At 44.7% G+C, this 72,089-nt stretch overlaps 2 protein-coding genes and 1 pseudogene across 2 annotated transcripts; all 3 read right to left on the bottom strand.

Moving 5' to 3' along the window:
* Positions 1-30,931: 30,931 nt before the first annotated feature.
* On the bottom strand, positions 30,932-32,332 carry LOC136544475 (polyol transporter 5-like). The gene is made up of 2 exons (XM_066536628.1): positions 32,203-32,332; positions 30,932-32,082 (listed from the first exon to the last, which is right to left on the bottom strand). Exons 1-2 carry the CDS (start codon positions 32,312-32,314, stop codon positions 30,932-30,934), a joined length of 1,263 nt encoding a protein of 420 aa, XP_066392725.1. The 5' UTR covers positions 32,315-32,332.
* A 5,334-nt stretch (positions 32,333-37,666) lies between these two features.
* On the bottom strand, positions 37,667-39,431 carry LOC136547023 (polyol transporter 5-like; annotated as a pseudogene).
* Positions 39,432-40,358: 927 nt separating this feature from the next.
* Positions 40,359-42,652, bottom strand: LOC136542502 (polyol transporter 5-like). The gene is made up of 2 exons (XM_066534974.1): positions 42,448-42,652; positions 40,359-42,310 (listed from the first exon to the last, which is right to left on the bottom strand). Exons 1-2 carry the CDS (start codon positions 42,557-42,559, stop codon positions 40,890-40,892), a joined length of 1,533 nt encoding a protein of 510 aa, XP_066391071.1. The 5' UTR covers positions 42,560-42,652; the 3' UTR covers positions 40,359-40,889.
* Positions 42,653-72,089: the final 29,437 nt, after the last annotated feature.

Here is a 72,089-nt window from a genome sequence, read left to right as displayed (position 1 = left end):
CCCCCAGGATCACACCATGGAAGGGAGAGCTCATGGGGTGGAGTTTCGACTGGAGGAAGCGCATGGCATCGAGGGTGTCGACATAGAGGATGTTGAGGCCGCTATCTCCGTCCATCAGCACCTTGGTGAGGCGCTTCTTGTGGACGATGGGGTCGATGATGAGCGGGTAGCAACCCAGTCTGGCAACGTGGGAAGGATGGTCTCTCTGATCAAAAGTGATTAGAGATTTCGACGAGCTAAGGAAGGAGGGGATAGCCGTTTCGGCGACGCATGCCTCTTTGTAGCACACTTTGTGCTGGTGCTTAGAGTAGATGGCATCGGATCCCCCAAAGATCATGAGGCATTCCACGGGATTGGGAAAGCCATCCCCATCCTTGCCCATCATGCCTCCTTTCTTGGCCGCTGCCTCCTTGCCCTTTCCTTCTTTCGGTCCATCGACGTGTCGTAGAAAGCGCTTGAGGAGTTCATAGTCCTTGTAGAGGTGCTTGATGGGGTAGGCTTGGTTGGTGCATGGGCTCTCCATGAGCTTGTTAAAGTGGTCAGGCTAGCCCTGCTGAGGCTGCTTGCCTGCACGATCAGCCGCCGCAACCAACGCAGAGTTGGCTGATCGACGCTGATCCTTCTTATTCTTTTTGCCCCTTTATGTGGAAGGGCCCTCGTCTTGGTCCTCGTGCTTAGCCTTTCCCTTGTCCTGGCCTCCACTAAAGACCGCTCCGACCGCCTCCTCACTGGAGGTGTGGTTCATGGTGATGTCGAGTAGGTCACAGGTGGAATGGGGCTTTAGACATCCAAGCTTGTGGATCAAGGACTCATAGGTTGTCCCAGAGAGGAACACGTTGATGACGTCCATGTCGACGACATCAGGAAGGGAGTTGTATCGTTTTGAGAACCTATGGATGTAATCCCGTAGGGACTCGTTGGGCTCCTGCTGGCAGCTCTTGAGGTCCTAGGAATTCCTAGAACAGACATACGTCCCCTAGAAATTCTTGATGAAGATCCTCTTGAGATCCGCCCAGTTGTGGATGCTGTCATGCGGGAGTAATTCGAGCCATGCTCGAACACGTTCCCCCATGCAGATGGGGAGGTATTGAATGATGAAATGGTCATCATCCATTCCTCCGGCTCTGTAGGCGAGCTAGAAGTCTTCAAGCCATATACCGGGATTCGTCTCCTCGATATATTTGGTAGCGTTGGTAGGCGATCAAAAGCGCTGTGGGAACGGTGCTATCTAGATGCGATGGCCAAAGGCTCAGGGTCCTAGGCCATATGGTCTAGGACTTTGGTCATCCGGTTAGCAACCATGCCTAGGGTGCGTTTCCCCACTTCCCTCGATGGTCTAGCTAGGGCCTGTGCCGCCTGCTCTCACCGCCCCATGATAGACATCATCATCACGCCGGGCTTGATGCCGATTGTTGATGACGCTATGAGTGTCTCGGTTCAGCTCGAGGCATTCGTGCATAGGTGGTCGGTGTGGAGCAGGCGCTGGGTCAAGCTATGGTGCAGCTGCGGCCTCCTGTTCCACGCCTGATGACTATAGTGGTGAGTGGATGGAGCGATTCGACTAATGCGCCCCCATTCCCCTAGTAGGGAAAGAGGCCACGAGTTGGTGTCGTGACGCGGAGCTCTCCGCCTATTGAACAGTGGTGGATTCCTCCAGCGCCCGGAGGTTCTGGTGGATCACCTACTCCTAAGGGTAGATAGGCTCTAGAACACCGCGCAGAAGCATCGCCACAGCGGCGATGTTCTGGCTAGCCCAAGCGAACTATGAGGGATTGTTCCCCCCATCCATGATGTTGCATTGGACCTAGCAGGCGTGACCTCGGGCATCACTCGCTGGGTTATGTGCGCATGGCACAGCGTGCTGCGTCGAGCGCGCCGGCACAGTTGGCAGCTGGCTCTACCGCCTTTGTCGTAGCTCCTCACCATGCTCCTGCACACACGCGAGGGCCTCCGCACAAGGGTTTAGAGGGGTGTGAGTTTGTAGAGACTCCGCTACCACCAGTGGCTATCCTAGAGCGTCTACCATAGTGCACTCTCGGGACAGAGGGTGGCTAGGCACCACAATGTCATGCTGGAGCCATCGCTTTCGACCTCATCATCCATGAGGTCGTGAAAAGAGGCAGGAGCATAGCCCGCCATTCCCACAAATTCGGATGTGAGAGGGGGTGGCGTCAGCATCTTTTGGAGCCCCCATGCGTATGTGTCTACGGGGGATGCGAGGCCATAGGGGAACCGGTCGCATGGCGGTTGCAGTGAGGACAACGGGGTCCCTCTAGAGAGTCAGCGGAAGATATCAAATAGCGAGTAAAGAACAATATGTACTCATAGTGGGGTTTGAGCCCAGTGTGGGTTCAGAGCAAAGCGCAGGCGTCTTGTCGTTGAGGTCGTCGAGTGGCCTAGAGCCGACGGAGGGCGCTCCTCCTCCGATGGGCGCTGGGACAAGTGCCTCCTCACAAAGGCGAAGTACGTCAAGCTGGTCAGCGATGAAGTCTAGGCTTTTGAAGAGGAAGGTCTGGGACGGCTCAAAGATGGGAGGAACCCACATCCCAATAGGTGGGAGCATGGGAAACTCTAGTGAGCCAAAGCGAGTCATATCGCTTGAGCCCACCATGGTGAAGATGGTAGAAAAGTGGGCCATCCGATGACCAAAAAGCATGAACGTACGACGTCCTCCCCACGAACGGCGCCAACTGTCAGTGTGAAAAGTGACCAACAAGTAAATATTTGTCGTTTTGCCATATGTTGTGGTCGAAAGTGGCCTAACACTCAATGACATAGGGTTTATACTAGTTCAGGTAACGTGCCCTACATTCAGTTTGTGTCGGTCGGTGACTTTATTCCTGAGCCCAGGTGCTCAAAGTTTGCTGTGGGGTTACAAACAAGTGGGAGTAAGATGGGGGTGCTAGAAGTCTGGTCGGACTCTAGATCGAAGGGCCAAGAGTGACAGAAGCTCCTATGTTCACTGAGTATTGGAACGTATGCTCTATGTAGCTTTAGAATGTCTAAAGCTAGCAAAGAGTGAGTCAGAGTGATCCGTCTGTTTGTTCGTCGTTCGTTTTTTAATCGTCCCTATTTGGAGAGGGCACATCTCCTTTTATAGATGAAGGGGATGACCTTACAAGTGAGAGAGAGAGAGTGTGGTACCTAGTCTTGTTGCCCATGCTATCGGGTACAAGACGGTTTGTCGGTGCCCACAATACTATTGATGCCTAGATGCATGTGGTAGGCTCCATTGTGTTCTTCTAGTACAGCAAATGTTGGCGCCTACCATACTGTAGGACAAATGTCGGTGCCAACAACACTGTTCGTGTTTTGACATGTCTAGAAGGTTGCAGAGCACCCTTCTGACATGGCCTAATAGTACTGTCCTATAGGTATGCAGGGTATGGTCCTCAATATTGCGGTTGACTTGAGTGCCTTGCCCTATCTGCTCCACCTAATTCTTGGGTCTTTACCGAGCGGGCGTCCCCGTTCGATCGTTCCCAGTCGGCTTGGACCGTGCTAGTCGGAGAAGAGCTATAAGTAGAGGTTTGGTGTATTCCTGATCGGAGAGATGGGTCAGAGTCAGAAGTGAGCGTCGTTCCCTCCTTGGCTAGGCCTTCTAGTTGAGAGGTGGATCGGAGTCGGAAGCGAGCATCATTCCCTCCTTGGCTAGGCCTTTTGGTCGGAGAGGTGAGTCAGAGTTGGAAGCAAGCATCAATCCCTCCTTGGCTAGGCCTTCTGGTCAGAGAGGTAGGTCAAAGTCGGAAGCGAGCGTCGTCCCCTCCTTGGGTAGGCCTTCTAGTCAGAGACTGGATCGCTCTTCCGGCCTGTCGTTAGTTATTTAGGCCGGTCTAGGAGTTGTACGCTGTTCACAATGTTGTCTACTAGGCCGAGCTTTTGCTAGGAAGCAGGTCTATTAGGGACCCTGGGTTTATGAACCTGACACCAAGCAAGCCTCGGTTTCATTAATTTTTATTGGCACGGCCCTAGCAATCCCACAACATTCAAAAAATAGTCCAAAGGAATTTTGAAGAGCTTGTTGGTCGAGACTAGCGGGTTGTTGCCTAAAAGGGTTTCTGCAAGGAATTCAGACATGATATTAGTCTCGACCATGGGGTTGTGTAGGGCTTCTACAACCGCTCCCCTTAATAAGCAAGGTATGGTTGTGGAAGGTGAAAGAATCCAAATTGCTTTGGAAGAACATTTTACTTCCATTAGCCATTTCTTTGGTGGTTCTTTGGGGGAAACTTCCTTGGGAAGATGTCTAAGCTTTTTGTGCCTTAAGAGTTTTGAGGTATTGCCATAATCCTCGAGTTTGATAAGGAACTCCGAAGGATGAATTACTCATTCCTTCGGTGTTCATGGTTCGAGTGGGGGCTCATGAGTTGAACCTAGGGATGGTATGTGCTTGGTTTTGACTGATGAATACTCCTCCACACTCGACATGACTTTTGCCTAGAGGGGTTTGGTTTTTATGATGGAAGAAGTGTGTATGGCTATGAAATGCTCAAGGAATTCTACTTGTTTCGTCATAGTTTTGTGTGTGAAACAACCTCCGGTAGTCATGTCTAGGCATAGGTCAGCATCTATGTCAAGACCCGAACAAAAGAGACGCAAAATCACACCATCGGGTAATGACAAGTCTTGGCCGGGATGCATTAGCATTGAAAACCAAGCCCAGACTGCACCTATAGACTCCTTCTCATGCTGCTCAAAATCGAGGATTGTTTCTTATGTCATGCCTGAGATGCTCAGGCACGAACACATCTCCTCAAAATTTAGCAGGTGATTGCAAGGGTTTTCATTATCATGCTCCGAGAAGGGTAGTGCCTGAACCATAGCTTTTAAACTAGGATGGAGTTCACTACCAGATGAATGGTTTTGTTTTGAAACAGGTGATGGCTCAAGGATCTCCCCCTTTGAAGCAAAAGTGTTTGCAATGGATGTTAGCTTCATGATAGAAAAGATAAAAGAAGACTATTTTGTTTTTATAAAAAGAAAAGATAAAAGATACAGATACGAGGACGAATTAGGTTTGAAGAAAATACGGCAACTGTTCCTCGGCAACAGCGCCAGAAAGCTTGATGGTATTTCTTAATGCAAACAGAAAGGTTCTACAAGCGCACGGAATTACCGTTGTAGCTTTCACCCTGAAGTATTCAAGGTATCATATTTTTCATAGGGAACGGAGGTACTTCTAGCTAGTTTGTCCAAGGACAACATAAGGGGTAAAACTGCTAACTCTTACACTTAGAGTTATGCAAGAACATGTTTTCCACCCACCAAATAATTACTCCATTCATTTATCATGAGTCACTCTCTCTAAAGTTTTTCATATGCCAAAAGGAAGTATGGGCTATGCTAAAAAAATTATAAATTTATATATCCATGCCAAAAGGCATGAGAGGAAAAAAAATGCATGCCAAAAGAGCATGAAGAAAAGGGAAGAAAAAGAAAGAAATAAGATAGCCCATACTTTCAAATAAAAGGCATCCCTCCAAAAAGAAAGAGAGTCATGCTCAACGGAGTACAAAAAATATTGTAGCATTAGGAAGATTATAAAAATTCCACACACTTGCACGTCTTGATCAAAGTGTATGACTTGCATCTCTTTGAGGTCCGGTTTTTGACTTAGCAATATTATGTGATGCAAGTATGTCTTCTTTTATACCTACCCAAAGATCCACATAAGCCATTTAGTTGGTAGGATAAAAAGAAAGGCAAACATAAAAAGCCTTTGGTTAGGATCATACACGTCTGAGCGGCCGAGTGAATCACTTGGGGAACTTAAATTCTTTGCAAAACTTTTAAAACCTCAGGAAAGAAAGTTAATCAAGGAACGAATGATAAGCATTTTTGTGAACCATTCTATCTTGCAACCGTCTAAGACTTGGAGAAGGCTAGAAGCCCTGTAGGTAACAAGATAATAAAGGGTGGATAGAATGCTAATTCATTCAAATCAAGGAAGAAAACTTTGTTATAGGCATGGCGCTATTGAAATGTAACCGGCATTAAAGCAACTCCTGATCAACAACCAATTTCTTAGCTCTTGCTCGAGACGAGCAAGGGGTAAGCCTCAGGGATCTTGTTGGCGGTCTTTATCGACAAAATTCGATAGCCAAATAAGACACAAAAAGAGGAGAACTAGCATAACTTACACACATATGTTATTTATATTGACATATTTCCACATTATTGTACATTTACTGTTTTACAGACACAAACGCAAATATGGTGGAATTATAGTCAAAAGGCGCAACTCTGAAAGCATAAACACGGCATCCACACCAAGGAAAACAAAGAAGGCCCATCCAACCTACACATCTAGGCCAAACACCACACAAGAGCCTCTCTACCTCCACTTGTACTCATTTACTATTTTTAGTAGTAGTGTTCAGAGCAAGGCATGCTTCATTGGAGAGCTTGAACCCCTAGGGGCAAACTTGGTATGAATAATATGAAGAGCTCCCTTATGTTCTTGTTCTCAATTTATCAATATAGTAATGTTATGAAACTAGAGCTAAGTTCTTATGTTATTCATTTAGCATATAGAACTTTATGCTTAATCTTTCATACATACATGTTTAGACCAAGACCTAAATTGAGGTAGTAGGTTCTACTTTAATATTAGTTTTGGTCATTATATTCTTGTAGGTTCGTCGTCCATCCCTGAGGCGGATGCTCTAGTAAGAGGACACCTGATAAAGACAGAAGTTCCTAGCCACCGTTAGAGTAGTAACTGATAGCGTAGATGCGGTGTCTATGTTAGAAGTTACCTTTGTTTGCCTCGTATCCCACGGTTGAGGGGTAGGCAGCAGGTGGTGACAGCCCTGTCTGTCCTTCGTAATCCCCCATGTTCGGATACGGCGTAGAGCTATAGGCCAGCCTTGGCTGGCAGACCAGGTGTGATCCGATGCCCGAAGTAAGTTTATAGTGACCAAAGCTATCTTAACTTAGAATCTCTAACCTTAGAAACTCATGTATTTGTATGACTATCTGCTTAGCATAGATATATAAGATATGTCTGCTCCAGTCTAGGTTTATTCTTTTATTCTTTATTCTTTCTTTTATCTTTATCCTTGAGATTAGCTTGAGTGTGTGTCACACTATCCAACAATTATCATGGTTTACCCCTGCTATGAACTTTGGTCTATTATAAAGTGTTTATGGTAGTTAACATTCATAAAAAAAACCATCAATATACCTTGCATTAATGACTAAAATAGATCACCAACATAGACTTAGGCGTTTAAACTGACAAATTCCATGAGTTTTGGTGAATTTGTATTTCCAGCAGGATTTAATCAGAAAAACCATCAAGGGGGACCTATTCGTCAAAGGAAATCATGGAATTCTACCGTGGGATCAACGTGGGAAGGTTCTAGAAGACTCTAGGAGGCTCTCCACCAAAGTGGGGCTTGACCCACTGACATGTGGGGCCAGGCGGCCCTAGTGGGGCTAGGTGGCCCCACCTAGAGGCCACCCAGACCCTATGGGCCCTACCTATCATCCTCTTTGTTATGTCGGTTCTCCACCACCTCCTAGGATGCATCTTAGCCGTTATTTCAAGTCGGTTTGATCCAAGGGCTGAAGATTGACACTCCGGCCTATATATGCCTACCTGTACCCCCTTGAGGGCATGCCTCATTTGATCCTGAGAGCTAAGAAGCCAGAAGCCCTAATTCATATGTCCACCAGGATCAGGGCTAGCAATCAAGAGAAGATTAGTCCTTGATAGGATCTAGTCTTGTATTAGAAATAGTGAGATAGAGTGAGAGGAAAGAGTTTTGAAGGAGTCCTGGCCTACCAGTGCTTTCTCTACGGCTTGTACCCTAGTAGAATCAAGCTCTTCTTGAGCTTGCTTCTGAGATTTCTCTGGTAATCGACTTCTAATTCAAGTAAGCATCTTGTTCATATTATTCTTTAGGTTTGCGACTCTCTTTTGAGTACTTTAATCCTTGTAGCTTTTGGGTTAAAGTAGTATTCATAGTGTAAGTGTGGTGCTTAGACTCGGTTACAAGTGGATGTACCCTATTTTTTAGATTGGTGGTAGCTCAAGAGGGTGACTCTTATAGCCTCGTTCAATCCTCTATAGTCCACCTCCTATTAGTAGGCCTAGCAGGACTTTGTAACTATAGGAAACATACTCTGCTTGTATTTTCTCTAGTAATATCCCTAGAATTGAACAATAGAAGATAAAGCTTACCGAAGTTAGAACTAGAAGACCTTAGCAGTCTCATCTACGCTCCTATTATCTAGCCTTGATTATGAAGTTGGGTTAAGTTAGAATTGGTTATTCTCACCCCTGTTCCTTTGGGTTCGATATAAAACTAGGTTACTCTCGGGGAAGTGCTACAACGGTACAATATCTATGCACTTGCGGATTATTCTGTGTGCATTAATTTATACCAACAAGCATTTATGACACTGTTGCCGGGAAACGGTTGCTGAGTTAACTTCGAGTCTAGCTTAACCTTGTACTATACTTTTATCCTCTTTTCTTTCTTTTTTACCATGGATCTAGAATCCACCCCTATCTACCAATATGGTGCACCCACGGGCACAAGCCTATAGCCACAAGAATCTTCAAAGCCTATCCTAACACCTGGCTATGAGCTATGCCCATGGTTAATCAACATGGTTCAAGATCAACCCTTTTCAGGCAAAGATGATGAAAACCCCCTATTCTCACTTAAATGAGTTTGAGCAGACCTGTGCATGCCTACACATTGCAGGCATGTCAGATGAAACCTTACGATGGAAGCTCTTCCCTTTTCTTTGATGGGAAAAGCTAAATATTGGTACAATCTCACCATTGAGAGTAGACAAGGAGATTGGAAAGCTATGTGCTCTAGCTTTTGCTTGCAATTCTTTCCCATCTCCTGGGTAGTCAGACTTCGTTTAGAGATTCTATCTTTTAGACAAAAGAAAAAGGAATCTCTAGGCATGGCATGGGAATGTTTTAATACTTTCATTAATACTAGCCCTGACCTTGCCATTCAAGACCCTATTCTTCTTCAACACTTTTATATGTGTCTTAATAGAAAACCTCGAAGCATCTTAATACGGCCTCAGGAGGCTCATTCTTGCATGTCTCCGCCAATACAGGGAGAACCATTCTTACTAAAATCTTAGAGGACGCCCCTGAAGAAGTAGAAGAGAAGCCATTAGAGGAAGAATCCCAGATAGCTTAATCTAAATCCATAGGAAACCCATCACCAACTTCAGCTATCTTAGATCCTGAACCACCAGAAAAGGAGGAAACTCTAATTTTAGATTTTATGCTTAATTCAAGGATGAACTTTTTGATGAATATAGAAATACCTCAAATTACCATATCACAAGGAGACCCTAGAAGTCTAGGAAATCATCATCTCATGAAGAACCTTTAGACCCTTCTGAGGAAGCTTTCCTTAAAAATACTACGAAAGAGCTAGTGTCCATTATAAGCAATGAATGGCTAGAAGAATCAGAGCTTTCATCTGATTTGATTTGCTTAGATTAAGCTTCTATTTCCATTCATTGCCAAATTAATAAAGCTCCTTTCGATGCTCTTTATAATCCAGTTGTGGGTGTTAACATCATGTCTGCATCTTTTGCTCATGATTTATTGAAATGCATGCCATTAACCCCAACAATAAAGTTATTGAAAGGTCTTTCAGGATATATTCTCCTAAGTTTGGGAATTCTTTATGTTCTCCCTATCCAGGTAAAAGGAACTAAGGTTCACTTGAGCTTCTATATCTTTGATATTATGGAGTTCGACCTATTGATAGGACAACCAATTGAAAGATGTATCCAAGAAGGACAAATGAGAAAGTTGAATATAAGACTTGGAAACAAACTTTAAGCTTTCTATACCCATTACTCATTCTCTAAATGCTGAGAGTGAGCCAATTCTTGAGGAAGACCCAATGGAAGAGGTTAAGGCAGCATCTCTTGATGACTTGATTGAACCCAACCTGAAAGATGATGCCTAGTTCTCCACCACCTCTAAGGATGCATCTCAGCCATTATTTCAAGTCAATTTGATCCAAGGGTTGAAGATTGATGCTCTGGCCTATATATACCTACCTATACCCCCCTTGAGGGCATGCCTCATTTGATCCTGAGAGCTGAGAAGCTAGAAGCCCTAATTTATATGTCCACCAGGATCAAGGCTAGCAATCAAGAGAAGATCAGTCCTCCATAGGATCTAGTCTTGTATTAGAAATAGTGAGATAGAGTGAGAGGGAAGAGTTTTAGAGGAGTCTCGGCATGTCGGTGCTTTCTCTACGGCTTGTACCCTGGCGAAATCAAGTTCTTCTTGAGCTTGCTTCTGAGATTTCTCTGGTAATCGACTTCTAATTCAAGTAAGAATCTTGTTCATTTTATTCTTCAGGTTTGCGACTCTCTTTTGAGTACTTTAATCCTTGTAGCTCCTAGGTTAAAGTAGTATTCATAGTGTAAGCGTGGTGCTTAGACTCGGTTACTAGTGGATGTATCCTATTTTTTGGATTGGTGGTAGCTTGTGAGGGTGACTCTTATAGCCTCATTGAATCCTCTATAGTCCACCTCCTGTTAGTAGGCCTAGCAGGACTTTGTTACTATAGGAAACATACTCTACTTGTGTTTTCTCTAGTAATATCTCTAGAATTAAACAATATAAGGCAAAGCTTACCGAAGTTAGAACTAGAAGACCTTAGCAGTCTCCTCTACGCTACTATTATCTAGCCTAGATTATGAAGTTGGGATAAGTTAGAATTGGTATTCTCACCCCCATTCCTTTGGGTTCGATATAAAACTGGGTTACTCTCAGTGAAGTGCTACATTGGTATAATATCTATGCGCTTACGGATTATTCTGTGTGCATTAATTTATACCAACATACAGTCTTGTTATCTTGACCATGTCCCTACTAGAGACTTTTATACCATGCCTTCATTTAGGAAAATATAAATGAACGATACTCGAATACTTCTGGGTGAAATGCTACAACGATATATCCATGCGCTTGCAGAATATTTCTGCATGTGTTCAGAAATATCGCCATGACATTTTTGGTGCCATTGCTAGGAACACCAATCCTAGTGGTGACGCTAAGAAACACCAACAAGCATTTCTGGCGCCGTTGCCGGGGATGGACTTAAAACCTTCATACTTGGTAATTGCATTAAGAAATAACAACACAACATCAACAATAGGAGAACCAGAATTGGCACTACCTATTCTAGGATCTCAACATCGACCCATCATTTTGATCGATCAATCACAGCAACACCCAGCTTGGGGGGAGCCCCCATTTACCGCAGGTAAGTTTTCTTTTCTTTTCTAGTATTTTACTTCTTTATTTTCATGCTTGTTATATATCTTTAATAAAAAATGCATAACTCAAAAGCAAAATAAAAATTTGTCTTTATCTTTTATGTATAGTAGTAAGGTGTGATTTAAAAATGAAAACCAAATAAAAGAGTGTGTATAAAGTTTGCTTTAAATTTATGTTTTTAAGAACCAATAAATAAAAAGAACTTGGAGACCATGATTCACAATGATAATGATGAATAGTTGCTCTGATATAATTCCTTTCAAGTACCTAGTTTTTAGCCTTGAATTCTCCTGAGTTTTGGATATGATTGCTTTAACATTAGAATTTGCTCTGAACTTGAAACTCGTGGGTAGCAATGCTTGATCTAAAGTCTAGGTAATTGACAGATATGATATGAGATGGTATAAGCTGCTATTTATCTTGTTCCAAGTGATACTAAAGTTCTAGATATTTCTTTTAAGAAATATAAAAAGGCAACATGATGAGTTCCTGTATGACAAAGCTTGAATTCCTACCAGAGCCAAACATGTTGATATTTAGGCTAGGAAAACTTCCTCTCACATATGCTGCTTGTTTTGCATTGAGTTTTGTCAAGCTTTGTTGATCCTTATGAGAGGGTTGTCATGCTCTTAAAATCAAGGTCACGTACACACCACCCACATATGCACTACTCCTACACTAGGGATAGGCACAAAAACATGCATTCCATCTAGATCCACTCGAAAATGTTTTACTCCTACACTATGAGAAAACACCAAAAATATTCTTGATAGGTTCCATCCGCAAAATAAATGCTCCAAGGTTAATATCTCTCAAAAGTTTTATTGCAGAGAAGAGGCATGGGCTATACAAAATTTATTCATAAAAAAGAAAAAAGAAAAAAGAGAAGAAAGAAAAAGTTGAGAAAAAATGGACAAGTGTCTGAGATATTGAAAACAATGGGTACTTAGATGCCCGCCTAAAAAGGGGGAAAATATGAATAAGATAGCCCATGTTTTCTTGCGAATTGTTTCCAAATACCAAAAGAGAGATAAGTTTTTAAGGAGCATAGTAGAATTAGGTTAGCCACCATATATTCCACACACATGCATATCTTGATTTGATTGTATGACTCAACTCTCTTTGGATCCGTTGTTTGACTTTACAATACATGCATTACAAGTATGCTCTTTCATATTATCACCATTCCTATGAGCTCCACATAAGCCTTAGTTGTAGGAAGAAAGGCATAACATCATTTTTTTGCCTTGGTGAGGATCCACAAATATCACATATTTTGAGAGACTTGAGAGTGTCATACAATGGAATCTTTGAGTTTTATTTTGAAAATTTGCAAAAACTCTAGAATAATGGTTGAACAGAGAACTTGAGATATAGTGCTTGACTTGATCGTTCTGTCTTTCAATTGCTCAAGACCCAAGTGAAAGCTACAAGCCCCATGGTTGAAAGTAATATGGGTAAGTCTGAAAGTCAGATCGGTGGATTTCAATCCGGATGAGAATTCTTGTTTGAACGCAAGTATACTTTTGAGGAGTGAAAACATCATAGCAACTCCTGATCCATTGATAAGTTTGGCATTGCTTAGGGACGAGCAAAAGTTAAGCTTGGGGGAGTTTGTTGACAGTAGTTATCATCCATCATAAACCATCAATATAACTTGAAATCATGCATGAAAATGATCACCAACATAAACTTAGGGGTTTAAACTGACAATTTCCACAAGTTTTGGTGAATCTATGTTTTTAGCAGGGTTTTTTTAGAAAACCATCAAGGGGATCAAAACATCAAATAAAATCATGCGTATTTGCATCGAAAACTACTCCAAACGGTTCTAAAGGACACCAGAAGCCATGTCACCGAAGCAGACCCTGAGGGGATGACAGGTGGGGCCGGTCGTCCCCACCTATATGCCGGTCGACCCCATGGTCCCACATGGCTATCCCTCCTTCATACGTTGGTTCTCCACTGCCTTAAGGATTGCATCTACGTCGTTTATTCAAGTCAGTTTGATCTGAGGGCTCAAAATTGATGCTCTGGCCTATATATACCAGCCCCCGCCCCCTCCCTCAGCATCTGCAATCTACCATAAGTCAAGATCAGACCAGAAATTAGGGTTTCTAGAGAGAAGAGAATAGAGCTCCAATTCTTCAAAGTTCTAGTATAGGCTAGCTAGCAAGGTTCAAGTAGAGTTTGGGCTATTGCTTAGGATTCTAGATTCGCCGTCTGGAGGCCGGTATATCCATTGTATCGCTCTTTATTTTATGACTTTGTGCTACTTCAATATTATATTGCTATTTATTATGTTCCTAGTAAAGATTAGCATGCAGCCCGCGTGCTTTCGGCCCGGTCCGAAGCACGGTTGCATGGCCCGGTCCGAAAACGGCCCGGCCCGTACGCGACCGTGCCTCGTGCCGGCCCGGTGCCCGCTGTAGGCCGTGCTTGGGCTGTCAACAAGGCACGCCGTGCGGCACGGCCCGGCCCGTTTTTCTAGGGTTGGCCCGGTAGGGCCCGGTAAGCCGGGGGGCTATATAAGCCAGCCGGCCGTCCCCCCGCGCGGCCGCGCCTCATTTCCCTCCCCCGGCCGCCGCAACCGTTCCCCACCGCGAAACCCTAGATCCCACCCCACCTCGCCTGCTCGTCCCGCCTTGCGCCGCCGCCCACCGCTCGCCGCTCGACGCCGGCAAGGACTCCAAGATCCACCGCTCGCCGCTCGTCCTGCACTCCGACAAGGTCTCCACCGCCGGATCTTGGAGATCTTGGAGCTCTCCCTTCTGAGCCGTCTCCACCGCCGGATCTTGCTCTCCTTTCTCGTCATCTTCCTAGTCTCCGGCCGTATCCTGAGCTCTCGTACTGTCTTCTTCCTTCTCCCTCCCTCTCTCTCTCTGACCGGCAAGGTCTTCACCACCGTGCAACTTGTTTGTCACCGTCTGTCGGGGAGTGGTGCCGCTGCCGCTCGTCTTCTTCTCCGTCTCTCCGGCGCCGGGCTCCGGCTCCGTCTCTCCATGCAGGCTCCACCGCGAACCATTCAATAATGAGCTGGCCGTACTCTTTTCCTTTGTAGGGTTTTATCTCACGAGGTGTGAGTTTTACCTACAAAGGTTTTTAATGAGGCGGCATTGCACGAACAGCTCAAGTTTAAACATATTTGGCTTCCATTTGCTCTATTGTGAACTGATGAAATGTGATTATGTGAACTTGTGACTTGTGAGCTATAGCTATGATATCAAGTATGAAATGTGAATTCTGAAATGTTTTTGTGATTTGTGAACTTGTCAATTGTGAAAATGAATTTGATACATGTCCTGAACTGTAGATCTGTTGAAATGAATTTGAAAAAGGTGTTTTTTAAACAGCGGGCCACGGGCTGGCCTGATGTCTTAATGGGCCCCGTGCTGAACGGGCTGGCACGGCCTGTAAATCGGCCCACGGACCGTGCCTGGGCCTGCAAGCAAACACGGTGTCCCATTGGGGCACGGCCCGGCGGCACGCCGTGCCAATCAGGCCCGTGCCCTTACGGGCCGTGCCTAGCCCGGGCCCGGGCCGGGCCGTGCCGGGCCGGCCCGTTGCTCAACTTTGGTTCCTAGTTTGCTCTAGTTATATGCTTGATATAGTCATGATTGATTACGAATATATGCATATGTTCGCAAAGCGCTTAGCTCAATACTCGAGTGAGTTAAGTGGTCGACATTATGTAAGCGGGTGCTTAAATATTGTTTACCTGCGGATGCATTCTACACTCTAGGTCATGTGGTAGATAGAGGATGTGACACTCCCGTTGAGTCCTTTGTAGTCCACTCCCCGTTTGTAGAGCAAGTAGAACCCGGTTGCGAAGGGAGTCAAGCTCTGTTCTTGATCTTCCTTAGTAATGTTCCTTATGCATAGATACAGAGTTAATTATACTATAGATGAGAGTGTATATACTTGGGTGTACAAAAGACTTAGTAATTAAGGAATGACTTAGGAATCTTTTGCTCTTAACTAATCTCCTACCTAGCTATACTACATTTATGAGTATCTATTTCTATCTCTAGAATACCATCATTACCTTACACTTATCATTCATTTATCATTTGACTTACCCTAGTTATAGCATGAGAGTGATAACATCATAAGTATACATATTTGTCAATATCTCTATGCCAACCCCATAGCTCCTCCCTATGGATAAAATATAAATAACAATACCTGGTATACTCCTGAGTGAAATGCTATAGTGGTATATTATCTATGCGCTTGTGGATACTTAACATATATATTTACAAGTGTTCTTAATAATTACCAACAACACATTTCTGGCATCATGCTAGGGATGACAACTTAGTAAAGAGTGATGCTAAGAAATGCCAACAGCGGTGATTTTGAACAGTGCAGTCGTTCATCTTCTCTTCCCATCGCCCTCCTCCTCGGGGCAACCTCGTCGGCCGCTGGATTCAACTTCAAGGGGTTCGTCGGGTTCATCGCAAGGCATTGCTAAGATCTCTTCTCTCTCATCTCGTCGTGATTGCATCAACAGGCTATTTGATTCGAGGTTGTATCGATTAGTTTTCTAGGTTTTCTCCCTCCCGACTCTTTCTCTGCCTTGCGTGGCCGTCGCGTGTTCACCAGCGACCCCTGCTTTTGGGCCAACGGCCTCATGCTTTTGACCTATACCGCCCTCCTCTCACTGTTTCTCCTCTCTTTCCATCTTCCTCCGCTACCCTACGCGGCCACCGTGGTTTCAGTTGCCCTAGCCCCAAGCTCGGCTCCTGCACCGCGTGCTGCTGACCACCATTGCTCTCCGCTGGTTGCTCCTCTCTTTTCTATCTCTGTCCCCTGCCCTACGCGGCCAACGTCGGGTTCAGCGTATCGTGCCTCGGCCCCGGCACCGGTCCCGACCCCAATCCAGCCGAATGGGATAGCGACATCGTAGCTGGAGTCGCCGCTGTAGGACTTCGCCCCGCATTGCACGACCCACATATTCACTAGTGTGGGTGGTGCCATAACTGGACCTGCAGGGCGGCGCCACGGCATAAACCTGTTTTAGCCACGCAACGTGCTCGCATACATTAATTCATTATTAGGTTTGGTTCATTTTTTCTGGTATTTTGCCCACTACATCATTAGTATTTTTGCATTTGGTGTTTTCATATTGTGCGATCTAAATTTTGTGGAGATTGAAACTGAAATAAGAAATGTAGAAGGAATAAATGTTTGTCCTTTATTCAATATCTTTTTGCATTGCTTGAATCTGATCAGTAGGGAATAGATGAATTCATCACCAGCAATAGGCTAAGTTGTACTTTATATTAAGGGGCTCTTGCATTTTTATCCTTGCTTTGTATCGAAATTATGATTTTGCCCCTATTTTTTTGACTTTGTGAATTTACCCCTTTATTTTTGAAATGAAGCACCACTTTGCCCCTATTCCGTCATCCTTCCCTAACGGTGTTATATTTTATACAAAAGAACAGAAATGCCCATGTGATTTTGCCCCTGATTTGGGAATTAGATATTTATATTTGATCAAATATATTTGGCCCAACTTGCAACTATTTCAATCCAGATTTAATATCCAAAAAAATATTCAAAATTTTGGCAGCGCCTTAACAGTATTTTGATAGCATTATGACTAGGCCTAGGCGTTCATTTCTAAATGAAATTTTGGGTCAGTTTTTTCAAGTCGGTTGTAACCCAGCCTCATAGGCAGCATATCGACACAATTTGTATTCTCATCGAACAAAATAGAGGGGAGATCGAGTCTTGTATATACATTATTGAGCACACAAGTGAGGAGATCGAGTATTCGAATCTCATACTACATAGATGCGAGATTCCAGGCTACGACGACTCTGTTTGTACTGAAGCTAGGTTGCTGCTTCTAGATTTCCGGTCATGCTTCTTTGCTTCTTTCTTTAGGACCCGGCGGACGCAGGAATCCATGGAGCTTACCGAATCTCCATTGCTCGTCCCTACCTCGGCACGCAGCGCTGCAACGGTGTTGCTTGGAGGCTAGCACGGTGGCACCAGCGGATCCGTGGCAAGCCGACAGCCCCCATGCTTGCTCTGCTGGTGCGCTCGCTCCTCATGCTCGGTGTGGCCTGTGGTGGGCGATGCTGGGACGTGCGGTCAGATGCCACTAGAGCCCCGCGACAGGGCACCGTCGTCGCCCGACACGCGAAGGCCGAGACCCACAGGCGGGCGCCGTGACCTCCCTGCGGCCGCCTGGAGGAAGCCCGTGCCCTACTGATGCAGCCACCGCGGCCAGGAGGTAGCCACGCCCCGCGCCCTGGAGGCAGCCCCGCCCCGCTGGTTCTTCCGCCACTATCGTCGCCGGAAGCCCACGACCGGATGCAGCCGCATACGAGACTTGGGATGAGGCGACCCGTGCTTCTGTTTGGGATGAGGCGATAAGGATAGAGGGCAGTGTGGTCATTTTGCCTTTGCTTTTTAGATTTATAATTTTTTAATTCGTTTAATCCATGTTCATCTGACAGACGTCTAAAGCAGGGGCAAACGGACCATTCATTTTAAAATAGCAGGGGTAAAAATACAAAGTTGAAAAAGCAGGGGCAAAATCACAATTGGACTACTGGACAAGGGCAAAACATAATTTTCCCTTATATTAAATATGGTTCAACTGCAAGCTCTATTCCTTCTAGATTAAGCAATTGCATACAAAATGAGAGGAAATCACTAGTTATTTTTTCATTTTTATGTGTTTCATTCATCACTAGTACAGCCATCTAGTAGAGGTGAGAGTAGAAGAATTCATCAGTACAAAGTGATTCTAATTTTTTTATGAAATACACTTGATTACATATGGCTGATGAGGGAGATTCTTCTTCTGAAGGAGAAAAGTCCAAATCAAGTGATGAGTTGGGGTTGCAGTCTTCTAATAATGATGTAAGAAGTGGTGGCCTATTTCGCTAGACTATATTAGGATGTTCTATAAATTCTTTAAATATTGTGTCTGTTCTGAGAATGACAGTAGCATGAAATTGCAGGTTAAGCAAGCCTTCGTCTCAGTGGTGCAAATATATTTTTCAACTCGGTTTCTGTGAGTTCCTTGTTCATTCTTATTTGATATTTAGTTCTTTTTCAGATAATTTATTCATAAGCATCTCTTGTTTTTTTACAATTGGGATTAATTAATTTGTTATACCTATTTTGCACATAACTTGTTGTAAGTTTTTTGCCAAACTTTTTATATCAAACTTTGTGCACATAACCTGTAGATATTAAGTTCGTGTCAAACTTTTTTATATCTAACTTTTTTTACATGTATAACTTTCTGAACATAACTTTTTATGTATAACTTCCTACACATAAGTTTATGTCTAAATTTTGTGGACATAATTTGTACCTATTAACTTTTATGTCTAACTTTTTGCACATAAGTTGTTTGGTTTATTATATTTTGCACATAACTTGTGGTAATTAACTTGTGTGTTGGACTTGATTTATTAAATTATATGCTTAAGTTTTGCTTTGCTACTTGTATGTCTAACTTTTTGTTCTCAAATGAGTACTTAATTACCCATTGTGATAGTGCTTTTCAATATGTTTTTATTAAATCTTATATGTATATTTGTCAGCTTGAACTTCAAAATGCCGAACTTGTTCCAAGTGATATTTCTTATCACTTCTCAGAGAGATACGTTGGATACAGTCTAGACAATGCTGACCTTGTAAGTTTTGTTAATTAAATTCATTCCATACTATCTGTATGTGTGTATGGTTTTGTGATATATGTGTCCTTTTCTGTTTAAAAATGAGGAGAAATGTTATGTTTTATGAATGGATTTGTCACATTCATTTCATATTGAAATTCATAAAATCTTTTTGTTTTTTGTCTAAAGATTTTTGTTCCAGCTTGCAAGAATAGATATTGGTATGTTGTTATTGTCAACACGAGGGAGCAAAGATTTGAAGTCATCTGTCCAATTAAGGACTTTAGTATTGTCAAATAAGATGCTCTCGTAATTATGAGGAACTTTCGCAAAGTCTTCAAGTTTTCATATCCATTATCAAGAAGAGTTGATGTTTATAGGATGGGCATTACTTTTGGTAGTGTGTCCAATTCAACTAGCTAGTATGCTTCTTTTGACTTATTCATCGTTTTTTAGAAAATTCTTACCATTTGTTAAACCTTTTAAACTATTAACATTTAAAAAAATATTATTTGTAGAAATGATAGTGGAGTTTTTGTTCTTGAATTACTTAAATCTTATGATGGCCTGACTCACCTTTATTTCAAAGAGGTATTACTTTGTTCTTGAATTATGGCTTTGTCAAGTTCTATTTTTAAAACTGTGATCATTTGATTAGGGCATTGCCTACATCTTCAGATTAGTTGACAAGATGTTTTCCAAATTTTTATGTCATGCAGGAGCATGCAAAGCCTATTCGTAAGGCATTGACATACTATTTGTGCACCCATGAGAAGAATCAATTCTTGTTACTTGCAATACGTGACATAGCTGAGCGACATGTAAGATTTTATATTTGTACCTATTATTTTATCTTTAATGGAATCCTTATCTTTGCTCCTTCTTAAACTTGTATACAGTTTTCAAATTATACATGAACAAGGTATAACAGATATGATTTTCTACTTAACTTATTACATTCATTGCTATTGAAATAGTTTCTTTTTATAGATTTGTTCTATATAGTGTAACACCCAAAATATTTCATTCTTTTAAAATAAGTAAATTTGATTTAATTATGTTATTAAGTGTGCACTCAATTATAGGAAATTAATAATTTTAGGGAATTAAAATAAATTATAAGATTTGAAATTTTTGATGCATACATGCTGCTGCACTATTTATTCATGTGATGATTGTTCTTAAATTAGTGTTCAAATGAGTTCAAAAATAATTTGAAAATGCTTTTGGGAAAAATTTGTTGGAAAATAAAAAGGGAAAATGATTATCTCCTCCCCTTCCTCATTTTCGGCCCACATGGCCTTTTTCCCGCGCGGCCCGCTCACTCTCCTCTCCCTCTTCCCTGCTCGGCCCGCCAGCCGCCGGCCCAGCCGTGCGCCCCAGCTGCTCGGCCCAGTAGCCGCGCCAGCCTAGTAAGCCGCGACGGGCAACCGCCCACGCCCCCGCGCCCAGCCGCTGACCGCCCGGGCCCGCTTGTCGGTGCCGTCTTCACCCCCACGCTCCTCGGAACCGCCCGGGAGCTTAAGCATAACTTGATAATAATTGAGAATAAAAGCTTGACCTATTAAAAATGCTAACTGCAGTAAACCAGAGTCTATCCTTTTTGAGTTTCATAACCCCATGTTAGCTTGCTAAGTACGGAATGTACTTACACTTGTTTATTTTCTTTACTTGGATAAAAATCCCGGATGGGTAACAGATGGCAACGGGTATGAGGATTTCCCGGAGGATTATTAGGCTTGTGGTCAACCAGTTGACCTTCCCTGTGATGACGACCACGAGAGTTTTATTATCTTTTTATTATTCCGATGTGTTGTATAAGACTAAGTTTTATTATAACTCTGATGTATGAGACACCATGGTGATACTATATATAATTTGTCAGCTTGTGTGTGTGATTGATTCCTGGGCACACACGAGTTTTGTGCATTCAATTTTATCCTTAAAATTGGGTGTGACAAATTGGTATCAGAGCTGTGTTGACTGTAGGACGCAAGCCTAGTTAGAAAATGGTCGTTTTAGCATCTTTGCTCCTCTAGTTTCTTGCTTACTGACTTATCCTTGTTATTTTATTAAAACATTTATGCTTTTCATACCTTAATCTATTATTTAAAATTGTTGATTCTAATTTCATCTCACTTTAAATCTATAGATGTCTCATAATCCGAAGACTGCTCGACTCAGCACCACCGGCTATCGTGCCATGTTCACCCCGCGTGCCCCACCGGCGGAGAGGGAGATTGTGATCATCTCCGATGACGAGGAGATGGCTACACCGACGCCTACACCTACTCCTACACCAGTCGCCGTGCCCGTCTACCCTGTGGTAGCTACACCTGAGGAGTCGACGGCTACTTCCCCTACACCTGCACCCTCCCCAGCTGTCCCTGTGGAGGACAAGGAGATTGGCTGGAAGTGCAAGTACTACTTCAAGCCAGCTCCAGAGACAGCCTACTACCACACTCTCCTCACCCATGTGCTGGACGACTACTTCCCCGACTTGCACGCCTCTATCAGCTACCACTGCGCCGAGTACAAGCATCCACTGGAGGCTACCTTCTGGAAGGTAGAGCTGGTGGTCACCGCATGGAATGATATCATTAATGGACATGAGGTGGAGACTGTCCACAGTGCCCCTGCCAGGAGAGCCCATGCTTTGGATGGCATGGAGGATGCAGCACAGAATGCCTACATCCACTACCATGGTCGTCGTTTTGAGGCCATGAGGGAGGATCGCTTCAGGTTCCTTCCTCGAAATGATCATGAGGGTGTTTGGCAGGTTTTGGCTCCACCAGAGAATGACCCAACTCTGGAGGCAACGGTGCAGCATGTCCACACTATGCAGGGAGTGGATGATGAAGTCAAAGGAGAACTGCGTGCATCTTAGAGGGCGCAGAGACGTCTTCAGAAACAAGTGGATGAACTTCGAGCACAACTGGGACAGCCTTCCATCTACAAGAAGAAGCGCCATTCCTTCACCATGATTGACACCGCTCCATAGGTGTTAGGTGCCTTGATCTAGATTACCACGTCGATAGATTCGTGTTCTTAATTAGTCTTATTGGTCTTGTGAACTTGGTTGATTAGATGTTTAATTGGTGAACTTGGTTGATTTGGTATTTTGCTTGATTGCTGGGAGTTTGTGGGTATGTCCACAACTTCCTTAGATTGGAACTTTTAGTTTAGAATGAAATCTTAATACAGATGTTTCGTTTTATCTTATCTCTGCTGTGCTGATTTCTAGAGCAGCCTATGTTCTTTATCTGGTATCTCGAAATCTGGGATGATAAAAATTCTAAAATTTTTGTGGAAATAACTAGACCTCTGTATCTTTCAAGTGTCCTTGGAATCACATCAATAGCTGTTCAGGTTTGGGAGATCTAGCTGACACAAGTTGATGTTCCTGCGCTGTCTGGAACTCAGAACAGTTTCGGTTTAGCTCTATTTTTGACTATGTGTAAGTCCGAATCTGTAAAAGTGGTCTAAATAAAAGTTGTAGCTGATGTCCTAAGCTTTCTAACGAATCTTGGTGCACCTCTGTTGGATCTCTGAAACTCGAGTTATAACAGTTTTACTGAACTGCTGAATTTGAATCTTGCCCAGAAAATTCTCAGCATTGTTTCTTATATTTTGTAAGCTCTCTATAACTGGAAAAATCTCTAAATTTTGCACATTTGTTGGAAAACAGATGGCCGCAAGAGGAGGAAGAGGCAGAGGTCGTGGTCGTGGGCATGATGCTCTTATAAATCCACCACCACCACCTGTGACCATGGAACAGATATTGAGAATGCAAGCGCAGCTGATGCAAGCTATGATGCAGCGCTTGGACAATGAACCTGCAAGAGGGCCACCGCCTGTCTAGGTTAGAGATAAGCATGGAGAGTTTATGAAAGATCGTCCACCGGTGTTCACCCATGCCATAGACCCTATGGAGGCCGATGATTGGTTGCGTGCTGTGGAGAAACAACTGAACATAGCACAATGCAACGATCTTGAGAAGGTGTTGTACGCTTCCGGGCAACTCTAAGGAGCTGCTCAGGATTGGTGGGAATCATTCCAGTTTGGACATCCCAACAATGCTCCTGCTATCACTTGGCAGGAATTCAAGGATAGTTTCCGATCATACCATATTCCTGATGGACTAGTGGAACTGAAGCAGGAAGAATTCAGATCTCTCAAGCAAGGATCAATGACTGTGGCGGAATATCGAGACAAGTTCACACAACTATCTCGCTACGCTCCTAATGATGTGGCAGATGACAAGGATAAGCAACGCCGTTTCCTTAAGGGACTCTATGATAGACTGCAGCTCCAGCTGATGTCTAATACTTATCCTAACTTCCAGTCTTTGGTGAATCGCGCAATCGTGATTGATGATAAGTGCAAGGAGATGGAAGCTAAGAAGAGAAGGCTCCAAGGGCAAGCTTCTGGAAGCAACACTCACCCACGTGCTTATCCCCAGCAAGGTTTCCAGTAGAGGAATCAAGGACCAACTCATCAGGGAAACCGTGGTCAGTATCCTTAGAGGAACTAGTTCCAACAACGCCCTCAGTATCAGCAATAGTTTGGAAATCAGCGTCCCCCGCAACAGACTAGCAATCCTGCAACACGCCAGGGAGTGCCTAACAATGCTCCTGTGAAGAGTGGTGCACCCAACAATCCCAATGCCTATTACCGATGTGGAGAAGTAGGGCACTATGCTCATCAGTGTCCTAAGAAGCAGAACCAACAAGCACCTCAGAACCAGACCAACAATCAGAAGTTCAACGCTCGACCACCTCTCACAGCGAAGGTGAACTATGTGTCATCTGATGCAGCTCAGGAGACGCCTAAGGTCATGTTGGGTACGTTCAGTGTCAACTCTGTTTCTGCTACCGTACTTTTTGATTCTGGTGCTTCGCATTCTTTTATCTCCCAAGCTTTTGTTAGAATGCATAGCATACCTTTGTGTGCCATGAAAAACCCTATACTAGTGAATTCCCCAGGAGGTAGTATGCCCGCTTCTTATTGGAGCCCCTCAACTAGCATTTCCTTAAGTGGGGTAGACTTCAAGGTGAAGCCTATTGTGTTGAGAACAGCGGGAATTGATCTTATCCTGGGAATGGATTAGATGAAACAACACCGGGCAGTGATTCAGTGTCAGGAGAAATCTGTGGTTGTGACATCACTCAATGGGGATAGAATCTGTGTAGAAGTAGTAGTGCAAGCTCAGCCTACAGCCACAGTGAATTAGCTAGATGGTGAAGTCAATGAACAAGATCGTGTCGTGGAGGAATTCCCGGATGTCTTCCCCGATGACTTGCCAGGTATGCCACCTGACCGAGACATTGAATTCATTATTGAATTATTACCTAGAACTGCACCAATAGCTAAGCGTCTATATAGAATGGGAGTTAATGAATTAGAAGAGCTTAAGAAACAACTAAAAGAGTTGCAAGAAAAAGGTTTCATATGCCTTAGTTCTTCCCCATGGGGGGCACCTGTGATCTTTGTGGATAAGAAGGATGGTAGTCAACGGATGTGTGTGGATTACCGCTCACTTAATGAGGTTACCATCAAGAATAAATACCCTTTGCCTAGGATAGATGATTTGTTTGATCAGTTGAGAGGAGCTCATGTGTTCTCCAAGATTGATCTCCAATCTGGTTATCATCAGCTTAAGATTCGAAACTCGGATATACCCAAGACAACATTCACTACACGGTATGGATTGTATGAGTACACCGTTATGTCTTTTGGATTGACCAATGCACCTGCATACTTCATGTATTTGATGAATAAGGTGTTCATGGAGTTTCTAGATAAATTTGTGGTAGTATTCATAGATGACATACTAATATTCTCTAAGACTGAAGAAGAACATGCGGAACACATAAGGATGGTCTTGCAAAAGCTTAGAGAGCATAAGTTGTACGCTAAGCGGAGCAAGTATGAGTTTTGGTTAAAGGAAGTCTCTTTTCTGGGTCATGTTGTCTCCAATGGTGGAATAGCAGTGGATCCAGGCAAAGTGCAAGATGTACTGAATTGGAAACCACCAACTACTGTAAGTGAGATTCGTAGCTTTTTGGGATTGGCTGGTTATTACCGAAGGTTCATTGAAGGCTTTTCCAAGCTAGCCAAGCCTATGACAGCTTTATTGGAAAAGAATGCTAAGTATGTATGGTCGGATAAATGCCAGGCAAACTTTGAAGAGCTAAAGAAGAGATTGACTACAGCTCCAGTATTAATTTTGCCCGATTTAAACAAGAACTTCTCTATATATTGTGATGCATCCCGTTTGGGTCTTGGATGTGTGCTTATACAAGAAGGAAGAGTGGTTGCATATGCATCTAGACAACTAAGGAAGCATGAGTTGATTTATCCTACTCATGACTTGGAATTGGCAGCTATGGTTCATGCTTTAAAGATCTGGAGACATTATCTGATTGGACATAAGAGTGATATCTATACTGATCATAAGAGTTTGAAATATATCTTTACCCAATCAGATCTGAATCTAAGACAACGTCGTTGGTTGGAATTGATCAAAGACTATGATTTGGAAGTGCATTATCACCCGGGAAAGGCAAACGTTGTAGCTGATGCACTTAGCAGAAAGAGCTATGCCAATGGAATTCAGACAACATCTATGTCAGCAGAGTTGTGTGCTGAAATGGAGTATCTCAACTTGAGCCTGGTCACCAATGCAATGGAATTGGTGATAGAGCCTACATTGGAGCAGGAGATACGCAAAGGACAATTGGAGGATGAAAAACTTAAGGAGATAGCAGAGAATGTAGTACTTGGAAAGGCACCCAGATTCAGAATGGATGAGAATGGAACTCTTTGGTTCGGGAAAAGGATATGTGTACCGGAAGTGAAAGCTATCCATGATGCAATTCTGCAAGAGGCCCATGAGTCTGCTTATTCTATACATCCCGGAAGTACCAAGATGTACTTGGATCTCAAAGAAAAGTATTGGTGGTATGGTTTGAAGAGAGATGTGGCAGAATATGTGGCTTTGTGTGACACTTGTCAAAGAGTGAAAGCTGAGCATCAAAGACCTATAGGGTTACTACAACCAATGAAGATCCCTGAATGGAAATGGAAAGAAGTTGGTATAGATTTTATTGTAGGACTGCCCCGCACTCAAAGAGGTTATGATTCAATATGGGTAATAGTGGATCGACTTACCAAGGTTGCTCACTTTTTACCAGTCAAGACTACCTATAATGGTGCAAGATTAGCAGAGTTGTATATGGAAAGAATAGTGTGCTTACATGGTATTCCCAAGAAAATTATGTCGGATAGAGGCACCCAATTTACATCGCAATTATGGCATAAAGTACATAGATCTTTGGGAACAAAGTTGAATTTTAGTTCTGCTTACCACCCGCAAACTGATGGACAGACGGAAAGGATCAACCAGATTTTGGAAGATATGTTGAGAGCCTGTGCACTTCAGTATGGTGATAGTTGGGATAAGAGTCTACCTTACGCAGATTCTCGTACAACAATAGTTATCAAAAGAGCCTCAAGATGGCACCTTTCGAGGCGTTGTATGGACGTAAGTGTAGAACGCCTTTGTTCTAGAATCAGACTGGAGAAACTCAAGTGTTTGGTCCCGATGTCCTTAGAGACGCGGAAGAACAAGTGAGAATGATTAGAGACAATTTGAGAGTAGCTCAGTCTCGACAGAAGAGTTACGCTGATACCCGCAGAAGAGAGCTGACTTTCGAGATTGGTAATTATGTGTACCTGAAAGTGTCACCAATGAGAAGTGTGAGAAGATTCAATGTGAAGGGAAAGTTAGCCCCAAGGTATATAGGACCTTTTAAGATCCTAGAGAGACGTGGAGAAGTAGCTTATCAGTTGGAACTGCCTGAGAGCTTGTCCGGTGTGCACGACGTGTTCCATGTTTCCCAGTTGAAAAAGTGTCTGAGGGTACCAGAAGAACAAATTCCTTTGGAAGAACTTGTTGTCAAGGAAGATCTTACTTATGAAGAGTATCCGATAAAGATTTTGGAAACTGCCGAAAGAGTTACGAGAAGCCGAACAGTAAAGATGTGCAAGGTGCAGTGGAATCGTTATATAGAGGATGAGGCTACTTGGGAAAGAGAAGAGGATCTCAGAAAGACTTATCCCCAACTGTTTGAGTAAGCAATCACCCGAATCTCGAGGACGAGATTCATCTTAAGGGGGTAGAATTGTAACACCCAAAATATTTCATTCTTTTAAAATAAGTAAATTTGATTTAATTATGTTATTAAGTGTGCACTCAATTATAGGAAATTAATAATTTTGGGGAATTTAAATAAATTATAAGATTTGAAACTTTTGATGCATACATGCTGCTGCACTATTTATTCATGTGATGATTGTTCTTAACTTAGTGTTCAAATGAGTTCAAAAATAATTTGAAAATGCTTTTGGGAAAAATTTGTTGGAAAATAAAAAGGGAAAATGATTATCTCCTCCCCTTCCTCATTTTTGGCCCACATGGCCTTTTTCCCGCGCGGCCCGCTCACTCTCCTCTCCCTCTTCCCCGCTTGGCCCGCCAGCCGCCGGCCCAGCCGCGCGCCCCAGCTGCTCGGCCCAGTAGCCGCGCCAGCCCAGCAAGCCGCGCCGGGCAACCGCCCATGCCCCCGCGCCCAGCCGCTGATCGCCCGGGCCCGCTTGTCAGCGCCGTCTTCACCCCCGCGCTCCTCGGAACCGCCCGGCCTGGCCGCATGCCGCAACCGCCCCACTCCGCGTCGTGGGAGCATGCCCCCCTCGCGCCCGGCCACTTTAAATCGGCACCAAGCCATCTCCGCCCCTCCCTGCTGCCCCCGCTCTCGTTTTTGCGCTTGCCGAGCACCGAGGAAGGCCGCAACCATCGCCCCGGGATCTCCGAGCTCCGTCGACCGCCCCTCCGCGCGGACAGCCTCCTCCGAGCTGCCTCCGTCTCCATTTCCCCCTTGGTGAGCTTCTCCGTCCTCCCCTCTATCTCCCTGTGCATCTCACTCCTCGTTTTGTTGGCTTCTTGAGCCTTGGCCGCAAGCTCCGCGGGCCATGGTCGCCGGCCATGGCGGCCACCGCGCTTGCCGCCGTTCCCGGCCTCCAAAACGGCATGGCCGTGACCCCCTTCTCCCCCCGAGCTCACGGGTGCCCTCGGTGGTTAGTTTGGTGAACCGTAGGCCCTAACCGTGCGCTCCGGCGAGACAACTGCCGCCGGCCATGGCGCCTAGCCGCCGGTGTTACTGTTCTGGCCAGCCGACCCCCCCAGGCCGATCCTAGCCGCCCATCGCGAGATCAACGGCTAGGAATAGAAGATACCCCTTCGCGGGTGATTTTGCATAAGAGCCCCTGGACTTTTCTAAGTCCTAACCCGTAGTCCAAAACGTATTTCCCCGAATGCGCAATCTCGATTAGAAAGCGTAAACTCCACGGCTTAAGTCAAAAGTACGCTTTCAGTATTTACAGAAATGCCATTTGAACTGTTTCGCTTATAAAATTGTTGTTTTAGCTCCGAATTGATCCATTCAAATCGCGTTAGCTTCGTAATTTCATAAGCTACATGTTGGAGCTACTATTAGTCAAGTTTGGAACTTTTTAATTTCATGATTAGATTTAATTAAATATAGGGCTATAGGAAAACCCGTTTTAATCATAACTTTCGCATTTTAGCTCCGTTTATCATGAACTTCGCGTTGACGTGATCGTAGCGAAACGTAGATTAGTTTTACAAACATTTTATCTTGATTTCAATACTGTTGGTGTACTATTCTAATGATAGGAATGTTTGTTTTGCATGAATGCTTTTGGAATGTTGTATGTTGCCATGTTGGTCGCGTTCAGACGGTGAGGAAAACGTTGGAGACCAAGAACTCTTCGACGACCAGCAGGACCAGCACGAGTTTGTGAACCAAGGCAAGTATAACATGGGCCTTCCTTGATGTCCTATTTCATTTTAATCAATTACTCATTTGCATGTGTCTAATTTTGATACTCGTAAGGACATCCTAGTGATTGTTATCCTGTTCCTTGTCTCCTATGGGTTAAATGCATATGGGTAGATTGCTAGTGCTCTAACTGAACTTGATATACATGTTGATGAATAATAGTATGGAACAAAGTGAGTAACATGATTTATAACAACTGTTCCATAGGGCGAAAGTGCAAATGACCTTTGTTCATGTTGCTCCCGGCCCTCCATAAGGACTTATCTGTCGGCAAAAGCTGGGACTGATAGTGCAACCAGGAGAGTCATATGGCTCTGACTTTAGCTCAGTAATAGGATCTTTCCTAACTAGTTAGAGGTTACCTTTTTGGCGCAAATAGGGCTTGCCACTTTGGGTATAGGGCTGCCTCTGTTCCTATGAGTATAGCCGCGATGGATTTGTGCCATAGGAAAGGGGGGTCCCTACATCTGTCTGCCAAGGAAACCAAGCGGCCCTAACTTGTTAGGGAAACCTATGAAATGGCTTCATAGTGTACCCTGCCCGTTCACCTTGGTAGTGACATGGGAGTAATTAACCCGAGCATATGGAGATCACGACTCGCGGTGAATGTGCACCACCTCTGTAGAGGGTAACAAACTGTTATAACAGCCGTGCTCGCGGTTACGAGCGGCCCAGAAAACTCACAGAATAACCGGTTAATTGTTGATGATCATTTAAAGTTGTTCAGTGATGACATATGGCACACCTGACCCCGATATTGTTCTTATGGGAATTAAATGGGACCTTAAGCATAACTTGATAATAATTGAGAATAAAAGCTTGACCTATTAAAAATGCTAACTGCAGTAAACCAGAGTCTATCCTTTTTGAGTTTCATAACCCCATGTTAGCTTGCTAAGTACGGAATGTACTTACACTTGTTTATTTTCTTTACTTGGATAAAAATCCCGGATGGGTAACAGATGGCAACGGGTATGAGGATTTCCCGGAGGATTATTAGGCTTGTGGTCAACCAGTTGACCTTCCCTGTGATGACGGCCACGAGAGTTTTATTATCTTTTTATTATTCCGCTGTGTTGTATAAGACTAAGTTTTATTATAACTCTGATGTATGAGACACCGTGATGATACTATATGTAATTTGTCAGCTTGTGTGTGTGATTGATTCCTGGGCACACACGAGTTTTGTGCATTCAATTTTATCCTTAAAATTGGGTGTGACATATAGTCCATTTCTGGTGCTATGTTAAATAACAGAGTTATTTATGTGTCTTTTTGTTTTTTATGTCTATGCTACCTAAGTTAGTTTATTAGCTTTTTGTACTGAGTTATGTATCTAACTCCTCTTTTTTATGTGTATGCTAACTAACTTACTTGATTAACTTGGTGTACAGAGTTATACATCTAACTTGTGTTTTCATGTGCATGCATGTTAGCTAACTTATTTGACTAACTTACTGCTAAGAGTAATGCATCTAACTTGTGTTTTGTATTTGTTATTTTAAATATTAAAATTAAAATATTTTGCAGATCTTCCAGTTGAAGAAACAGATGCTGAATGTCATAGTTACAGAGATGCTGAGATTATCGTTGCAGAAGTTATAAAAGTTATTATTTATCTGGTTTTGGAAGTTTGCATCATATTATGGAGTTTACTGTATAGTATACATTGTAAAAGTTACTTTTATTTTATCCCTACCCTTTTATAAACCATTTTTCCATGTCCCCGAATGATTAGTTTCTGAAAAGAGAAAAAAGGCTCATTAAACCTAAAAGAGAATGTTATTCTCCCAAGTATTTTCAAAATATAAATTTTGCGCTAAAAGAGAAGTTATGCTGTCTAATTCAGTTATCTAAGTTACGTGCGCATGGTTTAAAAAAAATATGAGAGCACGCAAGATCCAGCATGTCGGCGCCCAGCACGTATACGAAAAGAGAATGGAATGTCTGCACGCCCACCACGCCTGCCCCCGAAAAGAAAAGGAGAATAGTATACTATCCTAAAATGATGTCAGGTGGGAATAAATGCTTTCCAATTAAGACAAGTAATCTGGTCGGAGAATCATTCGCCTGGTTCATTCTGAATGAACGTTCGCCAAATAGTGGCATCGGGTGTACACGCCCGTGATTGGGCCGAGGTCGACAGAGAAGAAGGCGACGTAGGCCAAGGTGGACGCGATGCACAGGGCGACGGCCCAGGGGATCTTCGACTCAGGGTGGTGGCCCACGACGGTGAGGCCCGTTCCGAGGCCGATGAGCGAGGCCATCATCCAGCCTGCGCTGCACAGCAGCAGAGGCCGCCGGCCGATGCGGTCCAGCAGGAACGTGGCCACGAGGATGAAGAGCGTCTTGCTGTCGCCCACGGCGCAGGTGGTGCCCAGGAGCTGGTCGTCGCCGGTGATTCCCGCGCTCTTGAACACGCGCGGGCTGTAAAGGACGACGCAGTCGCTGCCCGATGCTTGCTGGAAGAAGTGGATGCCGAGCGCCGAGAGCAGTACGCGTCGGATGGCGGGGGTCGGGGATACGACGAGTTCCTTCCAGACACGCGTCTCCTTGCTGTTTCGATCCGTCGTAGGCACGGTCACCACGTCTCCGTCAAGGTCCCTCGGGATGCCCGCCGCCGCCTTGATGTCAGCTAGGCGCTCCGCGGCCTGCTCTGGCGTGGCAGAGGTCTTCTCCAGCACAGCCCTGGCGTCCGCGAGGCGGCCGTTCTTGACGAGCCACCGAGGCGACTCGGACATGACGAACACCATCAGCGCGAGCAGAAGCGACGGCGCCGCCCCGATGCCGAGCATGACGCGCCAGCTGAGGTAGAGCGGGAGGCGCGCCAACGCGTAGTTGGAAAGGTAGCCGAGGAGGATGCCCAGGTTGATGAAGAAATCCGGGAAGGACGTGAGGAGGCCGCGGGACGCCGCGGGAGAGATCTCGGCGGTGTAGACAGGCGCGATCATGATCGCGTAGCCCACCCCGACGCCGTCCACGAAGTGGCCGGCTATGAGCATGGCGTAGCTGACCGCGAAGCCCATGAGCAGCACGCCCACGAAGAAGATGGCGGCGGCGAAGACGACGGTGAAACGGCGGCCGATCCAGTCGGACGTTCGCCCGGCCGCGAAGGATCCTATGAGCGAGTAGAGGTTCATGATGCCCATCAGGATCTCTAGCTGCACGTCCGTGATCTTCAGGTCCTTTTTTATGTACAAGGACGCTCCGCTCATCACCCCAATGTCTGCAGAGCCAATCGTCGTCACTGACTCACTGTGTGTGCAAAAACTCTTGCGAAGCAAATGAACGACAAGGCCAGCATATCTAACTAGTTATGACGAATCGAGAAAAGCACTATAGGTACCGTAGCCGAGGATGATGGATGCCATGGAGGCGAGGATGGCGCAGGTGAAAGCGTACTTAACATTGCTCTTGCTCTTGCACTGGACGGCCTCAGGGAGAGCCGCAGAAGTCATCGTTTACTGACACTTGAGTTGATGGTGGTTTAGTGCAGCGTTGTTGTGCAGGAGGTACATATATAGAGTTATGGACAGGGTACATGTCATGTACAATGCGTGACTGTACTCCCCTAATTGGATTGTCAATTTGAGTTCAGGGGGGCATGCTCTGTCCCGTTGCCACCTCATTTCAAATCATGTTGCATATAGCAAACAGAAGAAAAGATTGCACAGATTTTTGCTCCTGTTTGTTCACATTTTTCTGTCAGTTCCCTATATCAGGTATATGGTTACATTTTTCAAAAACAGAATTACGAATATGCAATCTCGTATATGGAACTGACACAAGAATGTGTTTCGGGTATCAGAGTATAATCAGATTGCCACCATGCTAACCAGAACGGTGTGAAATCCTTGGGGGAGTTGCCAGTTGCCCTTTGCCACAGCCTGAATCCTCCAGCCCTCCTACCCTTAACCCCTAGATTGTTCTCGCCAGAGCTAAGGAAGAAGCCCCTTAGCCCTATCCACGGATTTGATCCGGCATATAAAACTGTTGAGGTGAGCTAAAACACTCGAGGACTTGTTGGATATTCCCTTATTAAAAGTTGAAGTATACCGCATAGATACAAGCAAGTTGATATTATTCCTAAATCCTAATGAGTGCATAGCAGCCATGTTCATCCGAGAAAAGACTGGTGGTGGATCTTCTTGTTGGATGATCCGCCGAGGTAGTCAAAGCAGACGTCAGATAAGCGGCTTGTTCGCTGGTTGGTTTCTGGGCTGGTTTGGGTTGGCTGGTGCTGGTTTGTTATAAGAGAAAAATACTGTTGGCTGGTTGGTTTGGGCTGGCTGAAATCAACAAGCGAACATGGTGAAGGTCTAACAAAACCATATACAGTACGTACCTATCTGAAGACTTTGTCGTACTTGATTGAATCATCGTGCAGATGCTTGTGATTATTTATCCACATCGTCACATTATTGAATCCAAGAGTGCAAAGCCTTACTAAATCGGAGCTAATCCCCTCGGTCAGCAATCAGGAAAAAATCATGGAGATTTGGAGAACATCCTGGAAAAAACATGAACGAGGAGAAGATCAGAAGAAAAGGCCCGTCTCTGACGAGGAATTGACGGCCCTGGGCGCTGGGCGCCGGCCGCCGAGCGGATGAGCACACCGGCGGCCGCTGACGGAAGAAAACGACGTGAGCCCTACTCAGAAATCAAGGTCCTAAGATCTGAGGCCAGAGGCCCTAGAAAAGTTAAGGTCGGTTTAGAACGTGAGAAAAATTTCATGTTTCCATTTTTCTTTAAAATTTAATTGATTCTTCTGAAAAGTTAAGGTCTCACACCCAGCAGCGGAGACGCCCAGCTTCGTAGGTTGCTACGCTGTTCTTAGCTTGGTTGTTTACCATTTATGTAATATCAAAGTTTGAAATAGTCTATGGAAAGGTCCAGCCATAGCTGTAAGACCTCCTAGGACGCTCATCAGAAGCGTGTTGTTTGTATGGTTAAACTCTTCTTCTTACTTATAATGATACGTAAATCTTTTGTGTATTTGAAAAAAAAAATTGTATGACTCCTATGTACTAAATAGATCCTCAAGTTCCGCAAGAAACATGGAACACCTAGAATTTAGTTTGGAGCGTTGGTTCCGGCGCATGTAGGTTTAGCCTAAATCTAATCCCGTGATCGTTCACTGGAACGATCCAACGAACCATCACTGGTCCCGCAACTTTCCTTATTTGAAAAAAAAACAATTTCAGTAATTTTTTATTTTTAGAAAGTAACTAAGTTATACATAACTTATGCCATATGACTTATAACTTGGACAATATAACACTTTGTAAAACTTGTTACCGTATAACTTATATCATATAACTTATAATTTATGCCAAAACTAGGAAAGATAAAAGTTATCAAACACATTTTTTTATTTTTTCTCTTTTTTCTCTTTTTACTTTTTATTGTAGTCTATCAATTTTTCTTTTGTGCATGCTACGAACATAACTGCTAATATGTTATGATATTGATTTGTATATCTAAGTTGTATAGAATAACTTATGTACATAAGTTACGTTTGATAACTTTTTATTTAGATAAGTTGAATTTTATAACTTTTTGTGTTTCTAAGTTTTGGTTATAAGTTATATGTGATAAGTTATATGTTATAAATTAGTTTACTACTAGAAAAAATTCTTCGAAACATATGCAAGTGAGTCTAGTTTTGCTCGTCTCGTCGCGTAGAACACACTGGTGCAGCCAGAATTAAAAATAGATACACCGTTCAGAAGTTATAGCAATTGAAAATAAATATTTTACTTTTTCCTGCCTGCGTCAGCGCTGACATCATAGCCAGTCTGCAGCCATGCGCGCATGGAAGTTGTGGCGCGCTGCTGAGTACTACCAAATAGGGTAATAGGTGCAATATTTTTCTAGAAAAGAAAATAATACATGTCAGAAAATTATTCGCTTGTATGGCATCGGGTGAGCGTTCGCTGTTTAGCCCGGCTGCCATGTTTTTTTTTCATTCACATTTTTCTTGTTTACTTATTTTTCATTCCTTTTCTCATTTGTTCCTTCTATCTATTTATTTATCTACCTATCTATTATATTAATACAATAGAATCAAAAGAAGTCACCACGTCATCGGAGAGTCTAGAAATTATGAGATTAATTAGGAAAGAAGAATATTCACATTTGGATTTTATGATGATGCATCAGTTTAAAATTAACAATAGAGTCCATGCCAAAAAAAAAATTACGAGATCAATCAAGAAAAAGAGAAGAATATCCACCGTTAGATTTTATGATAATCAAACCGTCCAAATTTAACCACAGAATCTATGCCAAATACGACTAAAGGGTCACTGCAATTTACAAAATACGACTAAAGAGTCACTATAAATTCATAACTATCATCTTCAGGAATCGTAGGAGTTTCAAGTGAAAAGTCACATTCCAAAAAGGAACATCAATCCGTACCTAAAACAACCAAGAGAAGTGCACGTCCCATTAGTTATAGAGGCCACGTAAGAAGTCTCAGATGAAACAATTGAAACATTCAACTTGATAGGCCTTGAGCATGGTGCATCCACATCTCCCATTAGTTATAGAGGCCACGTAAGAAGTCTCTTCAAGGTTCATAGCATCTTCAAATTGTTCTCTAAACACATTTTTTTAGGAAAGTTCTCTAAACACATTGATGGTGCCGACCATAGGTAGCAACAAATTCTTACTTATGTTGTTGTGCAAACATATATAGAAACAAGCTCACATTGTTTTTAACTTTCATGGCATATCCATAGGTGTTACCTGATCGGGAGCTTGGCCTTTGCCAGGGGCTCCAACGAGGACTAGGGAGAAGCGTGAGCTTCTCGATACCTCGGCAAAAATATCGGAGTCGTCGACGGGAGATTACTTTCTTGCTTAGGTTTTAATAAGTGCAGATTAGAGGTCATAGTTTAAAGTAGAAGTTTCAGAAAGCCTAATTTAAACACCCCCCCTCCTCCTCTTAGGCGACATGGTCCCTTCACAGCCAATCCAAAACCTAGCCTAGCGGCGTCCGCGATTGGACGAGGTTGTTCTGACGCTCGTGGCGGTGGTTGGTGGCCCACTTGCTGATGTAACTGGGTGAGGGCAGATCGGACGATGTCAGGCAGCAAATTATGGAGGATTCCCCTTGTGCATATTAATTATGTTCATAGCTTCTCCCATCAACTTCAACTAACACTTGTAGTTGTTCCTAAGGAGACTATTGATTTTCAGTGTTTTTTGGGCTACTTGCAGATTTGTTGAATACTCTTGGGATGTCTTGTAAGAAGATATGCATGCTTCATGTAGGTCAACCTAATTATATGATTGAAGCATTTAAATTGGGTGAAATTAAAACAGGCCAAGGTTTGAATCAAGAGATGAGCTTAGCAAGGCCAAGTGATACACGTTGAGGATCTCGCTACTTGACTATAATGCATGTTATAGCTTTGCATCCTTCAATCAAGAAAGTTCTCTAGAAGGTTGCGAATGAAAGTAAAGGTGCCGAGGCTTTAGGAGCTCAAACCATGTTGACTGTATTTTAGTCATTTGAGTATGTATTTCTGTTATGTAATGCTTTGCAAAGGAGGGAGCAAGATGTTGTAGTAATGGATTTTCTTGAGTTCACAGAGGTAGAATTGGATATTTTGAGAGAAGATCATGGATGGAAATAGTTTCTTCAGAAGGTCAGTTCTTTTTGTGAAAAGCATAAAGTTAAAGTTGTTGACATGAATGAGAAGTATAAGCCTACTCAAATATTAAAGCAATTCTTCATAGGTGCCATTAATTATCATTGGCCAGGTTTCATGTCGATATTTTTTTGGGTGTCATTGATAGGCAGGTTCAAGAGCTTAATAACATTTTTTGATGAGGTAAATGCTGAGCTACTTAGATGCATGGTATCACTCAGTACAACTAGTTCATTTTCTGCTTTCAATATTGAGGACTTGGTGAAGCTTGCTGAGTTCTATCCTCATGATTTTGAATTTGAAGAAATGAGCCAGCTCCTTTTTCGGTTGAACCTCTATATTGATGATGTGAGGAAAGATGAAAACTTGACAAATTTGAGAGGTCTAGTTGAATTTGTCTATGATGCTTGTTAAAACAGGATAGGTTTATTCTGACACAAAAGGAGGGATAGAATCACCTTCCGTATTGTTTATTCAGATGTTGATCTAACAGGTGAGATGGTAACTTTGAGTAATTTTATTCTGACACAACTCGTAAGTCAGTCACTTAATACATCCTACAGGGGGGGGGGGGGGGGGGGGGGGGGGGGGGGGGGGGGGGGGGGGGATAACACATTGGAAAGAAAAAATATGTGACCGGACAGGAAGGTGAGAGAATTTCAATCACTTAGGGCCTGTCACGTTAATACGGAATGAACCCCTGGATTGATTCCAACCTGGACTGTTGTGCTAATTTGATCTCCTGGAACGAGTCCTGGTAGAATCAGAGCTAAACGAACGAGCCCTTAATTATCACCACGAGATCACGGAACTAGAGACCATGTCAATCTTTTTCCCTGAGTCCTGACACAACAATAAAATTCAGAAGTTTCGAGGTAAAATTGGGAATCTCAAAAGGAATCTCGAGTATGATATTTGCATATTTGGATTTTATTTTTTTGGAATAAACAATACGGAAGCACGTGCCCGTTGCAACATTTTCGGTTCACCTCTGGCATGACAAAGCACACGCGACGGTGACACCAATAATTCACGGCCGTCTCTGTCCTCCAGCACCACAACACCTCAGAGGCCAATCTTGCCACGCTGCTTCATCTTCTTTTTTTTTTTGGGGGGGGGGGGGGGGGGGGGGGGGGGGGGGGGGGGGGGGGTTCTGCCGAGTAGTTGTGTTCTCCTTCCCTCTACTTGGTGGCCATTTCCACCACCTTTTCCTTGGCAGCGGCGTTGTCTGCTTCAGCCATGTCCGTGTCTGGCATGCCGAACAGTTTGCCCATCTCCTCCAGCGTACGACCGCGGGTCTCCGGGAGGCACGTGAAGAAGAAAACCCACCCGACCGCGGCGATGCCGGAGTAGAGGAAGAAGCTGCCGCCGATGGTGATGCTCTTCGAGAGGGACAGGAAGGTCATGGAGATAACGGCGCTGGTAACGCGGTTGCACGCCCCGCCCCCCACGCCGCCGCCCCCCCCCCCCCCCCCCCCCCCCCCCCCCCCCCCCCCCCCCCCCCCCCACACCACCCCACCCCCCACACACACACACCCACACCCCACCCCCACCCCCGACAGCGTAGCCCAGCGCGCGCGCCTGCAGCGGGAATATCTCCGAGTTGTACACACCCGTGATGGGGCCGAGGCCGATAGAGAAGAAGGCGACGTAGGCCAAGGTGGACGCGATGCACAGAGCGACGGCCGACGGGATCTTGGCGTCCGGGTGATGCCCACGACGGTGAGGCCCGTCCCGAGGCCGATGAGAGAGATGATCATTCCACCCGCGCTGGTCAGCAGCAGAGGCCGACGCCCGACGCGGTCCAGCAGGAACGTGGCCACCAGGATGAAGAGCGTCTTGGTGACGCCCACCGCGCAGGTGACGCCCAGGAGCTTGTTGTCGCCGGTGATTCCCGCGCTCTTGAACACGCTCGGGCTGTACAGGACGACGGAATCGCTGCTGGAAGAAGTGCAGGCCGACGCCCGATAGCAGTATGCGTCGGATCACCGGGGTTGGGGAAAAGATGAGCGCCTTCCACACCTGCATCTCACCACCGTTCCGCTCCTTGGGTACGGTGACCACGTCTCCGTCGAGGTCCTTCGGAATCCCCGCGGCAACCTTGATGTCAGCCAGCCGCTCTGCGGCCTCCTCTGGCGAGGCAGAGGTCTTCTCTAACACAGCCCTGGTGCCCGCGAGGCGGCCCTTCATGACCAGCCACCGAGGAGACTCGGGCATGCAGAACACCAGGAGCGCGGACGGCGCTGCGCCGATGCCGAGCATGACACGCCAGCCGAGGTGGAGCGGGAGGCTTGCAAATGCGTAGTTCGACAGGTAGCCAAGCAGGATGCTGATGTTGATGAACACTTCCGGGAAGGACGTGAGGAAACCGCGGGATGCCGCGGGCGAGATCTCGTCGGTGTACACGGGAGCGATCATACCCCCGTGGCCCACACCTACTCCGGCCACGAAGCGTCCCACCATGAGCATGCCGTAGTTGACGGCGAAACCCATGAGCAACGCGCCCACGAAGAAGATGACAGCAGCGAAGACGACGGTCAAGCGGCGACCGATCCTGTCGGACGTCTGCGCGCCTGCGAAAGATCCGATGAGCGGGTAGAGACTGAGGATCCCTATCAGGATCTCCAGCTGCACGTCCGTGATCTTCAGGTCCTTCTTGATGTACATCGCCGCTCCACTCATCACCCCAATGTCTACAGAGTTTGGTTGACAGTACACAAACTTCATCTACAAACTCTTGGAAAGCAAAACGAAATATATATTTCGACAACAACGAAAGAATGGGTACCATAGCCAAGGATGACGGAGGCCATGGAGGCGAGGATGGCACAGATGGAAGCATACTTGACGTTGCTCTTCTTCTTGGGCTCGCGGCCTCTGTGAGCTCGGCGGAAGCCATCGTTAATTTAACGGCTACTTCTTTGATTTCTGATTAGAGACAAAGGTGTGTGTAGTGATTTACTGAAGTTTTGTGCTGAAGGAGACGCATATATATAGAGTATAGACAAAGAGCAATGGACCAATGGCCAAAAATGGGTCTGATACAGGATATGATCATGTGGTCCTTACATGTATAAGTTGTTATAAAATTGTGCTAAAGCATTGTGTATTAAAAAGTTGTCATGCCTGAAAAGACTTTGTGCAAAAGTTATATTGAAAAGGTTACGCTGAAGTATGTTAGCCAAAGTTATGCGTTGTAACTCGAAAAAAATTAACATGAATTATTACAAAAACACCATTGGAGCCATTTTTACCAAATGTTTTACAAAACGGCTTTAACTCCAGCAGATAGAGTTGCTCCATATGAGAAGCCAGAGAGCCCTTTTAGAGCTGGAACCCTACTTTGTAACATTTGTGATTTGTCCCACAAAAAAGTATACCCCAAATTGTGTGCATATATATAAGTTTATTAAGTTTTCAAAATTGGAAAGTTGCATAAACGACTATAGGTCCAACGTTGGGGTCTCATTCCAGCAATCGTCCGTTGACTAGCAGGCCCGCATCACACGCATGGCTCGAAAATTAACACGGCCCATCCACATGCCACACCATATAGTAATTAGGATTAAGGATTACATACATTATATATGTTATTATTAGTTATACTAAACTACGAAAGATCATCCCGTCGGTATGGTGATCCAGCAGGTTCCTTGACCAACTTACATTTGGACTCTCGCTCGTCTCTCGACATTGGAGCACTGACAAGGTACATGAAGTTTATTAAGCTCTATCTATGTGAACCACACCCCAGATTCCAATCCCGTGAGTAGTTGATTAAGCCTAATTTGCTGCGTTAGGCAACGGTTACCATTTGATAGGGATAAATAATCTCCGCGTGATCGCAGAACGACAAATTCTTAGATAGATATAGATGATAGATATCGTTTCCTTATATTACATATCCTCCATGGCTTGCTTGACCTCGAACCACTACCAATTTTCTAGCCTCCATGACTCGTGCAGCGAGGCAACAGCACCACCCTCTACACAGATTATATAGTAATTATTACAGGACCAAGTAACGTGACTGACACCTCTAATACACACCCGGCGCGGCGGCACTGGCAACCTGGCATTGGCGGCCATATCGACTTCAAGAACTTGCTAGCTAGCTCACCCATCTTACGGACAAAACAAAGCACGAAACACAGGGCATGTACTTAGAAATGATTTAAGAAGCTCTAAGAGCCACGAGCTGGCCGGCCTGAGCTTGCTGGCCGTCGCTCTCCAGCTGCACCGGACCAGCGAGCGAATCTTCCCACGTTACTTCAGCGTAGCCTAGCTCATATGGCAACAATGGCAGCTGGCTAGCTGCCTACTGCACAAGTTCTTCGCATAGAACCCCCCAACAAGACCCTCTATTTTGAAGTTACTTGGTGGCGGCCATTTCGAGCTTCTTGTCTTTCGTGGCCCCGTCCTGGGGTTTCAGCTCGTCGTCGGTGGCGCCGAACAGCTTGCTCATCGCCTCCAGCGTCCGGCCGCGGGTCTCCGGGAGGAAGGTGAAGAAGAACACCCACGCGAGCACCGCGACGCCGGCATAGAGGAAGAAGGCGCCGCCGATGGTGATGGCCTTGGTCAGCGAGATGAAGGTCATGGAGATCACGCCGCTGGTCAAGCGGTTGGACGCCACGCCCAGCGCGCAGCCGAGCGCGCGCACGTGCAGCGGGAACACCTCGGAGCTGTACACCCACGTGATGGGGCCAAGGCCGATGGAGAAGAAGGCCACGTAGGCCATGGTGGACGCGATGGCCACGCCGATGGCCCATGGGATCTTGCCGTCCGGGTGGTGCTCGATGACGGTGAGCCCGGCGGCGAGGCCGACCAGCGAGACGATCATGCCGCCCACGCTGCTCAGGAGGAGCGGCCGCCGGCCGACTCTGTCGAGTAGGAACGTGGCCACCAGGATGAAGAGCGTCTTGGTGACGCCCACGGCGCAGGTGGCGCCCAGGAGCTTGTTGTCGCTGGTGATGCCCGCGGCCTTGAACACGCGCGGGCTGTAGAGCACCACGGCGTCGATGCCGGACGCCTGCTGGAAGAAGTGGATGCCGAGGCCCGAGAGGAGGATGCGGCGCATGGCCGGGGTCGGGGACAGGATGAGCTCCTTCCACACCCGCGCCTCGTCGTTGTTCTGTTTCTTGGGCACGGCGACCACGTCGCCATCGAGCTCCGGGGGGATGCCGGCGGCGGCCTTGATGTCGGCGAGCTTCTCCGCGGCCTCCTCTGGCGTGTCGGAGGTCTTCCCCAGCACCACCTTGGCATCCGCCAGGCGGCCCTTCATGACGAGCCACCGGGGCGACTCGGGCATGCCCAGCACCATGAGGGCGAGCACGACGGACGGCGCCGCGCCGATGCCGAGCATGACGCGCCAGCCGAGGCGGGGCGGGAGGTGAGAAAAGGCGTAGTTGGACACGTAGCCCAGAAGGATGCCGAAGTTGATGAACACCTCCGGGAAGGAAGTCAGGAAGCCACGGGCCGACGCGGGGGACACCTCGGCCGTGTACACAGGCGCGATCATGAGCGCGTAGCCCACGCCGACCCCGGCGACGAAGCGGCCGAACATGAGCATCCCGTAGTTGACGGCGAAGCCCATGAGGAAGGCGCCCGCGAAGAAGATCACCGCCGCGAACACGATGGTGTAGCGGCGGCCGATCCAGTCGGACGTCCGCCCCGCCGCGAAGGAGCCGATGAGCGAGTAGACGTTGAGGATGCCCATCAGGACCTCCAGCTGCACGTCGGTGATTCCCAGGTCCTTCTTGATGTACAGAGACGCACCGCTCATCACTCCGATATCTGCAAAGTCCGGCCGTACCTCATAAGCCTCATGCCCACGCAAAAAGCAAAAGCGAACCGAAACAAAAAAGGACGCCGCGCCGTACTAGGCTAGGCAATACCCTGTCAAGGGCGAAGTGAAGTGAGTGTGTTGGTACCATAGCCGAGAAGGATGGAGGTCATGGAGGCGAGGATGGCGCAGGCGAAGGCGAACTTGACGTTGCCCTTCTTCCCGGGCTCGACGGCCGCCGGCAGCGCAGCGGAAGCCATCGTTGACGGCTTCTTGCTCTGCCCTGTGCTGCACTGCAGAGAATGCGAATAGTTTAGTGGTGTTCAAGCTCAAGAGAGCTCGTTTCAATGTGGCACAGTGAAGTGTTGTATCTCAAGGACGCAATATATAGACCGACTGACAGAGTAGGCAGGATCACCGGTCAAACGAAAAACTGGAAAGAAACACGGGCCCACAAGCGGTCACTGTGGATGTGGGCCACGATATGGACTGCCCCTCACGTTGCAGACACCGGCGATCTCCATCTCCTTCCGTCGTCCTACTTAGCTGCATGAGAATGACCACTGGGTCCGGGCTCCTGACGCCATTGGTGCCATTGGTAGTTGGCTGGCCCCGCGTTTCTTGAGCTCTCGTTCCCGGTGTGGATATATGGGACAACGGCTCCTTTGATAAGCTGAATTAGGTAATGCAAGTGCCTATAAATAAACAATGGTAAAAGCGCATCAGTGATTGATTTGCTTTCTTTGTAAGTACTTGTACATGATATCTTTGGGATTATAAGATCCAAGAAGAGGGGAAAAGTTCACCCTAAAGTGCAGCCTACAGAGAGACTTTTTAGTGTGCGTGCAAAAATCCTCCAAAGTCATACAGGTAGCATATTATATTAAGGTTAAATTTTAGCTTTTTGTCAGAAAAAGATAAAGCAATAACCAGGCTTGTTATATAGTACTCCCTCCGTCCTGTAATACACACATTGCAGAAACAATTAAGACAAACTTAAAGTAATACTTAAATGACACATGTACACATGGGTTAAATCTAAACAAGAAGTTTCACCTCAAATTATATTTTCCTTTTTTAAAAATTTTGTTAAATTTGAATAAGTACAATTTTTAGAACTCATAATATAGTATTTCGGGACGGAGGGAGTAACTATCGAGCTTGTCTGCCCAGATAATATATGAGTAGTAGCTTTCTTCGCTATAACATCTTTGATTTTTTTTTAGTTCAAAATATTTTAATATACTTTTATTTGTTTAATTATAGCCTTCTCTCCGTGCATTTATACTATATCCATCCACACACACTACAATAGCTATGATCAACCATTTTATTGTCTTAAAAGTTATTGTTGTCAACCTATTCTCTTATTTCATTTTCGCGCTCCTATTTGATGACTGTGCATTTTATGCCGAGGTAAAATTAAGGTTGCCTTTAGTTTCTCTTGGTGAGTTCAATGTCTCGGTAAAATAACTATCCAAGTCTATCACATACTGTTTAATTCTTTGTCCCTCTTATAAATTTAAAATTTGTATGTTCTCATAACTTACATACCATCTTTTTTCGGCCCTAAAACATCGCCAGATCTATCACAATGCTACACATGCGTGCTATAGCTATATTGCTCCCTCAAACAACCACTGGTTAGAGATCTAGCCTTCCTAAAAAAAAACTACCACCTTCGCCGAGCGAATCTATTATCTTCATATACACGGACTTATTTATGTATCTTTTCCAACTTGTAGAAATTAAACTACTATTTTCAATTTTTCAATGTAGAATTTAGATATTTTATAGTTATACTCCCTTCGTTCCAAATTATAAGTCGCTTTGACTTTTTGGTTCATCCATTTTGCTATCTACGTAGACATAATATTATATCTAGATGCATATTAAAATGAATGCACAAAAAAAAATCAAAGCGATTTATAATTTGGAACGGAGGGAGTAAATTATATGGCCCTTCTATTTAGTTAGTTTTTCCTTTTCAATTCATCTGGAGATCAAACTATTGATTTTCATAGGTTCTTTAGTTTTATCTTCACTACTTGTGTTTTACATGGGCTCTTTATCATTCTTTCCAGCTCGCTTGGGAATCAAAATGATTTTTAATTAATTCATTATTTTTTATTCAAATTTAATTCATTATTTTGAATTATCTGATTATTGATACTATGGGGTATGGACTCTTTGCTTAATCTAAATAGTTGGGTCATCATATGATGTGGGACCCATGATTGGCCAAAGACTAGGGCCATTACATTAGGCATCAATGCTAACTGTGCTTGGCTATAGAAAAAATAATAATTTGTCCACTATAATTAAGGGCTAAGACTAGGGCCATAGCCCCAGTGGCCCTAGTGTCAGGCACGCCACTGGCCTTAATGAGAATAAAACCTTTGTAAGACTCAACATGGGAGCTGAGGTGCTACATGATGGAGTTGACGAAGCAAAACTAATTTTGGCGAGTAAAGTAGTCTCAAACACCCCTATATACAATTCATTTAATACTGGTTGTGATCCGAATGTTGCTCCCCTAGGTTTTTTCGGATCTCCACCATCGACGATCCTGAAGGCGATTCTATCCCTCCTCCGGTCTAGGCGGCCTCACCGGTGTTCTGGGCCTGCGCCGCCTCTAGTCACTCCGACTACGACGTACATGCCCCGCCACCGACCCTCAGTCGGTGTCGGCCACCGCATATCGCCAGTTAGCCATCGTAGCGTCGTCAACCACATATTTCCCCTCTAGGGTCTAAGCGCCGCTTAGGGTTCGTAGAGTTGGGATCGTGTTTTGTGCCTGCATCCTTCGTGAGTGTAGTCACCGTGTTGTTTCCTCCGAACTTGATCGCCACCATGGCATCATCCGGGAGTGGAAAGAAGGGGGATCGTGATGGCTCTGGAGGTAGCGATGGCGGCGCCAAGGAGAATGTCATGGATCTCCTCCTGAAGCTCAACCTCACCAAGGCAGAGGAAGTTGTCCTTGAGTTTAGTGATGACAAAGGGGAGGCCGAGCCGCCGGTGGTGGAATGGGCGATGGTGGGAAAGGTTCTCTCGCCATCGATCGCACGTGTGGCTACTGACCGGTCAGCTTTGAAACCGGCTTGGGGGAATCCCTGTGGCCTAAAGTTTCGAGCGATCGGTGTGAAGACTGACAACATGTTCATTGTGGAACTGGGTAGCAAGATGGAGATGGAGAGGATCTTGGCAGGTGCACCGTGGATGGTGGGAAGACATGCCGTAATCCTACAGCCATATGATGAACGTCGTAGCGCGTCGGAAATTATCTTCGATCGCATGGCAATTTGGGTCTGGCTCCTGAACCTACCTCTGGGATGGATGAATCAACAGCAGGGGATCCGAACCATGAGCCTTATTGGGAACGTCCTAAAAATGGATGTTGATAGGGATGGGAAAGCCAGCGGGGCCTTTTTACGGGCCTAGGTGGAAATTGAGATCGATAAGCCTCTACGCCGTGGGGTTCTACTTCGAACAAGCAGGTCGGAGGAACCAAAATGGTTCAAAGCGTAGTATGAAAGGTTGCCCTTTTACTACTTTGCCTGTGGAGTCATAGGTCTTCTAAGCTAGAGTGCCCCCAGTAGGTGCACAAGAATGAGTTGGGAAAGCTACCGTATGATATCCAACTGAGAGCTCCAGAGGAACGACGAAAGCGAGTGCAGTCCTTCTCTGAGGTCGTGGTGGAATCCTTTTGAAGCGGCTCTTCTACAGGTTCACGCCAACCCCGAGCTCCACATGGGGGGTGCATGGGTCAAGGGGTGAAGGTTTAGTCACCTCTTCTTCAAATCCGATGGACGATGAAGAGGATCAAGAGGTTTAGTCACCTCTGAAGGTGCCCCAAGAAGCTCCTGAACGTGTGCAAAATACTGAACGTGACTGGGCTGGTAGGAAGCTGGACATGGAAGGCGATGATGGATCCATTGCAACTAACCAAGAGGTGTTGGAATCAACTTCCTTGGAATTCTATTCAAAATTATTCACTAGGCTGGAAGCACTTGATCCGAGACCAGTTCTAGCTTGTGTCCAAGAAAAGGTTACTCCGGAGATGAATGATGACCTTCAGAAACCATATACGGCGGAGGAGGTTTAGAGAGCGCTGTTTATGATGGGAGCTAATAAGCCCCCTGGTCCGAATGGGCTAACAACGGGTTTCTATCAGTTCCACTGGAATGTTTTGGGACCGGGTGTAACAGCGGTAGTGCTGGATTTTTTGAATGGGGGTGAAATACTGGACTCAATTAATAGCACAACTCTAGTGCTAATCCCGAAGGTTAAAAGTCCACAGGAGATGAAACAATTTCGGCCAATCTCCCTTTGCAATGTAATATATAAAATATGCTCAAAGGTGGTGGCCAATCACCTCCGGGTGCATCTCGATGATGTTATATCAGAGGAGCAAAGTGCCTTCGTCCCTGGAAGACTGATTAACGACAACGTGCTTGTGGCCTATGAGTGCACACATTATCTACAGAGGAAGAAAGGAAAGGTCGGGGCCTGTGCAGTTAAGCTCGACATGGAAAAGGCATATGATCGTGTTGAGTGGGACTATCTCATGGGAATTATGCTCAAACTAGGGTTCCATGAGAATTTTGTCTCACTTGTGATGAGGTGCGTGACATCGATTTCATTTTCAATTAAAGTTAATGGTGTTCTCTCATATGCTTTCAGCCCCACTAGAGGATTATGGCAAGGAGACCCCATCTTGTCGTATTTGTTCCTGCTGTGTGCAGAGGGCTTGTCTTCTTTGTTGAAATCTGTTGGTCCAGTGCATTTATCTAGAGGTGTCCACGTGGGCATCCATGCTCCATGGGTATTGCACCTTCTTTTTGCGGACGATTGTATAGTCTTTTCTGAAGCGTCGCAAAGAGGGGCCACCAGACTTCAAGAGATCCTAGATACTTATAGCTGGGGATCGGGACAACAAGTTAACAGAGACAAATCGACTGTCTTTTTTTAGTAAAAATTGCCTAGATGAAGTGAAGGAGTTGGTTTGGCATGAGCTGCATACAGATATAGAAGCACTCTCGGACAAATACTTGGGCCTACCTAATGGGGACGGGGATCTCGATCTTCCATCAGGTAGAGGTAACTATCATTGTGGCGGAGAATGACACACCGATCTGGCTTCAGATCGAAAGATCGAACCCTACAATCTTAGCACCACAGCTCCTCTGGTTATGAACCAAGTCACGGACCAGGTTGACCTCGCCAAGAAGGCTAATCTCTACCTGCACAATGAAGAACACAAGCAAGAACAAGAAAGAACAGAACCAAATTGCAGATGAATGATTAATCTCATGAAGTTGGGGTCTCACAAACCGATGAACGGCGAAACTGTTCTTGACAGATTAATCTAAGCAAAACCCAAAACCTAATAGCGGCAGTGGCTTATGATTATAAAGGTATTAGGGTCGTCGCCTACCCTAGACGCGCCCCCTAATGGGCCCAAACACGATACACAGTCCAACGGACCAAAAGACGGTGTCGCAGCACCATGGCAGATTCTGGACGTAGACTTGTTTTGACGATTCCTATTGATTCTGAAGGGATTTTGACATGAGACCACTTGGATTAGCTTCCTTATCAAATTAGCTTTCCAACCATATGTGGATCGTCAAAAACGGAGTCCGGATGCATCCTAGGTGACCAGTTTAAGGCAGACTGGTCCTAGAGGCCGAGGCAGACTCAAACTTGAGTTGCTTTGGGCCTCCACCTCGGGGACTCGAACCGAATCAGCCTCGGGCCTCCTTCTTGACTTGGACACCCTTGCTAGCCTCCTACCCCTCCATACCATGTGGCAAACAAGGTCATATGCATGGGTGTCATGTCCTCATCATCCTCCCCTTCTTGATGAAAAGCCGTCATCGGCGTCAATTGTGCTTGAAACTGATCCTACACAACATAAAGGAGAAGGGGTTTGTGAAGACAAAGAAAACTGAAATAAGTGTGAGAAGAAACGTGACCATGTTTCTAAGAAATTTCAGCAAGCATGTAAACTCCATGATCCAAATGCACGCGATGTATGTCAACACTATCCTACAAAAGATTAGAACTAACCAAAGACAATGCAGGAATAGATGGTCTAGCAGACATAGGTAGCCACCAACAATGCTCCCCTTCTTGGAAGTGAACTTGTTTCTTTGAGGAACATGATAAAATGTTTGTATTATTATGGCTGCCCTCTAAACGATCATAACCTTGTACAACAAAAGGGAAATTCATATTACTACGAATGTATACTCGATGTATCATATATTGTCCCTTGTTGTTATATTTGCCATTAACATGATATGTGTGTTTAGAAAACCAAAGCAAATTAGTATATTTAAAAAGGCTCTCCTCCAAACAATCTAGGTTACACAAAACATCAAATTCAATGTAACCCAAGTATGTAAAGAAGACAACAGTTTGAACTTATCAGTTTTATTAGCAATATGAATAACATGTTTATTTTCAGCACAAGTGACTGGTTCCAAAATATGTAAAACTGAAGCATCATCAACCAATTCATCTTTATCACAAAGAACTTCAAGCAGATTATCATGGGACAGAGATAAATCAAGATAGGGTTCCACTAACAATTGCTCTATGATAGCATGGTTTGTGGAAAAATTTAGTACATTAAAACATTTCTCACCTTCCGTGAGTGTAGCACCATAAACATTACCTGTGTTCTCAGCAGGAGTAATAGGTGTATTGTGAAGTGGTGGTTCTGAATTTGCATATAAGATTGTGAGCTCTGCATTTTCTTCCATGTCATCCTCTTGCTTATGAACATTATCCTGTAGAAGGTTAGTCATAGCAAGAGGAATAACAACAGACTCTTTCTCTAAATGATGCACCTCAGCATATGAAGTCAAAATAGGAGGTGGATTAACAAAGATTTCTCGCATAAGGAGTTTCATATCATTCCAAGTTTAAGGTTTATCAGAAGGATCTAAAGACTCCCACCAAGATAAAGCAGAATATCGTAAAACACTAGCTGCATTTTTTACTTTCCTCCTTGGACACATAAAGCGAATAGCAAATATGTTATCTATGGCAATTTCCCACTCCATGTACTCATCAGCACCTATACCATCATAAGTCGGTGGATACGAACAACCTGTCATTGTTAGAAGATAGCAAAAGACAACACAAAGTATTATCCCTATCAAATGACTACGTGGTTGTAGTGGTGTCACTTTTCACAGCAAGTGGAAGCATCTTACCAAGCTCTTATAAAGTTCTTACCAACACAAGCAGTGGGCGGTACAACCGGTAGCTAGTTCGTGATACCTGTGAGGCAGTGGTGCCAAGATTGCAAGGCCCTTTTTCTGTACTGATCTGAAGAGTTTGTGGAGCTTGGAAGGCACATAAAGAATAATATGTATATCTGACATACAAGTCAGTAACAGAAAGTAATGCTAAATTATAGTTCAAAGTACTTGTTCTCCTTGCTGGTATAAAATGTTCCAAGTACTAGGTGTGTGACAAATAAGTATGGTGGATAGTAAGGTGACAGATGTGTGAAAAACAAGTATGGTGGATGGAAACAGCAACACAAACAAGGATCAGACAGCACACGCTAACACAACTCACTTTGGTCTTCTCTATCTGCTCCTCTAGATATTGTTTCTTTTTTGCCCCTCTTTTTTCTATTTTTTTGGGCTATCGTTGTTTTTTGGGAAATTTTGACTTTTTTATTTTATTTTTTTGATATTTTTCCTTCACTTAGGAGCACAAAAGAAGTAACAACAGAAAATATGAGCTTAAACAAGTGAAAGGAGTGGCTTGTGAAAATTTCAGAAGACGTGCTCAAAATCGATAAAAAGCTTGTGACCACGAAAAGAGGATCTTGTGACCAGTTTTTGACCAATTTAAAATTTTCCAACCCTAACAACGCGGGGTATGGATGGATCCAAATTTTTTTTCTGATCGATTTTGATATATGGAACGTCGAAATCGGAGTTCGTATGCGAAAACTAGACCAGTTTTAAGAATTTGCTCCAAATTAGAGGATAAAACAAAAACAATGTGCGCAAAATTGGTCACAGCAGCAAAGATTTGATGGAAATGATGGGGCATAAAAGGATCAAGATGCCCAAGAGGGGGGGTGAATTGGGCTAATTCTAAATTTTCTTGCAATAATCAAATCCTACGGATAGCCCAATTAACCCCTTGTGCCTAGAAAAGTGTTTCTATCAAATCAACGCACAAATGACTTGCACCCTATATTCCAAACTTACTCTAGCATAGCAATTCTATGAATGTAAAACAAGTATTGAATTGCTCAAAGTAAGTACTCAAAGTAAGTGCTCAAAGTAAATAGGGAGAGAAAGGAACGCGGCGATGTTTTGCCGAGGTATCGGAGAGTCGCCACTCCCCACTAGTCCTCGTTGGAGCACCCGCGCAAGGGTGTAGCTCCCCCTTGATCCGCGCAAGGATCAAGTGCTCTCTCCGGGTTGATTCTTCGACACTCCGTCGCAGCGAATCACCCAAAGCCGCTCACAACTTGAGTTGGGTCACCCACAAGCTCCGTCGGGTGAACACCAAACCCCCAATCACCACCAAGCCGTCTAGGTGATGGCGATCACCAAGAGTAACAAGCACGAACTCTCACTTGACCACGTGAAGCCTAATGAGAAGATGGATGCACACTTTGCTACTCTTGATTTGCTAGTGAGGCTACTCTCTTGGATTCTCAAATCACAAACACCTCACTAGGACCTTGCTCTTCTTGGCACTCACAAACGTGTTTTTCAGCTGTTGGAATGAGCAAAAGTAACTCCACTCACGAGTGGAGCTTCTATTTATAAGGCAGTCTGAAAAACGAACCGTTATGAGCTTCTACGGGATGACCGGACGCTCCGATCGTTTTGACCGGACGCTCTGGTCAGTTCAACCCACGAACAGTTTTCAAGTGATGACCGGACGCTGTTAGGGTCCGGTCAGTACCGATCGGACGCGTCCGGTCGCTCTTGGATGCTTACTGTAAACGACCAGACGCTGGATACTCAGGGTCCGGTCACCACTGACCGGACATGTCCGGTCGCACTTTCTCAAGTCTGGACCCTTACTGGAGTCGACCGGACGCTGGCTCTCAGCGTTTGGTCCCACGACCTTCCAGCGTCCGATCACACCATACTTGTTCTTCACGGTCAAATGAACTGACCGGACCCTGCGGCCAGCGTCCGGTCGCACCGGAGCCAGCGTCCGGTCAGTATTTGACCCTCCATTCACTTCCAACTCTCGATCATATGTGAATGAAGTTTGCTCCAAAGGATCTTAGGCATTTATAGGATCTACCTAGAGCTAGTTTTAACAAGTGTGCACCACACCTAACTCACTAGACTCAACTAGGTCAAGCTACCCGTTCATACCCCCCTTCATAGTACGGCCAAAGGAAAAACAAAGTCCTAAACTACTCTAAGTGTCTCTCTAACTTCAATTGACACTTAGAACTAGTTATCCTTAACCTTGTCGTCCATCCTTTGAAAACTGAAACGATTTCCATCGTAGGGGCATGACAACCTCGATTGCCCAATCGATCTCCATTACCATGACCTAACTTAATTGCCTCTGCAAAACACACGTTAGTCATAGTAATCTTGTATTGACATTAATCACCAAAATCCACTTAGGGGCCTAGATGCTTTCAATCTCCCCCTTTTTGGTGATTGATGACAATACCACCTCGAGTATGTTAAAGAGTGAGGTTTTTGAAGGGCTTGGTTCATATAAGCTTTTGTCGATAAGAACAAAAGAGTTAGGCAAGCTTATATGACCCAAGCCAACACAATGTACTCAAAGGATATGAATTAAGCATGAGTACAAGTAAGAGCAACTCCAACTGTTTCCCATCCCTCCTCCCCATCCTTCATTTTTTGGCAAATTGAGAAAAAACAACCTCCAACAGTTTCCCATCCCTCCTCCCCATCTTTGGCAAGTTTGGAAAAACGCCTCCCCAGCGCGCATATATGCGCGCGGGATAAGACTTCGCATCCGGGGCTCTTCGTTCGCTTAGCGGGGCTCTTCGTTCGCTTAGCGGGGCTCTTCGTTCGCTTAGCGGGTCTCTTCGTTTTGTTAACGGGTTTTTTTATTTTACCAAGTCAAAAATGCCAAACTCTTGGAGATGGATTATTTTTTTACTTGGCATATAATTTTGGGAGTTGGCAAATCACAAGATTTGCAAGTAAAATTTGACAAACTCTTGGAGATGCTCTAACAAAGCTCATTTGCTTCGAAGTATAAACGTGGAAGCAAAAGCAAATGAGCATAACACAAGTGATATGACATAGAGATAATACAAAGTAGAAATCACACATGTCAAATATCACAATCACGTAGATAGCACTATCACATATATATAAAAGTATGCATGAAAGTAAACACACGAATGCATAAGTAATAGTGTATCACACAAATAAAACTCCAGATGTATATAATAAGCTAATACTAGATAACTAGCTCCCCCTAAATGTAGCTCCCCCTGATACTACATACCGAACACCCTCTCCCCCTTTGGCGTCAAACACCAAAACCTAAGGGTCGGTCGGCGGGGCTACAGCGAACGAGTTGGGCGCTGAAGTACATGGGGCGAGCTGGAACTAGGCACCATCATCATCTGACCCTGAGCTCTGAACTGACTGACCCTCTATGGCAGGAAGTGTCACTGAAGCGGTCTGGGTCTGAGCCGGGGCTGGTGCTGCCTGTGAAGCTGCTAGTATATCTATCGTAGGATCTGACGAGGCGACAGACGAGGGGAGCCTCTGAGTAGTCACTACAACTGGAGCTGCTATAGACGGACCGGCGGTATGCATATGAGGTGGAGTAGGCATGCCGGTCAACTCGCTGAAGGATGCTCCAAGACTCCTGGAGACTGACGTCTCAGGCACGAATAGCGAGGAAGACTGCTCTGGTGTGAAGCCTGTCTGAAATGGAGTGAACTGTGGGGCTACCATGGGTGAGGCTAACCACTAGGACACCTGTATAGGAGGTGAAGCAAACTGAGCTAGAGGCTGTCCCTGACTCTGGAGCCCACTGGGCTGTACTGCAAGAGTCGTTGAAGTGGTAGGCGGCTATGCAAGCTGGGGCGAAGGCTATGGCAGTGGGACCCCAATGGCTGTCACTACATGCTGCATGAATCCCATGAGCTGTTGCTGCATAAGTAACTGCTGGTGCTGAAGGAGCTGCTGCTGCCGTTGGAACTCGTCTTGACGAGTCTGAAACTGTGCGAAGTTGGCAGCTGTCTCCTGTGCCTGGCGTGTCTAATCCTACTGCATCCGCTCAAGAATAGCAATGAGAGCGGGGTCTGTCTATGGAGCAGGTGGAGCAGAACTAGAGCTACTGGCCTCTGCATCGTGTCTGCGTGGAGGCATCTGAGGTATAGGCTGGTAGTCATCGTCAGAGCTGTCACTGTACTCGCTCACCTCCTGCTATGCCTCTAGCTCCTCCTCCTCGGTGGCTGCAATCCCTCTGATGATCTCATCCTGCTGAGCTGTGGACTCTGGCACATCGGGACGACGGCTAGGCTGTCTGGGTGCCTGAGGAGTGGTGTGTCTGATCCTCTGTGACAGGTTGTAAGCTGGGAACTCTATGGTGGCACCTGTATACTCATCCATCATACCAGGGGGCTTATCAAGCACAACTCTGTGGATGAGGAACGTGGTCTAGTGAGCATAGGGAAGCTGCCTGCGACCCTTGAATCCCTCAGCTATAGTATCCTCCATCTCTGAAAGCAGGAGATCCTAGATATCAAAAACTGTCTGCTGCATGATGGCATTGAGAAGCCAGAGCTGTAAGCGAGTCAGGCCCTCCCTGTATCCCAACCTGGAAAGCAGTGTCCTCCTGATGATGGCCTCTAGTATCCTCGCTGTAGGAGTCAAGTCACTGGGGTTCCTGCTTGACCCCTCTCCAAATGGCTCCTTGAAGCAATGTCGCACTAAATCTGTAGGGGGCACCAACCCTCCATGAGGATGCCTAGGAGGCTCCTGTTGTCCATAGCAAACCTCATGCATCTTAACAGGCTGCTCCTGTAGCCTCAGTATCTCTCTGGCTCTACCACTCGTCACCCTGTAGTCTTTGCCTCTGAAAGCAAAGTGAATGAATCTGTGATGTGGATCGATATAGAGTGAAGCATAAAACTGACGAACCCAAGATGGTACATATATCCCCGTCCGTCCAATCAAATCTGTCAGTCCTAGCAAATATGACAAGTATGGCCGAATGCTCTCTCCTGCTGCTGCCACAATAGACTCTATCTGACAGACTCTCTAAGATCTGAACACTGCCCCACTATTGAGATAAGCATTGTAGAAATTCTCCTGCAGTGGCGTGTAGAACCCCTCAGCTGCTCTCTCATCCCTCCTCGGAGGAAACCAAACCTCAAACTCAACAAAACGCAGTTGCTGAACCTGCCTGGCGGTAGCGGCCCTCAAGTCGAGGTGTACCACTGGAGGTAGACCCTGTGGTCTAGGTGGAGGACGTGATCCCCTCTGCTGTGTCGGCGGCCTCGGCGAGACTGGTACACGGGTCCGTCTAGAGCGGCGAAGCTGGGGTGTCGGCTCTGTCTCCTCGGCCTCCTAGGTCTGCTGAGCCTGCTCGCTCTCCTGAGTCTGCTAAGCTAGCTCCTGTGCTGCTAACAGACCCTCCTCAATGGCAACCCGTCGTCCTGCAAACGTGGCAGTCCCAACTGGACTACCGTGACGATGCTCAACATCCTCAATCGTAGCTCTCAGTGCTGGTGAAACTGGCTGATCTGTAATGACAACTCCACTGCGGGCATCACCTCTCTTGGCACGCTCTGCGGCCTCTGCAACAGCTGTTGCTCTCGCTGTCTCTGCGTCGGGGTACTTCCGCTTCTTGGATGTCACCTGCTTGGTTGACTTGCCCTTTGATCCAGCTGGCTAGCGAGGCAGGGGCCTCCGATCATCATCACCTAGGCCACCACCAACATTCTTGGTGCGGGCCATCTGAACTGACAAGATGGTGAACTGACACTGATGAGGATCAACAGACAGACTGAACCTCTCGAGGCTTGGCCTCGATCCTTACTCATGAGCTTGGCTCCGAGTTGACTGCCAACTGCCACAAGAACCACAACGAAACCGACTTGCTGCACGATAGAATAGATGGATATATAAATAAATACCATATTGCTAATAGATGCGAAACCCTAATAGAGAAAGCAATGTAGATGTGAAATTGAGTCGAATGGCTTTCTACCTGACGATCCGCGAACCAAGAAAAGATAAGGCGACACGCAGGGGATCCTCGGAACCGGCAGGGGCTAGGGTTACAAGAAGTGGCCCTAGAATTTGTGAAATCAGTGCATTGAATTGCAAAAGGATCTACACAATTTCAAATTGAAACCAGAGGCTAGCCTTACCGAGAGGAGAAGGGGCTAGGGTTCATGGCACTTCACGGTGAAGAGGGGGCCGGTCGCACGGGGAGGCACGGCGGCGCTGCGAGTTGTGATGGCGCGGTGACACTGGCGTGGGTGAGCAGTGGCGGCAAGGGAGGCTCGGTGACTGCGACGGGCCGGTGTGGGGTTGCGCTGGAAAGCTCGGGTGAAGCTGGCTAGATGGCGGGGCGGCGAGCTTGGGCGCAATGTGGCCGGCGCGGTGCTGCAGAGGCGTGGCGAGGCAGTAGCTCGGTGGCACGGCGAGCTTGGGCGCGAGGAGGCGGCGGCGCTGGCTAGGGCTCGGTCACGGGGATTTGGCAGCGCAGGTTAGGTCAAGGAAAGGGAACACAGAGGCACGGTTTTATGAGGATCCGAAGCAAAACAAAGAAGGAAACGGAAAAGAGTCCTAAAAACACGCGAGATCCACTGACCGGACGCTCCAGTGGTAGCGACTAGACGCTACCACCCAGCGTCCAGTCGATTCCAGAGAGGTCCAAATCCTCTGGAATCGGGACCGGACGTGTCCGGTGGTCCATGACCAGACGCAGGCAGAATCCGGTCAGTACAACTTGTCCTTCCTTCGATCGACCGGACGCTGAACCCTTCCTGACCGGACGCACAGACGCAGCGTCCGGTCACTCCTTCACCAGCAGTTCACCTCCTGTGAACTGACCGGACGCTGGACAGCAGCGTCCGGTGCAGCGTCCGGTGCACCTTTTCAGCAAATCTTCAAACATCCTTCGCGCTGCCTGTTCTCAATCAAGTCCCAACTTGAATAAGATCCAAATAAACACCAATTGGGACTGATATGAGTGACCTCTCTCAAACCCTCATATTTTTCAAAATATTTTGCCTTAGGCTATAATTCTTTTTAAGAAAATAGGCAACAAGAGGGCAAATGGAACAAAACGACAAAACAACATTCATGCATATGCAATACTTGTAAGTAAATCTAGTTGCTTGTCAAGTTTGATCCAAGGTTAAGCTTCTTCACACGCTTTTCGGCGGTTATCTTAACCATGTTAGACAAGCCCTATATGCATTGCCACAAATTAAACATGTTGTATATTACAATGAATGCAAGGGACAACACAAGCTCAATTTTTAGTGAAGTTACTAAAATCAAGTACATTGAGCTCATTCCGCAATCTACAAAATATAGCCTCATCTAGCGGTTTAGTGAAGATATCCGCTAATTGATCTTCGGATCTTACACCTTCTAGTGATATATCATTTTTAGCCACATGATCTCTTAGAAAGTGATGGCGGATATCTATATGCTTGGTACGAGAGTGTTGAACCGGATTATTTGCAAGTTTTACCGCACTTTCATTGTCGCATAAAAGAGGTACTTTCTCTAGAACTACTCCATAGTCTAGTAAAGTTTGTTTCATGTATAATATTTGTGCACAACAAGCACCCATGGCAATGTATTCCGCTTCGGCGGTGGACAAAGCCACACTATTTTGTTTCTTGGAGGACCAAGACACAAGTGATCTACCAAGCAAATGGCACCCTCCGGATGTGCTCTTTCTATCAACTTTGCATCTGGCGTAATCCAAATCGGAATAGCCAATTAATTCAAATAAAGCTCCTTTGGGATACCAAAGACCAATACTTGGTGTGTGCTTAAGATATCTAAGGATTCTTTTTATGGCAATTAAATGTGTTTCCTTAGGACTAGCTTGAAATCTAGCACACATACACACACTAAACATGATGTCGGGCCTAGATATGGTTAAATATAACAAACTACCAATCATAGAACGGTAGAGAGTTTGATCAACCGGGTTACCTCCCTCATCTAGGTCGAGATGTCCATTTGTAGGCATTGGTGTCTTGATTGGCTTACATTCATCCATCTTGAATCTCTTGAGAAGATCTTTTGTGTATTTCTCTTGAGAGATGAAGATGCCTTCTTTTATTTGCTTGACTTGAAAACCAAGAAAGAATGTAAACTCACCAATCATTGACATCTCAAACTCCTTCGACATCAATTCACCAAATTCTTTACATGAGTCTTCATTTGATGATCCAAAGATGATATCATCAACATATACTTGACAAATGAAGATATGCCCATCAAGCTTCTTGGTGAATAGTGTGGTGTCGACCTTCCCAATGGTGAAGCCCTTCTTAATGAGGAAGTCCCGAAGGCACTCATACCAAGCTCTTGGGGCTTGCTTAAGCCCATATAGTGCCTTGGACAACCTATAAACATGATTAGGATATCTAGGGTCTTCAAACCTGGAAGGTTGATCAACATAGACTAGTTCATTAATAAAGCCATTTAAAAATGCACTTTTCACATCCATTTGATATAGTTTCATTTCATGATGTGATGCATATGCAAGAAGGATACGGATGGCTTCTAATCTTGCAACCGGTGCAAAGGTCTCTCCAAAATCCAAATATTCAACTTGAGAGAACCCCTTTGCAACTAGTCTTGCCTTGTTCCTCACAACAACACATTGATCATCTTGCTTGTTGCGGAACACCCACTTCGTTCCAATGACTCTTGCACCTTTTGGTCGCTCTTCAAGAGTCCAAACTTCATTGCGAGTGAAGTTGTTCAACTCTTCATGCATGGCATTGATCCAATCTGGATCTTTAAGAGCTTCTTCTACCTTGGTAGGCTCATAGCAAGAGACAAAAGAGTGATGAGCAATAAATGAAGTAAGTTTTTGAGATCGAGTCATCACACCCTTTGTTGGACTCCCTATGATGAGATCTTGTGGATGATCTTATAGGAGAGATGTATTTCTTCTATTGACCACTTGAGGAGGAGGTTGTGGAGCATCAACATCTTGTGCTTGTACCACCATTTGCTCATTGGAGATATGAGTATCTTCATTTTCTACTCTCCCATCTTTTTCACCATCTTGTGGTACATTTGATGAAGAAGGTTAGTCAATGACTTGTACATCATCTTTTGGCTTGATGTCTCCCACCAGAATATTCTTCATAGCCTCCCTCAATGGTTTATCACCTACATCATCAAGATTCTCATGTGCTCCTTGGGAGCTGTTAGATTCATCAAATTCCACATCATATGTTTCTTCAACCATGCTGGTGGCATGATTAAATACTCTATATGCTTTAGACTTCAATGAGTAACCAACAAGAAAATCTATATCACAACGTCTTTGAAACTTCCCTAGGTGTTGCCGCTTCTTGTAGATATAGCACTTGCAACCAAACACCCTAAAGAAGGAGACGTCCGGCTTCTTCCCATTGAGCAACTCATACGGTGTCTTGACAAGGAACTTTTGAAGAAATAGGCGGTTGGATGCATAACATGCGGTGTTGATTGCTTCCACCCATAGAGCTTCGGGGGTGTTGTACTCATCTAGCATTGTCCTTGCAAGAGTGATCAAAGTCCGGTTCTTCCTCTCAACTATACCATTTTGTTGAGGAGTATAGGTTGTGGAGACTTCATGTTTGATTCCAACTTCATCACAATAAGCTTCTATGTTTGTGTTGTCAAACTCTTTGCCATTGTCACTTCTTATCTTCTTGAGCTTCACTTCAAATTCATTTTGAGCTCTCTTGGCAAACTTCTTGAAACAAGATGCAACTTCGGATTTGTCATAAAGGAAGAACACCCATGTATATCTTGAATAGTCATCCATAATCACAAGACAATAGAGATTTTCTCCCAAACTCTTGTATATTGTTGGTCCAAATAAATCCATGTGTAGGAGTTCTAGCACTCTTGTAGTTGACATGAAAGCTTTGGTTGGATGAGTGTTTACAACTTGCTTGCCGGCTTGACATGCACTACAAAGCTTATCCTTCTCAAACTTCATATCCTTCAACCCTCTCACCAAATCATTCTTCATAAGCTTCTTGAGTGAGCTCATCCCAACATGAGCAAGTCTTCTATGCCATAGCCACCCAAGTGTTGTTTTGGTGAATAGGCAAGTCTTTAAGTTTGCATCTTCGGAGGTGAAGTCAACTAGATATAGGTTGTTGTATCTAAATCCATTGAATATCACTTGATTGTCATCTACCTTGGATACAACAACCTCCTTCTCGGTGAATAAGCATTGGAAGCCAAGATCACACAATTGCCCAACGGATAGCAAGTTGAAACTCAATGAGGCAACATAGAGCACATTGGAGATGGAATGATCATTTGATATTGCCACTTTGCCCAATCCTTTAACCTTGTCCTTTGAATTATCTCCAAATGTTATTTTCTCTTGTCCATCTACCTCTTCATCTAGTGAGGTGAACATACAAGGATCACCGGTCATATGTTGAGTGCAACCACTATCAATAACCCAATGACTTCTACCGGTCTTGTAGTTCACCTACACACAAGAGATTCAAGCTTTAGGGATCCAAACTTGTTGAGGGCCCTTCACCTTCTCAATAAGTAACTTAGCCACCTAAATCTTCTTAGGCCTACTCTTGTTGGGGGGTCCTAAGAACATGACTTTCATCTTTCCACTAGAATCTTTTCTAAGCATGTAGTGAGCATTGAAAGCAAAGGGTCTAGCATGCTTGGGCAAGGGTTGTGGTGGTGGAGTTTGACACTCATGAGCAAAGTGGCCTTCTTGTCCATACTCAAAACATCTCTTTGGCTTTGGCTTTGGCTTTGATTGTTGGTGTTGAGCTTGAGCCTTCTTCTTCTCTACACTTGCCATATCCAATGCCACTTCTATCCATCTTCATGACGGTATTCATGAGTAGCTCACTTTGGAGATGCTTGCCTCTAGCAAACTTGCTCAATCCCACCTTGAGATGCTCTTTCTCCATCTTGAGCTTCTTGTTCTCTTCCTTGAGAATATCATTGTTCTTCTCTTCCTTGAAATTCTTGTTTTCTTCTTTGAGCTTCTCATTCTCAAGGATCAACTCTTTGTCATGATCAAGAGTTTCTAGCACAATGGTGTTGTGACTTTTTATCTCTTCAAGATTTTTTATGAGCTTCTCATTGTCACTCTTGAGCTTGATGTACTCATCATAGTCATTGCACTCAACCACTTGCTTGCCTTTGCTACTAGATCCATGCTCAATGCTCTCATCAATTAAATCATCACATGAGGTAGCTATATCAATCTTAACAACATGGTTAGTAGCATCATGTGGCTCATTTGGTAAGAATTCTTGTGCAATAACAAGGGTATCATAATTGATCTTTAGAGTTGTATATTCATCTTTTAGCTTGTTGTGACTAGTGATAAGCTCATTATGCACCCACTCAAGTTTACCATTTTTATCTTTAAGCTCTTTCTTAGAAGATTTGAGCTCCTTGAGTTTGGATTATATAGAATCATTTGTTTCTTTGAGCTCATCATTAGCCTTTTCTAATGTATCACACTTAGCTAAGAGTGAATCATTTTTAGCATCAAGTTTTTCATTTGTAGCTCTACTCTTTCTAATGATCTTAGTGTATTTTCTTAATATTTTGACAAGATCATCATATGTGGGTGAATCATCATCGCTATCACTATCATTATCACTAGCTTGCTCATCATCACTACTATCATCACTCTTAGTTACCTTGCGTTCACCCTTGGCCATAAGGCATAGGTGTGTAGAGGATGATGGCGATGGTGGCGGTGAGGATGCAAGATCAATAGCAATGGCGGCCACCTTCTCATTGTCACTCTCATCATTGGATGATCCACTTGATGAATCAATGTCCGTGAGCCAATCACCGACAATATAGGCCTTGCCACTCTTCTTCTTCTTGTAGAAGTCTCTCTTTTTGCCATCTCTCTTCTTGTATGGCTTGTTCTTTTTCTTTTCATCTTCATCACTTGAATCATCTTTCTTGCCCTTGTTCTTGAACTTGTCTTTCTTGGGCTTTGTGCATTGATGAGCTAGGTGGCCAAGTTCACCACAATTGTAGCAATCCATCTCGGAGATTGGCTTTCTTCTTGAGCTAGTGAAGAACTTCTTCTTCTTGCCGTCAAACTTGATGCCACTCTTGTTTAGCTTCTTTAGCATCTTGGCGGTCTGCTTCACCATGAGAGCAAGACTTTCTTCATCATCTTCATCACTTGAGCTCTCATACTCAAGTCTTGCCTTGCCCTTATCTTGGCTAGCTTTGAATGCTAAGTCCTTCTCTTTCTTCTTTGTAGAGGATGAGCCATCTTGTGGCGTGATGTACATGTACATCTCATGAGTATTGATCTTTCCCAAGATTTGTGTCGGTGTAGCGGCGGAAAGATCACCTTGATGTAGCATGGTCACAATGTGCCCATATTTGTCAATGGGGGAGGACACTCAAGATCTTTCTCACAACATCGGATGGTGACATTTGAGTAAGTCCAAGCCCATTGACTTCCTCTACAAGAACATTTAAATGAGAATACATTTCATTAGCACTTTCTTTAGGAAGCATCTCAAAAGAATTTAGCTTTTTAATCACAAGATGATAGCGTTCCTCACGCTTACTCTTGGTTCCCTCATGGAGCGCACAAATGTCCGACCATAGTGCATGGGCGTCTTTGTGGTTCCTTACACGATTAAACACATCTTTGCAAAGGCCTCTAAAGATGGTGTTGCGAGCCTTTGCATTCTATTTTTCATAGTTTACTTCATCGCCTTGAAGTTGTGCGACATTCTTAGGTGTTGGGAACCCTTGAGAGGCGGCTCTAAGAATTCCAACATCTAGAGCTTCTAGGTAAGCCTCCATGCGAATTTTCCAATATGGAAAATCATCCCCCTCGAAGATAGGAGGAGGTCCATCCCCATGAAACATCTTGCTCTAAGAGGTTAGGCTTAAAAACGTGAGCATGAGGCTCTGATACCAATTGAAAGGATCAAGATGCCTAAGAGGGGGGTGAATTGGGCTAATTCTAAATTTTCTTGCAATAATCAAATCCTACGGATAGCCCAATTAACCCCTTGTGCCTAGAAAAGTGTTTCTATCAAATCAACGCACAAATAACTTGCACCCTATGTTCCAAACTTACTCTAGCATAGCAATTCTATGAATGTAAAACAAGTATTGAATTGCTCAAAGTAAGTACTCAAAGTAAGTGCTCAAAGTAAATAGGGAGAGAAAGGAACGCGGTGATGTTTTGCCGAGGTATCGGAGAGTCGCCACTCCCCACTAGTCCTCGTTGGAGCACCCGCACAAGGGTGTAGCTCCCCCTTGATCCGCGCAAGGATCAAGTGCTCTCTCCGGGTTGATTCTTCGACACTCCGTCGCGGCGAATCACCCAAAGCCGCTCACAACTTGAGTTGGGTCACCCACAAGCTCCGTCGGGTGAACACCAAACTCCCAATCACCACCAAGCCGTCTAGGTGATGGCGATCACCAAGAGTAACAAGCATGAACTCTCACTTGACCACGCGAAGCCTAATGAGAAGATGGATGCACACTTTGCTACTCTTGATTTGCTAGTGAGGCTACTCTCTTGGATTCTCAAATCACAAACACCTCACTAGGACCTTGCTCTTCTTGGCACTCATAAACATGTTTCTTAGCTGTTGGAATGAGCAAAAGTAACTCCACTCACGAGTGGAGCTTCTATTTATAAGGCAGTCTGAAAAACGAACCGTTATGAGCTTCTGCGGGATGACCGGACGCTCCGGTCAGTTCAACCCACGAACAGTTTTCAAGTGATGACCGGACGCTGTCAGGGTCCGGTCAGTACCGACCGGACGTGTCCGGTCGCTCTTGGATGCTTACTGTAAATGACCGGACGCTGGATACTCAGGGTCCGGTCACCACTGACCGGACGCGTCCGGTCGCACTTTCTCAAGTCTGGACCCTTACTGGAGTCGACCGGACGCTGGCCCTCAGCATCCGGTCCCACGACCTTCCAGCGTCCGGTCACACCAGACTTGTTCTTCACGGTCAAATGAACTGACCGGACCCTGCGGCCAGCGTCCGGTCGCACCGGAGCCAGCGTCCGGTCAGTATTTGACCCTCCATTCACTTCCAACTCTTGATCATATGTGAATGAAGTTTGCTCCAAAGGATCTTAGGCATTTATAGGATCTACCTAGAGCTAGTTTTAACAAGTGTGCACCACACCTAACTCACTAGACTCAACTAGGTCAAGCTACCCGTTCATACCCCCCTTCATAGTACGGCCAAAGGAAAAACAAAGTCCTAAACTACTCTAAGTGTCTCTCCAACTTCAATTGACACTTAGAACTAGTTATCCTTAACCTTATCGTCCATCCTTTGAAAACCGAAACGATTTCCATCGTAGGGGCATGACAACCTCGATTGCCCAATCGATCTCCATTACCATGACCTAACTTAATTGCCTCTACAAAACATACGTTAGTCATAGTAATCTTGTATTGACATTAATCACCGAAATCCACTTAGGGGCCTAGATGCTTTCAGGGTAAAACACACGAACTGGACTCTAACACGACCTAACCAGCAACAAGACCTTGACCCGGACACAAACTCAACACGACGGACTCTGAAACTAAAATATGCAAAGGCTATGGCGCGGAAGGTTCTAGGACAGGAAATAAAAGTATGGCACTAGACTATGGGACGAATGCGAAATACTCAAAACTAGGGAATAAATGTGAACCTGACGGTATACCTTAGCTCTGATTACCACTTAATGGGGACGAGGATCCCGGTCTTCCATCAGGTAGAGGTAATTATCGTTGTGACGAAGAATGACACACCGATCCGGCTTCAGATCGAAAGATCAAACCCTGCAATCTTAGCACCATAGCTCCTCTGGTTATGAACCAAGTCATAGACCAGGTTGACCTCGCCAAGAAGGCTAATCCCTGCCTGCACAACGAAGAACACAAGCAAGAACAAGAAAGAATACAACCAAATTGCTGATGAATGATTAATCTCATAAAGTTGGGGTCTCACAAACCGATGAACGGCGAAACTGTTTTTGACAGATTAATCTAAGCAAAACCCAAAACCTAATAGCGGCGGTGGCATATGATTATAAAGGTATTAGGGTCATCGCCTACCCTAGACGTGCCCCCTAATGGGCCCAAACACGATACACAGTCCAACGGACCAAAAGACGGTGTCGCAGCACCGTGGCAGATTTTGGACGCTGACTTGTTTTGACGATTCCTATTGATTCTGAAGGGATTTTGATGTGAGACCACTTCGATTAGCTTCCTTATCAAATTAGCTTTCTAACCATATATGGATCATCGAAAATGGAGTCCGGATGCGTCATGAATGACCAGTTTAAGGCAAACTGGTCCTAGAGGCCGAGGCATACTCAAACTTGAGTTGCTTTGGGCCTCCACCTCGGGGACTCGAACCAAATCAGCCTAGAGCCTCCTTCTTGACTTGGACACCCTTGCTGGCCTCCTACCCCTCCATATCATCTGCCAAACATGGTCATATGCATGGGTATCATGTCCTCATCACTACCTACTGCACTAGGCCGATTTACTTTAGAAGCTTTTAGTTCTTGCTGACAAGAGTTAAGCAGGTAGTGGGTTCTTGGAGTGGCAGACACGCGAGCTGTGCAGGAAGAGAAATCCTTCTAAAATCAGTGGCACAGGCAGTCCCAACATATTCGATGAGCTACTTCCTCCTCTCAAAAACTACTTGTAAGAAGATGAGATCCACAATTGCTAATTATTGGTGGGGCAGTTCTGCGGATAACCGTCGGATACACTGGCTGCGATGGGAGGGCCTGACCCAGCACAAATCAGTAGGAGGCATGGGTTTTAGGGACCTGCACCTCTTTAACAAAGCTATGCTGGGGAAACAAGGGTGGCACTTGATTACTCAGCCTGACAGTCTTTGTGCTAGAGTCCTCAAAGGCCGATACTTTCATGACGGGAATTTTCTTGATAGTACATGAAAGAAGCATGCAAGCCATACTTGGAGAGCCATCTTAGCTGGAAGAGAAGTTCTGGAGAAGGGTTTGATCAGAAGAATTGGTGATGGAACATCTACAAATATTTGGCAGCATAGATGGTTCCCCCTGCATTTTCGGGCTAAGACGTTGACGCCCAGTGATGGATAGGAGGTTACTTGGGTCTCTGATCTCCTGAATGACACAGGGCAATGGAACAAGGAGCTGATCAGGGCAGTCTTCTTCCCGGTTGATGCTAATGCCATACTATGGATCCCCTTGCGTCCACAAGAAGAAGACTGGTGGGCATAGGAACCGCAGAAACATGGTGAATTCTCGGTGAAATCAGCATACTGGAAATTAGCTGAACCGGACATGCAAGAAATTGGAGGGTCAGGTGATAATTCTTGGAATATACTGTGGAAACTGAAGGTCCCTCCAAAGATCAAGGTTTTTTGGTGGCGGGTATTAAATGAATTCATCCCAGCCAAGGATATTCTGAATCGTTGTCATATTGAACCAGTTGGTTTCTGTGAGTGGTGTGGAAGCGAAAGGGAGACAATCAAGCACATCTTCATGGATTGCACTACTGCCAGGGGTTTCTGGCGCGAGGCAAAAGCTCTGACAGGTGTGAAGCTCCCTCTGCTACATCCCTTGACTTGGGCAAGTGATATTTTACGAGATGAGGTTTGTTCAGAACGTGATCGTTGTGTCATCATTATTGGAATGTATGCTCTCTGGACACAGCGCAACAGGAAAGACCATGGGAGCAACAGCTGCCGCTGCAGAAGGCTGTACAATGGTCGGTGGATATGGCCCATGATTTTTGGTAGACCACCAAACAAGCTATGCAAAGGATGACCAGGTTTTCTAAACCAACATGGAGGACACCACCGTCAGGTTGCATGAAATGCAATGTGGATGGGGCGTTTGATCCAAGGACTGGCCAGGGGGCAACCGGTGTTGTTCTTTGGAATCACAGTGATAGCTTTGTGAGTGGAAGAGCGAGATGGTACCCGTATGGCCTGGACTCACTAGCGTTGGAAGCATTAGCCTGCAAGGATAGGGTACTGCTGGCTGTGGAGAGGGGTGTCCAACGTCTGCAGGTTAAAGCTGATAGCCAGGAATTGGTGAAGCTCTAGGAGGCGGTAGACACTCAACGATCTAGTATATATCCTATTCTTAAAGAGATAAAATACCGCAGTGCAGCTTTCTTTGAATTTTTCTTGATGTATGCTAATCGCTCTTGTAATCAAGTTGCTTATGTACTAGCTAGACAAGTCTCAGATGACATTAGGATGGGTGAGTGGCATTCGGCCCCATCCTGTGTTCTTCATCTGCTGACTGAAGATTGTATTCCTGTTGATTCCTGATAAGAGAAAGATCATCAAGTCGCAAAAAAAAATACAATTCATTTACGTTGAGATATTTTCTCAGGTCGCCATGTGCGCCTTGCAATAGACTACTACTAGTGATTATTGAATAAACTGCAACTTGCATTGCAACTTCACATGCCACATGTGCACCGGCTAAACGTCACTACCTGAGAAAACCATAGCTTACCTACTCGAATCTAATTTACTGTTTTAAAATGAAGAACTCGTCCTACCGGCTGAAAATGTTATTCCTGGGGCAACGCAAGTCAGAGATCAGAAGAATAATGCGAACATCATTTTTCAATTGAATATGCCAACGTACATGACGGTGTTGAAAAATGCTTGCCTTCATCGCCAAATAAAAATGCCGGCCTCAGTTTGTGATCCATAAAATTAATTAAAAAACGTTAGGCGGCTTCTGGGGTTAAATTAATTGTCCTGTGACAGCTTCCAGTCAACTGAGCTTCGTTTCAAAATTAAATAGTATGATTGATTATTAATATAAACAGTACTATTTGCGGTTAATTTATGACTTGAACCAAATTTCAAGGAAAATAATTCAGCATTTGAGTGTTTTGACAGACCTTGTTTGATTGAGATTACTGTTTGAGCAAGAACACGAGTTTGTCTCATTGTTAATTATAAAGCCTACTTGTGTAGTTATCGATCTGGCGTCTCCACAAGTACTTCTCGTCGACGGCAGAATTGACACAGTGCAAAGTAGCTCGTCGTTGGCGGCGTGGCCACCCACTCAAGAAGTCCCCGCATCCATTCTTTTACCGTGGACACGTTCCCGTCCTTGTCCTTTGTCGTGTTCTTTTTTCTTCCGAAGGGCCAGTGCCGAGTCGTCCGCACGGATGGCGCGTCCAGACGCAGCTCCTGCGCCTCCTCTGTCATGCGCGCGGACGCAGCTCCCGCGCCACGTCCGTCACGCGCGCCCGCGAGAAACGCCCCACTGCCAACAATTCGCTCGCCCACGCCCACACCCACGCATACGCGGAGACCATCTGAGCTCGCTCCGTTTCACGCGCCTGCATGCACACGGGGACCAATCCCAATCACCTGCCCCCCTACGGCGTCGTGGAGGTGTCTGCCGGCTTCAGGCACCGGCGTGGCGACCCACGGCTGTGGAGTCCTCTGTTCACAAGCCACCGGCGCCATTACAACATGTGCTCCCTAGATCTATTTTTGAAACATCTATATGAAACAACTGCAACATACGTGGGAAAGAGATGAAACCAATAAAACACATACACTTGAAACATGTATGTAGTCATAGCAACATATGTAATATCCTGATCTAATTTTGCAACATCCAAATATACTTCTACAATATCCTGATGAAATATTTAAAACATACGTATAAAACAACTGAAACACTTAAAACATATGCATACAACATGAAACATATGCTTGCAACATGCATATATAGCCAATGCAATATACGCAACATCCAGATGAAACACTTGAAAATATACACATGAAACACGACATCGCCGGGGCCAGTCGATTTTGGCCGTCGGGGTGGGAGTCGGCGGCGTACGAGCACCACCAGCACCGGGCATGCTCGTGCGTGCCCTTGGCTCGACCGGGGATGACCTGAGGCGCCCGAGCACGTGCGCCCAGCGGCCATCATTGGCAGGGGCAGCGACAGCGGTGGCCCACGGTGGCGAGGCATCCTGGTGGCGCTAGGGTTGGGGAAGAGGCCGGGGAGACAGTATGGTCGGCTTGGGTGGAGGAGGAAGGCAACGGTGGCGGCATGGGACTTTGCTGCAACTAGCGGACACAAGATAGAGACCGAGAGATGGGAAGGGCAAGATGGAGAGAGTTTCTGCGGCACGGGCGGGGGCAAGCCGTCTGAAAGGGCGGACGCCCTCAACCAAGCATTATCGTTTTCTCTTCTTTTTGTCCATTTCTGCTTACCCGTATTCAGTTCCGTGACTTTTTTCCTCCTTTTTTGTCTCCTATTTTTCCTTCTTTTTTGTCTCCTATAATCTACATCTACATCTATATGTATTGAGATTCTGTTACAACGCACAGACGTATTTGCTAGTCTCAATAATACTTCAACAATCTTGTATATTCCCATGCTAGCTAACCCTTGTTGTCCACAAATCTAACTTCTACTTCCTCCATTTTTTCAGGAAAGGTTGAGCTTTAGGGGGTGTTTGGTTCCCCGCCAACGCTCGCCACACCTAACTCGCGGCTGCCAGGGTACCTTGGCTGGTGTTTGGATCGGATTGCATGCATGCTGAGGCAGCCACAGACACTTTCCAGTTCATTTATGCGCTGATTTTCGTCACAGTTGTGGCCATATTTTTCTCTGCCACACTTCTGTGGCGGCACCACAGCCTGCATGGCTGGCAGCGGCCAGGAACCAAATGGCCCCTATATTAGCGATGAACATGGTTACAATCATTAGCCATTAAATGGCCAACAAGATCCGGTGCTCTTTTGAGCCACGTCGTCAAAGATAGATGTTTACAAGCATGTTGGCCTGATTCATGAGCAATCCTGTTACAGACTCCATTCCAAAAGGTCACTTTGTTTAAGTTTTATCTAATGAGTCATTTTAAAAAAATGATCAAGTTTATGTTAAAAAAACGTTGATCATTATGTTAAAAATGATCAAGTAGCATCTATAATGGTCAAAGTTTGAAGGTTTGACTTATGACAAAACTAAAGTAACATATATTTTGTAACAGATGGAGTAACATTTTTTATCCAAACCGGCAAAGTAGCAAACCTTGAAATAGGCTATATAGAGTCTTGAAGTATAAGTGAATTGCTCACATTTTCCTATCACCTTAAGTTATTAAGTTGAATGGATAGTAGCATGCAACTCATTTTTGTATTAAGGCCAAAGGTCTCGAGTTTAAATCTTTACTATTAAAATTAAGTAAAATATATAAAATAAATGTTGGTATCTCCTATATTATTCCGAGTGTGTAGTGAATTGCTGACATTTCCCTGCCACCTTTTGCATTATATTGTAAGTTACAAGTATGTCGATCTGTTAGATATGTGCACATAAAAGGGACACCAGCTGAAGCTTATAACTTACTTTAGACAACAGTATGTTAGCTAGTAATCAAATATATTGTACTTTGTTTCTATGATTCAAGTCCTATAACTGAAAAAAAACAGAACCATGTCAGTTTTTTGTTTCATTTAGCATAATTGGAGACGTGTAACTCAATAGTATCAGGGATCTCCTATCCTATACAGAACCTACATGTTAATGGTCACGAAACACGCTAAAAATAAATTTAAAATATTCTAAGAAAATAAAAAATATGGTCAATTTGGTAGTCCTTAATCACCATTAATAAATAAATACCTTATTATAGGAAAAAACATAAGGTAACCCCTTAAATATGTATCTAAATTATCCAATTACTATTATCAAGCATAATCTAAAGTAATATCTAAATTACCCACGCTACCATAACCATAATAAGTAACCACTTGAATTTTCTTCTAAATTAAAAAAAGTTTCTTCTGCCATATTAAAAATAAACAGAAATATCTACTTAAAGTTACATCTAAATTACCAATATATACTATTATAAAAAGTTTTGATTAACCATAAAGTATATTATATATGTTTCTTAAATCACCCACTTATATCAATATTAATATGTATATAAAATCAACCAAAAGTAAACATACATGTTGTGCAATCATACATATCAAGTATAGAAACATGCAGGAGCTTTTGTGTTTTAGAAAACATTAAAAATGCTCCCTTCACGATTCACATACGAATGAAACTAGGAAATCATTTTTAAATTATATCAAGATAACAAATTGCGTAAATTATTACTTTAGATCAATTTATACATATTTTGACTATAACATTATGATATATCTATATTGATAGTGCAATTGTAAGTGCCATATTTTCTTTAAGAAAAACAACTACACATACACTTTGTTGATAGAGAAAATTCAACATATTGAGCAATAGAAAAGATTAGTGTGGACCAAATGTACCATCGAGTAAGCAATGGTAGTTAGGCATAATATTAATATATAGTTAGCTTGTTGCTGTTGAGAATTATTATTTAGTGATCAATTAGAGATTAATTCAAGAGGTGTCTTTTCACCCCCCCCCCTCTCTTTCACACTTGTAACCGCCCACATGGGCCCTGTATATATATATATATACACACACACTGTTTATTGGGAATACAATGGAGAATCAAAGCAGGATTATTCATGCTAACAACAGAAGGCTTTCCTTCGAAGATAGTAAATGCAAGTCAACCAACGGTTGGTGACACCTTGTGGGTAAATATTGATTATTACCCAGTGGATGGATACCATCCACAAACCTAGCTCAGCGGTGCACCTAAATGTTGATGCTAGGATATCGAAAAGCCTTGACTCTCATTTTGGGAAGTCACGATGAGTCATTCAGGGTACTTTGAGTTTTGATAGACCGGAGAATTATATGATAGAAAGGCTACATGTGTCGACACATACTTCTTTGAATAAACTGTATACAACATTCTAAGTTATCCAGTCAATAAGACCATGGCAGAGTGCTTTGCTCACTCTTACTAGAACTTGTTGAGTGATGTAATACATGCAGAGATAGCCTTGCTCACCAGAAAATAGGTGTTTTAGGTTGTGATGCCAACACCTCATGATACATTTACTGTGGGTACAAAAGTGTTTACGTCCTAGAATAGATTGAGAACAATATAGTGGTGAGATCAAAGAAAGACTACTAGCTCAAGGGGTTTATGCAAAGCCCAGGCATTGATTTTCAATGCAAATTATTCTTCATAATAAGTGTTATAAATTTCTGATACTATCTTTTCATTGGCAGTACAAAAACATCTATCATTGTAGTTGATAGTTGATACATGTAGTGATTGCATATATTTATATGATCACTTGATTTGGTGTATTTGTGAAGCTTCCAGGAATGAGTTCACATGCCCAACCCTCATACATAAAATCGCAACACATATTGTGTATTGCTTAAGTCAATATATGGCTTAAAGTAGTTAAGTCAAATTTGGTATAATCGACTTTGTGTATTTCCTAAATTGAAGGGATACAAGATTGATTACACCTGGTGTTCATTTTGAAGTCCTTGATTGGATTCTATAATGTTATATGATGGTCAATAATCTTGACATCATTAGTGATGAACACATGTTAATAGCACGTTGTAATCTAAAGACAGAGTATGAGGTGGAAGATACGGACTAAACCAAAATTTCAT

This window comes from Miscanthus floridulus, chromosome 3, assembly GCF_019320115.1.
Source record: "Miscanthus floridulus cultivar M001 chromosome 3, ASM1932011v1, whole genome shotgun sequence".
NCBI classification, from domain to species: Eukaryota; Viridiplantae; Streptophyta; class Magnoliopsida; order Poales; family Poaceae; genus Miscanthus; species Miscanthus floridulus.
Note: the sequence above shows the minus strand (reverse complement) of the source record. Positions and strands in the feature narration are given on the sequence as shown.

What these genes read in the sequence shown, in the direction of transcription:
- LOC136544475 (XM_066536628.1), bottom strand. Translation starts at nt 32,314, where the DNA reads ATGACTTCTGCGGCTCTCCCTGAGGCCGTCCAGTGCAAGAGCAAGAGC. An exon ending in ATCCATCATCCTCGGCTACG is followed by an intron (nt 32,083 to 32,202) that starts GTACCTATAGTG and finishes TTGGCTCTGCAG; the next exon opens with ACATTGGGGTGATGAGCGGA.
- LOC136542502 (XM_066534974.1), bottom strand. Translation starts at nt 42,559, where the DNA reads ATGGCTTCCGCTGCGCTGCCGGCGGCCGTCGAGCCCGGGAAGAAGGGC. An exon ending in CTCCATCCTTCTCGGCTATG is followed by an intron (nt 42,311 to 42,447) that starts GTACCAACACAC and finishes CGGACTTTGCAG; the next exon opens with ATATCGGAGTGATGAGCGGT.